Source organism: Rattus norvegicus, chromosome 1 (genome assembly GCF_021556685.1).
Source record: "Rattus norvegicus strain SHRSP/BbbUtx chromosome 1, alternate assembly SHRSP_T2T, whole genome shotgun sequence".
In the NCBI taxonomy this organism is placed as follows: domain Eukaryota; kingdom Metazoa; phylum Chordata; class Mammalia; order Rodentia; family Muridae; genus Rattus; species Rattus norvegicus.
The window spans coordinates 234458306-234529898 of record NC_141534.1 but is presented as its reverse complement, the minus strand read 5'-3'; the positions used below and the strand labels follow the sequence as shown (position 1 = coordinate 234529898).

General features: G+C 44.4%; 2 protein-coding genes, 1 long non-coding RNA gene and 1 other non-coding gene across 20 annotated transcripts in view; all 4 read left to right on the top strand.

The window, feature by feature from the left end:
- Tjp2 (tight junction protein 2) overlaps positions 1-4490 on the top strand; it is a 127918-nt gene extending 123428 nt beyond the window's left edge. For 12 of the 13 annotated variants that reach the window (XM_087574135.1, NM_001414504.1, XM_087574056.1 and 9 more), the window contains 3 exon segments: positions 811-1125; positions 2403-2488; positions 3430-4490. In XM_087574135.1, the coding sequence (XP_087430261.1) occupies positions 811-1125; positions 2403-2488; positions 3430-3598 (570 nt within the window). In that variant the 3' untranslated portion in view covers positions 3599-4490. 13 annotated transcript variants of the gene reach the window in all.
- Positions 4491-20088: 15598 nt separating this feature from the next.
- Positions 20089-37073, top strand: LOC148007881 (uncharacterized). Of its 3 annotated transcripts, none has more exons than XR_015648143.1 (4): positions 20089-20305; positions 21074-21336; positions 35381-35580; positions 36184-37073. It is a non-coding gene; the product is annotated as an uncharacterized LOC148007881 (long non-coding RNA). The 3 variants fall into 3 exon arrangements; XR_015648142.1 differs by having other exon boundaries at positions 36019-37073; XR_015648144.1 differs by lacking the exon at positions 20089-20305 and adding an exon at positions 20646-20674.
- A 30728-nt stretch (positions 37074-67801) lies between these two features.
- The window catches only part of Entrep1 (endosomal transmembrane epsin interactor 1), a 55729-nt gene continuing 51937 nt past the window's right edge, over positions 67802-71593 (top strand). For 2 of the 3 annotated variants that reach the window (XR_015627758.1, XM_087564142.1), the window contains exon 1: positions 67802-68272. Coding sequence is in view for 2 of the 3 variants with exons in the window: in XM_087564142.1 (XP_087420268.1) it covers positions 67886-68272 (387 nt within the window). In the remaining variant the exon portion in view is untranslated. 3 annotated transcript variants of the gene reach the window in all.
- LOC120100127 (U6 spliceosomal RNA) lies at positions 70422-70528 on the top strand. The gene has a single exon (XR_015656121.1). It is a non-coding gene; the product is annotated as a U6 spliceosomal RNA (small nuclear RNA).

The following is a 71593-nucleotide window of genomic DNA, read 5'->3' as shown; positions in this document are numbered from 1 at the left end:
TGCCCTCAATCTAATTTGGACATAGCAGAAACTCCTCACTGGTGATCTGCTGAGGAAAACGGGCATCGCTGTTGTGTAGAATGCCTCTCCCTATAAAAGCATCTTCATTTATTGGTTTAATAAATTATTGTCTAGAATCAACACAAGGGCTTCAGGGTGTGTGAGTCTTGTGGTTTCTTGCCCCAGATCACGATCAGCCGATAACAATAGGCTTTTCCTTATAAGCTCAGTGAATTTTTTCTTTAACTCAGTAACTTGAGTGAGAAGGATTAGTGACTGCGTAAGCCGTCAGCAGTAATTAGTGATTTGATATAAGAAGGCACCAAAGACTTGAAGGCAGCAGGACTAGAACCGGAAGTGAAGAAGCAGTGGCCGCTGGCATGGTGTCTTGCCTGTCTCACCCCGATTCCAGCTCAGACTTGTTGACACATAGCCAAGTACAGCTCTCAGTTTTTGGCCCAGGCTCATACCCTCCAGTCAGGTTGACCTCAGACAAACCTACTTTTTCATCTCCAAAATTGATTTCTTCTGAGGTCTTGTGTGAGATTCCATCTCCATTATGAAGTGAGTCTGTTCCACCTCTTAACTATTGCTGGTCACCCCACCACGGCCAACACTTCTGCCATCCTTAGGTTGGGCTTAAGATGCCCAACCGGTGGCTGTTTGCCCTGTCATAGTTGGTTCTTTGTCAGGATGGCTACATTGCCCACCTTTGGAAACTGATTAGGAAACACGATGTATTAAATCACTAATGTAGCTCTGGAAATCAGCCAAAAGCCCAAGGTCAAGGCTTGCTCTTGTTCTCTGCAGGTCAGAAACCAAAACAGAGAGGACTCTTTCAACTACTCCAAGTCAAACCTCTCTGCCATGGCTGGCAGTGAAATCCCGGGGGGATCCACCAAAGGGTGTCCTCCCCCTATTGCGGTGAAACCTGCCTTTGGGCGATCCATCCTGAAGCCTTCTACTCCAGTCCCCATGCCTGAGAGTGAGGAGGTTGGGGAGAGCACCGAGGAGCAGGAAGAGGCTCCCAAATCAGTCCTGGGCAGAGTGAAAATCTTCGAGAAGATGGACCACAAGGCGAAATTACAGAGGATGCAGGAGCTCCAAGAAGCACAGAATGCGAGGGTAATTGTTTTCAACTACCATTTTAGCTTGCCCCACGTGAGAGTTTCAAGATGTTTGCTCTCGGTATAGCAGTACACATCCCTTTTCCCACTGCCAGAATCATGCCAGGCACAGCCACCCACACAGCTCTCTTGGGCTGCTTCCAGATTGCCTGCTGGCAGCACATCCTTTTTGCTTCCAATCAAGAACCTGTCAGAGCCGGGTGTGGTGGGGCACATCCTTAATCCTAGCACTTGGGAGGCGGAAGCAGGTGGCTCTTTGTGAGTTTGAGGCCAACGTAAGCATAATCTGCAAAGTGAGTTCTGGGACAGTCAGTTATACACAGAAACCCTATCTTGGAAAACAGAAACAAACAAGCAAAAACGGAAGCCATAACAGTCCAGATGACCAAGATTCATTCTGCAGATCTGTGTCCTGGTCTGGGCTGGTGGTTAAAGTTAGAACCTCTCAGACGTTATTGTAGCTGGAATATGGGTGATGCTTATTTGGTCCTCGGACCTTTTATGTGTTCCCAGATTTGCCGTAGCAGCCATTGGGCTTGTGGGCTGTAGTTTTTTTAGCTGGTAGAATGTTCAAGATGCACGTGAAACATTTCCGTATCAGAGAACATGTGACATCAGAAGTGGGAGCATGGCTGTAGTCACGGCAGCTTGGAGGCCAGAGCAGGAGAGTCACTGGAGCCCAGGAATTAGAGATCAGCGTGAGTGGCCCAGTGAGACCTTCCCTTAAAAGTGGGCAGACAAAGGCTGGACAGGCTTTCTCCCAATCGCCCTTCCCCTTCTCTCTCCTTTCCTTGAAACCTTACTGATGTTGCCCTGGGTAACTCAGACACAAGACATGCTCCAGCTTCAGTCTCTTAGGTAGTTGGGACCACAAGTTCTACTTAACATAAAATGTATCGTTTCAGCCGTTTGTAAGTGGACAGCTCAGTGGAGTAAAGTATATCACGCTCACTCTGCAGTCCTCACTTCCATTGCTCTCAGGAACTCCCCAGTTCCCAAGTGTACTCCTCTGACAGTGATCCCCATCCTCTCCCTCCAGCCACTGCCACACCATTCTGTCGTCTGTCTCTTGGAATTTGATGATGCTCTAGTGTGCTGTCTCAGGGCTCCCCATTCCTCACCATTTGGTGTGGCCTAGTGGGAACCAGGCTCACATCTATTTTTCTTTTTCTAGAAATGAACTAGAAGGTGGTAAGACCTGGGGACAGGGTAGAGCCTGACCAGCAAGAGACACATGCAGTTACCCGTTCTCTCCCTGTTTCCTCGTTACCACAGATTGAAATAGCTCAGAAGCATCCTGACATCTATGCGGTTCCAATCAAAGCCCCCAAGCCAGATGCTGGCCTGCCCCAGCACATGAGGTAAGGGCTGTTGGGTGGATTGGCGAGAGGAGGAGGCTTCTCCAGCATCTGTATTTAAAGAAAAAAAGTTCTCTACCCAGATGTCAGAGCGCTAAGAATTTCTGCCCAGGCTGACTGTTTACCTTACCCTATCTTAATTCTATTAAGATTATAGAATCAAATGCCAGACTAGAGGTAGACGGATCTCTGTGAGTTCGAGGCCAGCCTGGTCTTTGTAGTGAGTTCCAGGCTAGCCAGGGCTATGTAGAGAGACCCTATCTCAAAAAGATTACAGAATCATAAGGTTCTGGCCCCTTGCCCTGTGTGCCCAGTGCCACATTAGAGCCTTACAGTGTGTTAGGAGGGCACGTGAGCAGACTCCTAGGGCTTAGGCTTCTTTCGTTACTAAAGTTTAGTAGCTCTTAGCCAAGCTCCCTAATTCCTTTGTATCACCATGCACAGTTGGGATGCCTGTGCCAACGACTCCAAAGGCAGTGGACTAGCATTTAAGTGCTGGACAGGTACTAGGCGTTACCAGTGTCTTCCCGTGGTGATCCCAAGTTTAGTTATTTCCTGCCTCAGGAAGCTGGAGTCTTGTTTAAAGCACTGAAAAAGTGGAGATACTCTGAATGCCAAGTTGACACTGACAGAGGAAATCGATTGACACTGGAGAGAACTCTCTGCTAGGGGGTGGAGGGGTGTAGTAGGGCGCCCAGGAGTGCAGCAGGTACAGTCTTCCTATGTTAGTTCAGACAACATGTGGCTGCCCCAATAGGCCGTGGCCGTGACCCATCATATCGTGTCTCTTCCCTTATCACCCTGTGAACCTGAGGAGGGGCCAGCAGTGCCCTGACTGGTGGTGGAATGTGCCCAGGAAATGGGGCCTGCTGGGGTCATAGCTTTGGTGATCCCAGTGGGCATCTAGACAATATGGGCTGTGTTTAATACCCTCATTCTGTTAGTTCTAGACCCCCAGAGCCACAGAAAGCTCCTTCTAGGCTTTACCAGGACACCAGAGGAAGCTACGGCAGTGATCCCGAGGAAGAGGAGGAGTACCGCCAACAGTTGGCAGCACACTCGAAGCGTGGTTACTACAGCCAGCCCTCCCGGTACCGAGACACCGAATTATAGAGGGCCACTTGTGGACTCCTGCGAGACTCCCTGGAGGTCTTCTCCAGTTAAAATGCACTGCAGAGATACGGTGGGGATCCAGGCAACAGACAGCTCGAATTATCAACCGAAGGCTCTGTTCGTGGGACTGGAGTAAAGTTGGTTATGACTTTTTGAATGAAGAGAAACACTATAGCCTGATAACGGTTACTTGCTTTGGTGTGGACCAAAAATCTGTATTAATCTCTCTGTATTTGTAATATGTATATTGAGCAATAACTCCTTCTCCTCGTTCAGAGCTGCCTTCCAGAGCTGCTTCGATGTGAAGCAAATGTGAACAGGGAGTAAAAAAAAAAAAAGTACTCCATCTCAAACTAAATCCAGAAGTAATTTATCACGACTCCCTAAGTGCCTTTGACAAGATGTGTCTTAGTTTGCTTCCCTGAAGCTTTATGCAAAGCTATAATGGACTAAAACTTTTATTTTGACTAAATTTTTATACCAGTTTAGCAGCTGTAACTGCCCTCAGCACCATGCCACCTTTTCAGGGCATTATCTTGGGAGTGTGGCTATTAGTTCTACATAGCTCGGAGGCCAAGATTTTATTAGAGTGTTTGTCCTTGTTTGTCTGAAACCACGTGCTCCACAAAGTCAGAGGCTTGAGAAAAGGGTATTTTATTTCCTTCCTATCAGCATATGTACTGACATCAGGTGGTTTTATAATTTAATAAAAAGGAGTACCTTGTGGTCAAGAATGAGCTTTGTGCTGAATCTCTACACACCTTCCTTTTGGGCTGTGTGGGGTGGAATCCAAGATCCTCATGCATTCAGAGTGCTGCTCCACCGCTGAACTATACCCCAGACTTCCTGATTTATTTTATTTTAATTAAAAAAATTAAAAAGACTTAAAAAATGTGTATGAATATTTTTCCTGCATGCATCTATGTGTGTCACATGTGGGCCCAGTGTCTGCAGAGGTCAAAGAGGGCATCAGATTCCCCCAGAACTGGAGTTTCGTGGTTGTGCTCTACCTTGTGCCTGCTGGGAATCAAACCTGGGTCCTCTGGAAGAACCAAAATTATTCTAAAGCACTGAGCCAGTTATCTAGTTCCTCCTTCCTGCTGTGATCACACAAGTGAGGACTTAAACATTGGGAAATGGAGACACGGGAAGAAGGAAATAACCTCATTACAAGTCTGATCATTCTTGGGCAATTCTTCCAGTCCCTTATTCATGTGTGTCTGTTGTGTGTCTGTGGGAGATCCCTGTGCTCTGCTGTGTTGTGTATAGTTTTATGCCCTGCCTGCCTTTGCTCCAGGAAGTGACCACGCTCTCAACTCCTTCCCATCTTCCCTTGAATTCTCAGATAAAAGATACAATTATTCCTTTTCAATTTGCCTTAAGACACAATTATTTGGCAATGCTATCTCCCACCTGGAAAAGTGTGCCCTTAAAAGTTTCTTAGTCTCTTCCACCTACCTTAAACTTCAGTTGCTAAACTCCCCTGATCACCCACCTGTAGGAGCGGCTTTTGTGGCCACTCCATTTTGAGATCTCACATGGTTGCCCGGTTCTCCAAAACATGGCAAACTCCCGTCTCCTTTTTCCTTGTGTCTCTCTGCTTGCCTCCTGGTTCCTGGAAGTCCCGCCTATCTCTTCTGCCCAACAATTGGCCCATGGATTTCTTTACTGACAGATCAAGAACCAATTGGGAACAGGACCTGCCCCTACAGTGCTGGGTTTGTGTTTCTGTTCCCTATTCACATTCTATCAAGAATGTTCTCTCACACAGTGAAGAATTCCACATGCCCATCATAACTTATCACTGCAGACTAATCTTGCCCCTGCTTCACAAGTGAGCACTTGCCCATTGGCTGTTTTGATTATGTCCATTTTTTTCTCTATTACATTAGATGCACCCCTTTTATCTAAGCTGTGCCTTGTGTGCCAGCACTCCTGCAGGTAGATTCTCAGCACTGGAAGTAGCAAGGGGAGGTGGTGAGCTTTTAAGGCTTGTGTTTACTATTAGATTGCTTCCTAGAAAAACTCACCTGTTTCCACACTCTTGAAAGAATAAAATAGGTGCAAAATATAAATGTGACAGTTTAGGAATTTAAGCTCGTATGAATCAAAAGCGCCCTGAATTTGGGAGAGGAAGCCAGAAAAGGATGGACTCTGTTATGGGTCCTTTATGTTATGTCCAGTAATAAGCTTAGGTTTTGGTGGAGTTAGAACTGGGGCTTAATGAATCATGCTCTAAACTTGTTCCTTTTTCCTGCCTGTCAATTTGGGTGCAGTGACTCCAAGCCATCTATTGCTGTAGCTTAAATTTCTGAGCTGTCTTCAAGGCAGTGACTAAAGATGCTCATTCCATGAATAAAAGCTATTGGCTGCTACAGCTGAAAATGTACACTGCTTAAACTCCAGATGATTTACTGATCCTTCCTCCTTAAAACAGGACCAAGCCATGTGGGAAACCATTTAGGGACAGCCAGGAGGTGTCCCTGTAGGCACTGGCACAGGCTACTATCAGATACACTAAGTGGTGTAGACAGGCAGTGTATCTGGTCTTTGGAATGGCTGTCGGTGCCTAGTGACCACCAGTGTTCCTCCATCACTTATGCTGCTTTGTCTGAGGAGGACTTAAAGCTCTCCACGGTATAATGGAAAACATGGGATGGAGAAAGGGGAGAAGAGACTGGGGGAATGAGCTTCAAGTGAGGGTGATGTTCATTCTGCTGTGGCTCCACTGGTTTTCAGAGGCAGAGGGCGAGTTCTATGGCTACTATGTACAAGGATGTTTGGGGGGAGGGAGAGGGTGTCAATTTGTGTTTGTGTGTGTGTGTGTGTGTATGAATTTTTTTCTTTTGAGATAGATCTTACTACATAATCCAAGATGTTCTAAAATGTCAACCCTCCTGGTTCAGCCTCCTGAGTGCTGGGGTTCTAGGCACATTCCACTGGCTGGCTTGGGAGGTCTGCTTCTTACTATGTTCCTTAATGGAGTGCAGTAGCACAATTCCCAGAGCATACAGAAGTTCTTGGAGAAGGGAGCAGAAATATGCGAGATAGCACTTTGTAGTGTGACTTTATCCTGAGTTTGCATTTGTCTGGGATGCACGGCTGTCAAAGAAGATCTCTGTTGAGATAAACAATCCCAGGAGAGGTGGGCTGAGCTCTGAGAGCAGATGTCTGTGAGAAGCGGTAGAGAATAGAGTGTGTTTGGAAAGAAAATTGGTGAGGGCTGGGCCTGGGAACTTCCTACAATCCTCCTGTAATTCATGGCAAGCTGTTTTGTGCTGTTCACGGTGTCCCTACCTTTCTAAGACAGTTCCATTAGGGACCACAGGAAGGAAGGAAGGGCATTGCTAAAGGGACCCTGGGAAACACTTAGCAGTTGCTCACCTCCATTAACAGCCGGGAAACGAGAATTACTGCAAGTTGATTTGGAGCATTTTTTTAACCCAAGATGCTGGGATCAGAAGTTGGCTGGCAGCCAATGTCTTTGAGTTCAAAGTGAAGCCTGTAAGTCTCTGAGCAAATCTAGTCTGTAGATGATTCAACCTAAGGGTATTTACAAATAACAGTATGCTGGGTATAGTGGCCGTGGCTAGTGTTAATTGTCAATCTAGAATCACTGGGCAGATGAGCTTCTGCATGTTTCTATGGGGGCCATATCTTGATGGTGTTAATTGAGATAGAAAGACCTGCCCACTGTGGGTGGCACCATTCCCTGCCTGGGATCCTGGACTGTATAAAGAAGGCCAGCTGAATGTTCATGTGCTTTTCTGTTCCCTGGTTGTCAATGTGATATGACAGGCTGCTTCGCTCCTGTTACCTTGACTTCCCTTTCACATGAGCTCAGGTGGACCTGTGGGCCCGAGTCAACCCGACTTCCCTTACATGGTGGACCTGTGAGCCCAAGTGAACCTTTCTCCCTTAAGGCACTTTTGTCAGGACATTTTATCACAACAGAAAAGGAAATATGGTGGTGGCATATGCTTGTAACCCCGAGCACTTGGATTAGGCGGGGGGGGGGGTGTCACCCAAATAGTATGAGACCCAGGATTCCTAGGGTTACATAATGAGACCCTGTCTCAAGAAGAAACAGAAGGAAAGAAATGTATCTTACACCAATACTTACATGGGTGTTTTATTCTGTGCAAGGTGACAGACTCAAAGTTTCCTCACTGAAACATGGTGAAAGAAAACAGTCAGGGTAATACAAATACATTCCTCTTCCTGTAAGAGATAGGTCTGTAAATGAACTGATGAAGCCAAGGACATCTCTTCAGGGATCTGGTGCTGCGAACCCTCTCCAGCCACTGAATGAAGCAGGTTGAGCAGTAGGAATGGCAGAGGTAGTGCTGCTCATATCCAGACCTGCAGGATTGGAAGAGGTCAAGCTGGATGCAGGAGTCAGAGGGAGTGACCAGGAAAGGACTTTTAACCTTCCCTCCTCCGTAGGCCAGAACCATGGAGAATGCTACAGGGACTAACAGCATTCCCTACCCTCATCCCACCCCACAGCACCAGGTTGGGCCTGCTGAAGCCAAAGAGCACTGAGACCTGCATCTTTCAATTCTGCACAGCTGAGGGAGGGATTCATTCCCTAAGTTGGTGCTGCTTTCAGAGAAGCTTATTTTTACAATGGGCAGACATGCGTGAAGAGACTCATAGCTGGTAAGACTCAAGACTTAGAGACTTAGAAGACTTATAGACTCAAACTGTAAGACTGACTGTTTAATGCTCATCCCTAACTGGGCTGCAGGGGGTTCTGGAAATGCTGTGGTCTGGACATGACATCATGACATGACCTTTGCACTCAGGAACTCAACAACTGCCAGTTACTTGCTCACGGAGAAGGGGTCCCGAAGCCTTACTCCTCCATGTGGAACTATTGCTCCCCGTGTGTGTGTGTGTGTGTGTGTGTGTGTGTGTGTGTGTGTGTGTGTGTGTGTGTGACTTCACTGGTAGAGGGGACACTTGGCAGTTAGTGGCTACTGTGTGAACATGCCACTTTCTTACATGGGTATAGGTAAACTGCCCTTGCTCCAGTAAATAACCCCACACCTCTCCTCAAGCAAGCAACCCTGATTAAACGCAGCAAGCCATTAATTGCACACAAACGTAGAAGGAACAGTTCTTAAGGGGTCCAGAGGGCATGGGAGCAGAAAGGAGGGCCAGTGTAATCAAGATACATTGCATACACATATGAAACCGGCAAGAATAAGAACATTTAAAAATAAAGCAAAGCAAAGTAAATAAAAACAGAATATTGCTGAGTCGGAATGTGAACATCATAAATCCAGTTGGACCCCAAGTCAGTGCAGACCCTGTGGTGGCTTGAATAAGAATGGTCCGTCCACGGGGTTGGGGATTTGGCTCAGTGATAGAGCGCTTACCTAGGAAGCGCAAGGTCCCGGGTTCGGTCCTTAGCCCCGGAAAAAAAAAAAACAGTAAAAAAAAAAAATTATAAAAAAAAAAAAAGAATGGTCCGTCCACATAGGCATATATATATTTGAATGCTCAGTCACCAGGGAGGAGCACTATTAGGAGTTGTGGCCTTTCGAAGTGAGTGTGGCCTTGTTGGAGGAAGTGTGTCATTGGGGGTGGACCTTCAGGTTTGAAAAGCCCAAGCAAGGCCCAGTGGCTCTGTCTTCCAGCTACCTGGGGATTTAGAGCTCTCAACTACTTTTCTAGTACCACATCTGCCTGTGTGCTGCCATGCTCCCCACCATAATAAAAGTACAGTAAACCTTTGGAACTGTAAGCAAGCCCCAGTTAAGTGCTTTCCCCTTGTAAGAGTTGGCTCTGGTCATGGTGTGTCTTCAAGGCAATAGAACACTAAGACTCCAAGTTTCTTATGATTCCTGGCCTACAGAGCTGCACAAGAAGCTATGAATCTGATTCTAAGATCAAAGGGACTCATAGCCGGACCTCCAGTGTGTCAGTTACCAGTATAAGTGAGTTACTCAAATGTTTGAAGCCTCTGTTTTCTCACAATATTCGGGTAGAAAACTGTCACACTGTCATATGAGGTTTTATGGAACTTTATAATGGTGCTTTTATGAAACTTTGCATGGAAATAATTGTATGCAGCTCGATAAAAATCCACAATTCACATCAATTTAGAAACCTGAGAGTTATTTTTTTAATATTTCAATTTTCTTTAAGTAGTGACCTACTTTGTTGAATTTAGTAGCTAGATTAAATTTGTCCCCATGTCCCTTTTCCCACAGCCACTACTCTATTCCAGTGGATGTGAGCTCTGATTCTCCACGCAGGTAGCAGGCAGAGTTAGCTGAAGTGGACAGAGATCATCTTTTGCTGGGAACACACTGATGCCTGTATCTCTGTCTTTTGCCACACCACTTTATGGTTTCAGGAAAGGGTCAGGGTAAGTTTCCCACTCCCTAGTTTTGGATTTGCTGATATGTTAACTTTCTATTGCTATCACAGATATCTGAGGACAAAGAGAAAGAATTGAAAAAAAGATCTGCTTGGGCTCATAGTTTTGAAGGTTTCATTCTATGATCAGTGGGCCCTGTTGCTTCTGGGCCAGTGGTAAGGCCTCACGCCGTGCAGGGAACACTGTAGCAAACGGTGCTGTTCTCCTCTTGTTCAAGGAGTAAGGGCGAGGTGGAGCACGAGTTGCATCATCTTCTTAGAGGTCGTGAGTCCTGTGATGTAAAGATCTCCCAGGAGAACCCACCTCAAAGGATCCACCAGTTCCCGACAGTACCATCCTGGAAGTCAAACCCTTTCGTACCTGGGCCTTTAAGGGATCTCTAAAGTCTCAACTATGGCACCCTGTGACTTTCTCTCCTGTTCCTCTGTCATCACGGGCGTGGAATTGTCTCAGGTGAGCCTGCGGTGATAAGAGAGAAAGGTGGGGCAGAAATACTTAGCTGACTCAGTCCAGATCAGCCTATCCGCGCATAAGGAAAATACCAAAGTGTTTATAACCTACCCAGTTCTGGGGTGTTATGAAACAATTCCCCCCTTCATGATTCTCCAAATCCTTTCTCCTACAAAACCTGTATATGTTCCAGATGCATGAGAAGGCTTGAGCCCCCCCACACTCCTGATTTCTGTTTTCCTATCATCTGGGGGGAAATCTTTCTCTCTTCTTTGCCACTTTTAAAAGCCCCCGTGATGGCTAATCTCAGTTTGTCAACTTGACCCACTTGGGAAGAGGGGACCTCAATTAAAGAACTGCCTCTACCAGATTGGCAAGTGTACTTATTTTAGACATAACCTGCCAGTTGTTGGTTTGTTTTTTTTTTTTTTTTTACTTATGTTTTTCTGGTTATTTTAGTTTAATTATTTTGGTTAATACATCTGGACGGATCGTGGTCGAGGCCATGAAAATATCAACTGTGTTGCCACGGCAGATGTGACCACTTCAGGGAGGTTAGAGGGCTGAGAATTGCCTAAGCAAACATAAAATCGAGTCATAACAGGACCGAGTTACCTTACTCATTTCAACGAACTGAAAGTGATTAGGGGAAGACGTGGAGAAAAACTGTCATGCTTTGGGAGCTGGGATGCATACCATTAATCCCAGCCCTGGGGAGGCTGAGTCAGAAGAATTGCATGGTTAAGACCAGCTTGGGCTATAAAGTGACCTAATAAACCAATAAAAAAAAAGAAAGAAAGAAAGAAAGAAAGAAAACAACTGTCACGAGCTTAGCGTGACCAGGCAAAGACTGGCTAGTGTGCAGAGTTCGGATCTTCTTACATCGATAAACTGGGCGTGTCGAACATTTGACTCGGCTCATTATGAGACTTAGTGAGAAGTTAAAATATGAGAAAGAACATTGAGCGATAGCGTTTGGGTGTGGGGGAGATGGCTCCGCAGTTAGGAACATTCGTGTTCTTGTGGAGGGCCTAGCTCCCATCACCAGCACCCACAGGACAGTTCACAAACACCCATAACTCCAAATCCAGCGGCTCTGTGTGAACCCTTCTTCTGACCTCTGCTAGCACCAGGCACTCATGCGTGTACATAGATGTAGGCAAAACACTCACATACAAGGTACATCTGAAAGAAAGAAAGAAAGAAAGAAAGAAAGAAAGAAAGAAAGAAAGAAAGAAAGAAAGAAAGAAAGGCAGGCAGGAAGGAAGGAGGGAGGGGAGGAAGGAAGAAAGAAAGGAAAGAAGGCAGGAGGAAAGGAAAGAAGGCAGGAGGAAAGGAAAGAAAGAGATTGGCATATGAATGAGGTACACACAAAATTACTTGATATCCTACAGAGCAGTGACTGAAAACCTCTGTGAGTATCTATTCCACCAGACAGGAATTATCTGTGTTTTCCAAACATCTGCACATCAGTGCTCAGGCTTAGGAATTTAGATCAGTGGTGATAGCATCCGCCCATCATTGTGTGAGTCATTATACAGAGTAATTTCACACACTGTTCTGTGGTTCATTAAAAAAAAAAAAAATCAATTCTTTACATTTGGATCCTAGCAGGAAGGAGTGTTAATTGAAAACGCTCACTGCATGCTTCTGTCGATAAACCCAGACGTTGTGGACGGACTATGATGTATTCTCTGCTTTTGAGTAGTTCACCTTGTAGATGCTTTTGTTCACATTGTTCAGTAGAGTCTGAGAGTTTTTGAGCTGAAAACTTGCCTTGGTCTACAGTCATGCACAGGAGGATTCAAAGCAGTTTCTGGCTTCTGAGTTCAGTTTCCTCTCTCCTCATCTAGAGGTCTTTTCTAAAGGGTTTCTTGAGATGGTGTGTTGAGCTTACTGTACAGTTTTCTCCTTCAAAAGATTATAAAGCAATAGTGTGCTTTCGTTCACGAAATGGCAAGAAGTAAACTTTAACAGCCACGGGGCGAATCTGGTTCAGGATCAGGAATTTCTTGGCCTACGTGGAGCAGTGGAGAGCGGGGAGATGCCTCAGCAGGTAGAGGTACCTGCAGCCAAATCTGATGGCACGAGTTCCACGCTGGGTCCCACGAGGAGAAGAAAAGAGCCAACTCTCACAAACTGTCCTCTGGCCTCACATATGCACCATGGCTCACGTGTGTGCTGGCATGTATGCCCAAAATAAATGCAAAGACATTTTTAGGATTTATTTTAGCTTTAAGCATATGGGTTCTTTGCCTACATGCATGCTGGTGTATCACACGCATGCAGTGTCTGAAGAGGATGCCAAACCCTTGGAACTGGAGTTTTATTTAGTAATGTGAGTTCTGGGAATTGAATCTGATCATTCGAGAGGGCAACAAGTGCTCTTAACCATGGAGCCATTTTTTTTTTCTTTTTTCTTTTTTTGGAGCTGGGGACCGAACTCAGGGCCTTGCGCTTGCTAGGCAAGCACTCTACCACTGAGCTAAATCCCCAACCCCCATGGAGCCATTTTTTAAGTGCCCGCACACACACACACACACACACACACACACACACACACACACACACACACATCTCTATCTGTCTATCTATCTATCTATCTGTATACATATACATTACACAAATATACACATTATATACACGTATATAATGTATATACACATATGTATGTATATATATATATATTACCAAAAAATCAAATTTTAGATAATACTGAGATTTATTTTTCTTTTAAAAATGGTATATTAGGCAGTGCTGAATGTGTGTCTTTTCATGATAGCAGCAGCCTAGAGCTGATTGGGTACTGCTCTAAGCCAAGAATCCTTTACAGAGCGGTGTAGATAGATATATAAAGACAGACTTGCCCATACTTGTTCACCTCTTCCTGTTTCCTTCTATTTCCTTCCAGTGCCAAGCAGTGGACAGCATCCACACAGCCACGGGGAAGCCAGCATTCTGAACACACACGGAAGCAACAGTGCACCTCTCTGGAAAGTTCCCAGCGTTCTCACAAGACAAGCCAATATCTTTCAAGTCCCTGATGTCTCTGAGTGCTGTAGTTTAGATGGGTTGGTATGAGAAACAGAGCTGATCTGTAGATTCCACACTTTAGGACCCAACAAACCACAGATTGAAAAAACAATTTTTTTTTTTAAACTTAGGGATGAGAGAGATGGCTCAGAGTTCTTGCAGCCCTTGTAGAGGACTCGGACTCAGTTCCCAACACCCATCTAGGGACTCACAACGCTCTGTAACTCTAGTCCCAAGGATCCAATGCCCTTTCTGGCCCCCTCTAGTATCAGGCACACTCATGATGCACGTATGTAAATGCAGGCAGAAAACACACTTAACATACAAGGTAAATAACTAAAAAATAATGACACAAAAATTTAAACCACTGTGAGTATGCTGGTGTTTGCCTAGAATACCAGCACTTGAGAGGTAGCTGCAGATGGATTGCAAAGTCTCAGGCTAACCTGGGCTACACAGTAAGCCCTACTTCCAAAAACTAAAACTAAAACACAGCCAAGCAAAATGAAACCAAACCAAAGCCCAATACAGCAAATATTTACGTAGTATTATGTTGTGTAGGAATTTTAAGTCCTCCAGTCTAGAGTCTAGAGAAAGAAGCACAGGTTAGTGCAAATGCTGTGGCCATTTCCTATAAGGGACATTAACACCTGCAGCTTTGCATACGTGTGGGGAGTCATGAGGCCGCTCTTCCAGAGAAATCAGAATAGCAAGGAACAGTTGTGCATTGTCCTGGCTGTACTGATTTCTGTCCTGTTGCTGTGACAAAACACCATGACCAAAGGCAACTTAAGGAAGAGAGAATTTATCTTGTCTTATAGGCAGGCATGGCAGAGGGGTGGCAGCAGGAGCCGAAAGCTGAGAGTTTACATTCTTAAGGGCAAGCACAAAGCAGAGGGAGCAAACTGGAGGTAGGTCAAGGCTATTTTATTTTCTATCGCTGTGATAAAACACCATGACCAAGGTGACTTATAGAAGGAAACCCTCATTTGGAACCTACATTCCAGGAGGAGGGAATTCCATTGTGAGTGAGAGCAAGGCAGCAGCAGGCAGGCAGACACGGCTCTGGTGCAGCAAATCAGAGGGCACATCCACACCCACAAGCAGGAAGGAGAGCATGCCAGGAATGTTGGGAAGCTTGGGAAGCCTCAAAGCCCCACTCCGTGCTGCGTCCCAAAAGGCCACACCTCCTAATCCTTCCCAAAGAGTTCTACCAACTGGGGACCAAGTATTTAAACATAAGAGCCTATGGGGACCATTCTTATTCAAACCACAACAGTTATAAAATCTCAAAGCATGTCCCTGACCCTGTGATATACTTCCTTCAGCAAGACTTCCTAATGGTTCCACTAACAGTGTCACCCACTGTTCAGATGTCAGAGTCTATGGGAGGCATTTGTCATTCAAAACATCCCAGTAGTTTTGAAAATTATTTTTTTCAAAGCTGTGCTGAATTAAGACCAAGGGAAAAAATTTAAAGTGGGTGGATCATTGGGATGTGAACCCAGGACATCACTCAGAGGCTTCTTGGAGTTTTGTGGTCCATTCTCAGTAGAGCAGCCCTTGCCCTACCCTTGAAACGCATTGGCTTCCTTTCCTCTTCTTCAATGCCTAGGGAGTAGAACCTCTCAGACAGGAGCCAATGAACACAGTACTGTGATGGAGAGTGTGGGCCCCAGGATGCTGTGTGTGTTTGAATCCCTGTGAAAACTGCTGGTCATCATTATATAACTTCATACCTTGGTATCCTTACTTGGGAGCTCAGTGGGACATTTGCACCTGACTAACACAGTTTCTCTTGAGGGACACAAGCTGTATTGCAGGGCCTAGTACAGTTTTGGGTATTCAGTAGATGTTAAAAAAAAAAAAGACTTGTTTTTTTTAAACCAGATGGACAGTTAACATCTTTTAATCTAGTAGCCATTAACATTTAAAACAATATAATTCTATATTTTCAGTATAATTTAGAATATTTACAATTTAACTCTACCTATCTCCATGACACTTTCTTTATCCCAAAAGGAAACTTGAAGCATCACTTCCCCCAGTCTCTGGCAACCATGGATTGATTCATCTTCTGTCTATGGATTGTCTGTTCTGGATATTTCTTCAAAATGGAAGAATGAAACATGCATCTTTTAATGTCTGTCTTCTATCACTTAGTTTAACAACATTAAACTTCAAAGCCTGGCTGGAGAGATGGCTCAATGGTTAAGAGCACTAGCTGCTCTTCCAGAGAACTGGAGTTCAATTCCCAGCAACCACATGGTGGCTCACAACCATGCAGGGATCTGATACCCTCTTGTGGTGTGTTTGAAGACAGTGACAGTGTACTCACATACATGAAATAAATCTTTAAACAGAAAGGTTCAAGCCACTGTTTCCTTTGTTAATGTCCCTTGTCTACTACTCCAGAGTTAATAGATTACTTTGGACAAGATGAAGATTCCTTAATGAGTTCATTGCCATTTTTATGTGTGTGTGCATATGTGTGCAGGTGCCCTCAGAGGCCGGAGGACGGCATCAGATCCCCTTGAGTTGGAGTTACAGGTGGTTGTGAGCCACCCATGGAGGATACTAAGAACTGAACTCTGGTCCTCTCAAAGAGCAGCAAACACGTTTGATCCCTGAGTCATCTCTCTAGCCACAAGATTAAAAAAAGAAATAGAAAGCAAGCAAAGGAAACCAATCGAAATATTCCTTTAGGGCAGATGGAGCCTCTTTCTCTGTAAGTCTGGGTGTTTGTGGTTCCAGACTGAGTGGGAAGGAAAGACGTCCCCAGTTTGTTGGAACCCCGTGGAGGTGCAAAGACGGGGTTGGCTGTACTGCTCTGTGAGCAAAAAGGAAGAGTCAGAGGATGGTGTCTTGCCAGAGTTGCTGTATCTGAGGCTGGCAGGGAAACCCCAGCCCTTAAGAACTGGAGTGTGGGCCAGCCTGAGACTCGGCACATACACAGATCTCTCTGGTAAATGTCATGCAGGACGGATTGGGGTGGGAGGTGAGCTTCTTGGAGATGGTCCATCGTTTTGCGTAGGTGTGGTCGATGTACCTCGGGGAGGCAGTCCCGAGGGGTGGGGTGGGGGTCATCTCTGGATTGCTTCTTGCTGCTGCTGTGCCTTCTCATGTTTGTCATTGCTGTATTTCTCTTGTATGGAGCATGATGTGAGTAGCTATGGGGAGACCCTCATGGTGACTGCTTCATGGGAGACAGCCCACCTACTCTATTGGACAATTTTCCTGCAGATCAATATGAAGATGAACTTAATGAATAATGCTGTTTAAATAAATTAATAATTTTACAGAATCCCTGATTTGATTTAAATAGTCTTAGGAAGTTAGGGTAGCTGGCAAGGAAGGTTCAGGAAATGGTTTAGGTGGTTTGCTAAGAAGATAAAACAAAGAATGGAGAGTAGAACGCGCCCCCTCTTTGTAGAGTAGTGAGGGCCGTACAGGCTAGAAACGGAGCACGGAGAGCTCTCATGCGTTACAAGCACATGGTTGTACTTGTGAATGGGTTTCGGACAGGTTAATGATCAAAGAAAACATTCATTCTAGGTTGGCTCTGAGTCCCTTGATCTTGTGATCTAGGGATGTGGTCACAGGTTTTTGTGTCCACCATGAAAAGGCAGGGCTAAGAACAAAACGTAAATGATCCTATTATGAGGATAAGAATGGAGAACAGATGATTCTAAGATAAGTGATTTGTTTCATGGTAAATACAAACTGTCGTTAGCTAACAGAAAACTATCTACAATACACTTGGCTTGCTTAAACTTCGTTAATCAATGACAAAAGAGTTATTGCCTTGAGGTTAGGATGGGTTTGTGGAGAGAAACATAGATGAGAAATGTTCAGTTAGGTGTGGGTTTCAAAAGAAGAATACGTAATCAGTAATCATGTGGTAATTTGCCTTTGTGTAATGATTTTTAAATCTGTTTTTTCAAGTTTTTCTGGTGATTGTTTTCAGAAAATATGTAAGTTGTGGCTATGGGGTGTTTTCTTCTTCTTTTTCTTTTTTTTTAAAAATTAATTTATTTATTTTATGTGCATTATTGTTTTGCCTACATGTACGTCAGTGTGAGGGTGTTGGATTCCCTGAAATCAGAGTTACAGACAGTTGTGAGCGCCATGAAGATGCTGGCCATTGAACCCCGGTCCTCTGGAAGGGCAGCCAGTGCTCTTAACTGCTGAACTTTTTCTCCAGCTCACAATCTTTCTTCTTTTTTTTTTCTTTTCTTTTTTTCGGAGCTGGGGACCGAACCCAGGGCCTTGCGCTTGCTAGGCAAGCGCTCTACCACTGAGCTAAATCCCCAACCCCAATCTTTCTTCTTCTTACATAGAGATTTTGTCTTAGGTGGTATGAAAAGGATAAGAGAATAAATAGAATTAGAATAGAGATTTTTGAGCATGCATCAACAGTAAGACATGTGTGTGTGTACGTGTGTGTATGTATGTGTAGATGTATATGCGTATATGCATGTATGTGTGTATGTATGTGTATGTATGTGTGGATGTGTATGTGTGTGTGTGTGTGTGTGTGTGCGTGCGCGCGCGGGTGTTTCCCCCTTTTCACTAGCCTCAGAGAATTAAGTTTTGCTCCCTCAGAGAAAAGGACAGGTACTGTGTGTTAGCCACTGACTCCATATATCCTGTTCTGTACAGGTCCTGTCAAAGCTGGCCTTTGATATCTCTCCACTCTGAGGACCCAGGCAGGGGCTAAGCACTGGGCTAGGAACCTGAGAAGGCCATCAGGAACACAGAACGTAGAGGAACCCTGCAAAGTCAGCCCAAAGCTCACTCACGAGGCAAGCCTTTTAAATGAACGTCATCTGTGTGACAAAGCAGTCACAGGTCTGCCTTGTAACATGCACTTACTGGGCATGTGGCTTCTGGGATCACAGAAAAGATGGGAAAGGGGGTTGCTAAGAGACCTCTGTCTTGAGGTATGAGCGAGTAAGTCTTCCTGCTGGGCTGGCCCAAAGGACACAGTAGGTGGGTGCTAGCTGTTGTCATTGCTGCTCTAGAGACTTGTATGATGGGCAGTTGTCAGGTTATTGCAGTAGTGGTTGTTACAATAGATGGATAGCTGCATAGACAAGCCCTGGGGTGTGTAATGGGCTGTGAGGATTATGCCAGATGCTGGTGTCCCTCCTCCCATTATACACCCCCTAAGTAGGTGGTTCTCTGTTACAGTTCCTTAATATAGTTCCTCATATTGTAGTGACCTCCAGCCATTAAAAATTATTTGTTGTTACTTCATAACTGTAATGTTGCTACTATTAGGAATCATAATATAAATATCTGATACGTAGGATATCTGATATCTGATCCCTGTAAAAAGCTCATTTAACTCCCAAAAGAGTCATGACACACAGGTTGGGAACCACTTCTCAAGAGAAGTTACCTTCGATAGATCAGACCTCCAAGACATGAACTTCACTGATCACCAGCGGTTCAAAGGTCCTCAATAACTGGGAGCAACAGGGGCATTTTGGGTTCCCAGAAAGTATTGACAAGGAAAAGCCAGCCGCCAGCCTGATTCGCTTCGAAAATGGCCTCAGTCCCCTTGGGAGACAGGCTTGTAGGGTACAGATGTCAGGAAGGCAAAGGATTCCTTCCTCCAGGGGCCCAGCCTGGAAAAGGGACAGCACCTCTCCACTCTACAGCTACAATTCTACATACTGTGGACGAAATAAGGACTAGATAGCTAGTCACCTTTATGAGTTTTGAGGACAGTATAATCAACTAGCCCACACCAAAATCTGTGCTGGTTCGGATCCAGTCTTGCCATCTGCATCCACCATGTTTCTGGCCATTAACTGTAGTCGCTTGGCCTCAGCTACCTCAGAACCTCACTCTTCTCCTGTTGGAGAAGCCACCCAGCAAGAAAAGGACCCCAAATCACAGCTGGACTTTTAGGAGTCACATCTGGTTTCCTGGCCACTGATGTAAAAGTGTGGCTAAGACCATTAATCTATTCTTGTGTATGTGTGTTTGCACGTTTGTAAGGAGAGGCATGCATATCTGTGGGTAGGTGATCATCCGTGCGTGTGCACATGTGGAAGTCAGAGGGCAATGTTGGCTGCCATTCCTTGAGTGCCATTCATTTCTTTTTCCTTCTTCCTTCCTTTCTTCCTTTCTTCCTTCCTTCCTTCCTTTCTTTCTTTCTTTCTTTCTTTCTTTCTTTCTTTCTTTCTTTCTTCTCTCTCTCTCTCTCTCTCTCTCTCTCTCTCTCTCTCTCTCTCTTTAGGTAGTGTATCTTATTGGTCTGGGACTCAGCATTTGACTAACCTGGGTCACTCGATGCCCTAGGGACCATTGTTTCCTCCTATCTCTCTGATCTGCACCCCTTGGAAATCCCTTCATCTCTCAGGATCTCAGTTTTCATCACGTAGAAAACTGTTTCCAGAATGACGTTTCCATGTCACTGTCCCAGAAAAAAAAAAGAGAGATACATTTCACTCTGATGCAATTGGCTTGTATCTCACGACTCCCTCAAGCAATTTCTTTAGCTAAGCAGTGGGCAGTGATGGTTAGCGAGCGACAGCGAGGACCCGATAGCACCGCCCCCGCCCCCGCTGAGAACTGGAGGTGGAGCAAACACGCTCTGCGATTCAGGAAGTCTGGGGAGTCCTCAGGGAAGGGGGAGTGAATAACAGATACCAGTGCTGAGCTGGGAAAACACCATGGAGTTAATGGAGAACGTGGAGATTTCTACCGTCTTACTTTTCTGAATGTTGCCAGATCTTGACCGTTTAGCACTGAGAAATATATTCGCTTTACAGCTGTCAGACTGCGTAGCTGCCTCCACTTGTTAAATTCAGTAAATAGCGGTAAATAGGACATTGTGTAGATCACGGATGGTTTTGTTTAGCTTGTTTTGTTTTTTGTTTTTGTCTTGTTTTGTTTTTTTTTCAGCTTTGAGCTTCTTGTTCCCCTAAAGCATAATTCAACAGAGTTATTCCCACATCCTTCTAGGAGTGAAAAAGAGGCCGGCATGCTGAGGGGGTGGGGAGAGTGGGATCCTCAGGGCCTCAGACTCCCTGCTGCCCACCCTGGCTTAGCAATGCTTGTCTGGCTGGCCCTTTCCTGCTTCGGATGTGCTATTCTGAGTCACAGTAATTATTCAGCCAGTGAGCACGCTCTTCTGTGACAACCGAGATACCTCAAACTAAGAATAGGATCCTGACTGATGGAGGAAGGTGACAAGCCCGGGCTGGGAGGGACTCTGCTCTCTGTCAGGGCTTCTGTAAAAGGCCTAAGATTCAGATTTCTTCTGACAACTGGCTACTGCTCTGTGCTCTTTCTATTCCAAAGTTTCTGTGAACTTTGTCAGCCATGTAACCATTAAGATATTATCCAGGACTAGAAGCTTCTGGGGTTGGGGTGGGGGTGCATCTTAGGGAGTGTCCCTTCCTGACAGCTCTCAGCTGGGTTCCCCGGGTTTAAGTATTGCCAGATAATGCTCAGTGACACACTTGGGGCTCCTGCCTCTGCAGAGCCATTCTGCTTTGAAGTCAAATGGATACAGTTTTGTTTGTTTGTTTTTGTTTTTTAAGAGCTTGTAAAAGAAACCTGTAAAACTCTGTGTTCCCTTTCAGGCATAAATTGGTAAAAGATTTTGAAGGAAGAGAGTGGGCACACCTTGATGGCCTTACCCTGTGGCCTGGGCAGTTTAGGGTGTTTTGGCCTCTGATTTCTCTTCTACGTAGCACAGAAGAAGCTGAAAACAGTGCTTAGCACCAGAGCCTGGCATGTATAAGAACATGAGAGCAACATCCAGCACAGAAAAATAAAGTGGGGGACGTCCTGGAGCTCACCTCCCGATGTGATAATAAACTGAATTTGGAAAGCACGCAGCACAGTGAGTACTTCACAGACCTCAGTCCATATTTTTCTCAGAAAGTCCCACAGAGTCGATTTCCAAGACCCTGATAGTGACAGAAAATGTAGGTTGACATTGGACTTTCTTTCTGCTGGACCTCCTCCCTGAGTCACCTTGCCCACAGATCACTTGCACGTAGGTCATTGGGTTCGTTTCTGCCTTGGGGAACCCAGGATAAAATGGCTGCCACATGTGCATATAGGTGCCCAGGGGTATATGGTTACTACATCCGTTATCTTTTGAAATGGAGAATGGACGATGGTATTGGTAAGGAAAAATGGATGGCTTTGCTACAATAAATACAGACAAATGTTTGGAGTGGGAGCAGAGAGAGAGAGAGAGAGAGAGAGAGAGAGAGAGAGAGAGAGAGAGAGGATAAAAAGTCAATGGAAGAATCTTAGATTAAAAAATAAACAAGCAAACACGGCTGGAGCAAGCAAACAAAGTCACTCAATGGCATAGGCTGCTCATGACAGAGTCCTTTACTGTGTCTGCTTGATAGTGGCTCTCACTATGACACCTAGGCTGGCCTTGAACTCCTATACCCAATTAATCTTCCTGCTTCAGCTATCAACTTAGCTGGAACCACCGGAATACATGGCCATATCTACCTCTGAGTCCTTACTTTCAATATCTGAATCTTCTGACAAACTTAGAGAATACAGTCCCGTGAGGGATCCGATCAAGTCTGCCTCTATCAAAGACAGTTGATGAGCCTCACGTATCCAGCCCCAGCAACGTGTGGGGACAGGAGCATTGCAGGTAGGGTTGGGTGCTGACAAAGATCTGAGAGTGAAGATTGTATCCCTTGCCTGACTAGTAGAGGTGCATTCCTATTGGTCCACACGAGAGCTTTGCCTTCAGCATATTGACATTCCAAGAATAGCACAAGCACAGCACACCTCTGTGGACCCTGGGAACTTGCATACCCTCTCTGGCACAATGGTTGACTCACATGGATTTGCCCTATTTATTGAGTGACAGTGGGCACCTGGTGTTAGACAGGCGTAAGCTTGTGTTGTGCTGACGCCATAGCTTGGGCGGTCCACTAGAATCAAAAGAGAAAATGCAAAGAAAAGGAAACTGCCCAGAAACATCTAGGGTTGGGGACAGTAGCCAAGCAGGGGTGGAGGCTTTGGCTCCTGTATTTTCCTGAAATGCTTGCCTCCCTCTTCCCCCAACCCCCGCACACACCCACAGAGAATTTAGACAGACCGACAGACACACACACACACACACACACACACACACCCCACAGCCCCAAAGCAGAGCAAACGTTACAGACACTCCCTTCTCTAGCACACACACCTTCCTCAGGCTGCCACAAGCCCAAGAGGCTGGAGGCCCAGTATTGCACAGCTAGGGAGGAGTCCCCAGTTGCTCAAGACTCTTGGCACTGACTGGGGCATTTCTCCACTTCTTCCAAGTATCCCCTGAGGCAGATGTTACCCTTGGCTCAGGTCTTCTTGTTCATATCCACTCTTTCCTGCCCAAACCTCAACGGAATGGTCTTCCAGCACTGCAGGTGTGGCTTTCCAAGCATAGTAGACTCTCAGGCTGGGGAAGCAGTCTGCCAGTGCGGTGCTCATGGAGTTCCATTTAGAAAATGTTTGTCGAGGAAGCAGGCCTGCCACTGCCTCTGAAGCTAGCAGAGAGCAACACAGTATCCCAGATGCCTCTCTGCTTCCCCATGCTTCCTGAAGAAGTCTCCAGTTGCCCACTCTCTCTTTTAATGTAACAGTCCTTCAGGGCTCAGCCAGTCCCCCCACCCCACCCCCCTGCACTGTCCTCTCTTCTTCAATGTCATCTGTCACTGGGTTAGTTAGCCGCCATGACAAATACTTGAACAATAACACAGATGGCAGAAGGATTTATTCTGGCTTATGGTTTCAGAACGGGCTCAGTTGGCTGTATTGTTTCTGGGCCTGTATCGAAGAAATCATCATGGCTGGGAGGGCAGAGTAGACCAAAGCCTATTACCCCATGGTGACCAGGAAATAAGGAGGCAAGATAGAACAAGATAGATAGAACCTTCAGAGGCAAACTCCCAGTGACCTCCTTTCTCCAGCTAGGAATCAGCTCCTACATTTTCTACCACCCCCCAAATACGAGACCAGCTGGACCAAGCCTTTCTCTGTGAGCTTGTGGAGAGGGCACCAGTCACCACCTCCAGGAAGTCTTCTGAGGTCTGTAACCATTCTCATCCTAGCAGACACCACAGCATTGTCTAAAATGCTCCCCCTCTGCCTCTCCAGATTCCAGGGTTTGTAATATAGAGACGCTTCCTTCTGCTTCTGCCTTGACATCAGCATTGGGCATATGTGTTGGAGTCATAAGAAAGAGAGAGGGAATACTTCTTTCTCCCCCTTTGGTTTTCCGCAGAACAAGAGATTGAGGAGATTTAGAGGAAAGGACATTCCAAGTATTCTGTTTCACACATTTCCACCACTATTGGGGCGATTACGTCATCGGACATGGAGTTAAAAACAGAGGCAGCCATCCATTTTTGTGCTGGTTCTGGTAAATGGCAGTCAGCTACTCTGTGCTCCCTCTGTCAGGTACACAGGGTGGACACATCAGTCAGATGGACACTTTTTTTTTTCCTTACCTCCACGGTCAACACTGAGGTTCCATGACTAAGGCAACTCCTATAAGGACAACATTTAATTGGGGCTGGCTTACAGGTTCACAGGTTCAGTCCATTATCATCAAGGTGGGAACATGGCAGCATCCAGGCAGGCATGGTGCAGAAGGAGCTGAGAGTTCTACATCTTCATCTGAAGGCTGCCAGAAGATTGACTTTCAAGGAGCTAGGATGAGAGTCTTAAAGCCTACACCCACAGTGACACAGCTACTCCAACAGGGCCACACCTACTCCAACAGGGCCACACCTACTCCAACAGGGCCACACCCACTCCAACAGGGCCACACCCACTCCAACAGGGTCACAGCTACTCCAACAGGGCCACACCTACTCCAACAGGGCCACACCTACTCCAACAGGGCCACACCTACTCCAACAGGGCCACACCTACTCCAACAGGGCCACACCTACTCCAACAGGGCCACATCTACTCCAACAGGGCCAGAGCTTTTAATGGTGCCACTCCCTGGACCGAGCATACACAAATCATCACATCCAGCCTCCACAGGTGACAGGAGGCATGCAGTATTTTCCTGAGTCTGACTTATTTCTTTTAACATGACGCTTGTCCAGTTCCATCCACTTCACTCTAAGTGACTCAATTTTCCACTTTGTGGCTGAATGCAATTCCCCTCATTACAACTACGCACAGACAACCCCTGCCTCATATAAATGCCACATTGCTTTTAAATCCATTTATCTGTTGATGGCCACCAAGGCCGGATTCCATCTTTCTGCTATTGACAGGATAGATTTCAGTGTTAAATTCTCAGTGCCACTGAAAAGAATCTTAAGCCTTCCATCTCATTGGCAATATTTATGATGGTATTTAGTTTAGTTTTAAAAATTATATTGTGTTTGTTACTGTCTGTCTTTTCTCTGAGCTCCTTGTTGCTTTCTGTTTCCAAGTCCTTGGTTTTGCTTGTCGGAGGCCTTTCTGAAATATATGATAGTCAACGGTGATGTACTTGTTTTTGAGAATGAGTCCCACTGGAGGAGGGAGTAGAAGCCATAGCTAATAGCAAAGATATGCCGAGTCCAGCAACATGGATCCGAAATGCAAAACAACAGGAAGATTGACATCCTTGGTCTGCTGGACTTTGTTCTGGAAGCAGGCATAGTCAGCATGAGCCCAACCCCGAGACGATGGGGACAAGAAAGCATGCTTTACATGAAGTCATAATTTTTATATTCGGCTCAACAATCAAAGAATGAGAACAATATGGATATCATTCAGGCATACCCAAACCTAGTTTATCCAGGTGAGCTGACGCATGCTCCTCACTGCAGCACTTGGGAGGCTGAGGCAGGAGGATTTCAAGTTTCAGCTAGTGTTGAATTATATAGTGAGATCCTGTTTCACTCAAGCCAACAGGGTTTGGGCAATAGCTCAGCACATAAATCACATCCTACAGTCAGTTAGGATTTTGGGGCCAGACTTCAAATCATTAGACCACACAAATGTCAGGTAGGCGTGAAGGTCCACCAATAATTCAGCAGTCAGAGGCTGGCCTCTTAGACTAGCTTCATCGGAGAGCCCTGCATTCAAGGGATAGATGTGTCTCAATGGATAAGGTGTCGAGTGATTGAGGAAGACTTTTAATGTCCACTTCTGCTCTTCCCCAAAATGAGACAAAAAGCGTCCTGAGTTTAATAATCCCAGATTTTTCCAAGAGGATTGTTATGTGTCTTGTTGAAGGTAAAATTAATAAATAGAAAAGCAGCCAATGCTAGGAAGCACAAGGCCCTGGGTTCGGTCCCCAGCTCCGAAAAAAAAAAAGAACCAAAAAAAAAAAAAAAAAAAAAGAAAAGCAGCCAATGGGATGAAAGAACAGCACAGACATGAGACATGTCATCAAATATATACTACCAATCTGCTATAAGCACTGGGAGGGGTTTTACTTCTTTAAAGTAGCTTTATTGGGGTATAACTTACATGTCACAAGGCTCAGCCCCGCTCAGGGAGTTTCAGGAAATGGCCCAGATCCCCCACCTGCCTAGGTTTAGAATGCTCCAGTTACCTGCTGCATGGCTGTGAGCAGTGATTCTGGCCCCATGCTGAGCCACGGGCAAGCATCAGCCTGCTTCCTGTTTCTGTCTTATTCCTCTTTTAGAAACTTCCTGCCAATGGAGTTGGATGTCAGGCAGTTTTTTTCTGTTAGGCTTCTCTCACAGGCCGTAATATTTCTAGGGTTCCTCTGTGGTTTTACATTAAACAGGTAATTTAGTATAGCATTGAAATTCCAGTGATGAATTTTAACATTTTGGGAGGGTAGGGGGGATAGCTACCATGGAACTTAGAGTGTATTTTACTCTTTTTGTAACTGAGTTATATGCCATTATATGCTGATATTATATTCATTTGTTGGTTGGACACTTGGCCTGTTCTTAGATTTTAGCTACTGTGAATCATGAGTCTGAGCATTGGATGCGAAGGCTCGCCAGCCAACTCTGTACACTCATGTGCTGAGTGTAGGCCTTGCAGGGTGGGGTGTGACCTCGCCCGATTTGTGTGCTGCTAATTCTTTAAAATCACATCCATCCTAGTGGGTATGAAGTGGTACCCAGTGTGGTTTTGACTTGCGACTTCCTAGTGACGATGGTGGTGAAAGTGAATCATTGCCCAGGCTTGGCAGCCATTTGTGTGCTTTTGGGAAAATGTCAATTCAGGTCTTTCTCATTTTTAAAATAGAATTTCTAGTTATGGTTGACGTGTAACAAATCTTATTTTTATTCTCCACTGCCTTCTCTTGTCCTTTTCCCTTATCCCATTGGTCCCCTTTCTTCTTTCCACATAGTGCCTGTTATATCCTTTCTTTAAAACTTTTTTTCTGTTATATCCTTTTTAAACTCTAAATTTCAGTCATGAGATGAAATGTGTGTTATTTGTTTTTCTGAGTCTAGTTCATTTTGTTTAACCCGATGATATCTATTATTCCCATTTTTTTCTGAAAATAACATACATTCATTTTTTTATGACGGAGTAATTCTTCATTACATATGTGTTGTGTATATCACATTTTTTTAATCCATCTACTTACATTTTTTAAAGATTTGTTTTATTTTGTGTGTATGAGTGTTTTGCCTGAATGTACATCTATGCACAATATGCATGTGTTGTACCTAAGGACGTAGTAAGCCTCCATGTGTTTGCTGGGACTCGAATCTGGGTCCTTCGTAAGGACAAGTGCTCTTAACCACTGAGCCCACTCTCCAGTCTCTCTAAGGTGATTCCGTCACTTGACTATTGTGGAAGGTACCACAATAGCCAAGGGTGTGCTGGTTCTCTGTGGCATGCTGACTTCGGTTCCTTCACATGCACACCCAGGGATGCTATAGCTGAATCATACATGATATGGTAGTTCCAAACTCACTTTTCGAAAAATTTCATACTGATTTTTATAATCATTGAGCTAACTTACACCTCACCAACGATGTATCTGAGTTTCTTCCTTTGCCTTCTCACTGGTGTTTTTTTTTGTTTTCTTAAGGGTGGCCATTCTCCCTGGGGAGAGGTAGAACCACAGTGTAGTATTGATATCAATGTTTCTGGGAGCTAAATATATACACACATCTCTTATATTTATCTATACACATACATACACGCACACATACACATACATACAAACACACGTTTTTCCAGGTAATCAAGTCTGTTAATAACATACAGTCACTCACAGCAGGAAACTGGGATCCAACAGCAACAATCGGAAAGACCCTGAGTGTTTTTCATGTTCATTTTAAGTTTGCACTTGTTATTTTGTAAACTACCTATTCAGTTTATTTGCCCATTAATTGGTTGGGGGGTTTATCATCAGTCAATTTTTAATTTTTTGAAACCAATTATTTTACTTTGCTTTCTGTTGCTCTGATAAATCACTGAGCACAACTAACACGGAAGGGAAAAAGGTTTATTTCATCCCCCAACTCCTAAGTCACAGTCCGTGAGTGAAGGAAGTCAAGGTAAGAAACTCAAGGCAGAAAGCTGGAAGTAGGAACTAAACTGAAGACCATGGAGGGACACTGCCTACCCACTCGTTCTCCTGGCTGGCTCAGCTTGCTTTCTTATACAGGGCCACTTGCTCAGGGATGGCAATGCCCATAGTGGGCAGACCCCCTATATCAATCCTTAATTAAGAAAATGCTCCCATAGAGATGCTTACAGGCTAGCGTGGGGGAGACAATTCCTCAACAGAAGTTGCCTCTCCACAGATGCCTCTCTAGTTTTGTCAAGTGGGCAAATTAGACAAGAACACCAGTATATATTCTTTGAATAACTTTCAAAGATTTCCCTTTATTCCACAAGCTGCCTGTTTACTCTGGCAATTGTTCCTTTCGCTGTGTAGAGATGTTTTAAATCCATGCCATCCCATTTGTTGATTTGCTGCTGTTTCCTGGTTTCAGGGCATCATTGCCTTTGACATTATCTTGAAGCACTTTTTCCCTGTTTCAAAGTTTTAGGACTTACACAGAGATCTTTGATTCTTTGTGATGTAATGTGTGTGTGTGTGTGTGTGTGTGTGTGTGTGTGATATTGATTTGATTTCGATCTTCTCTATATAGTTATCCAATTTCCCCACATCATTTGTTGAAGAGGTCGTCTTTTCTTCAACTCGTGTTTTTGGAACATTTGTTGAATAGTAGATACCTGTAGTTGTGTGTGTTTATTTCTGGATCTCCATTCGTTTTGCTGATCTATGTGTCAGTGCTGTACTGGTCAGCGCCATGCTGGTTTTGATGTTGTAGCTCAGTGGTGGGATTTGAATCAGGCATTGTTATATCCCCAGAGATTCTCTTGAGTATCAAAATTGCTTTGACCATTCAGGATCTTTTGACTGTGCACGAGCTTTAGTTTTACGCCACCCCTGCAACTTTTGTGAGGAATATCATTGGGGTTTTGATTGAGATTGTATTGAATCTGTAGGTTGCATTTGATAATAGGGCAAATTCTGCAGTATTATTAATTTTGTTAATCCAGGAACATGAGAGGTCTTTCCATCTTTTTTGATTTAATCAGTGTTTTACAATTTTTATTTATAATTCCTTGGTCAAGTTTATTACTAGGTATTTCATTTAATTATTTTGGGGGCTATTATTTTCCTGTTTTTGTTCTCAGAATGTCCATCATTGATATATTGAAAAGTTACTTTTCTTTTTTCTTTTTCTTTCTTTCTTTCTTTTTTTTTTTTTCCGGAGCTGGGGACCGAACCCAGGGCCTTGCGCTTGCTATGCAAGCGCTCTACCACTGAGCTAAATCCCCAACCCCGAAAAGTTACTTTCTTATGTAACTTTATTTCACATCCTGTTACTTTGCTGAAGTTTATCAGATCTAGGAATTTTATGATGGAGTCTTTAGGATCTTTTATACATAGGAATGTGTTTATCTGAAAAGAGAGAAAATTTGCCTTTTTAAAACTTTTGTATCCATTTCTTTTTTTCTTTTGTTTTGCCTTGCTGCTATAGGCAACCCAAGCCCCACATTGCACAAGAATGCAGAAAATAGGCACTCTTGTGTTGTTCCTGACTAAAAAAAAATTTTAATAGCTTTTTTCCTTTTAGTATAATTTTGTCTATTCCTTTGTTATATATGGAACTTATTAAGCTAAAGTGTGGCTCTCTTGTACTTAGTTTCTTTGAAGGTTTTAAAATCATACATGGATGTTGACTGTACCTGCTAACATCATTACATAACTTTCAATCATTGATTCTGTTCGTCATTTTTAATTGACTTATACATGTTAAGCTATCTTTGTATCCTTGTAAAAAAACCAAATTGTTCATGATCTATGGTCTGTTTAATGGATTGTTAAATTTGGTTTGCGAGGATTTTACTGAGAATTTTTTCATCAAGTCAGTTGGTGTTTATTTTTTTGTTTGGTTTGGTTTCAGTTTTTCGAGACAGGGTTTCGGTGTGGCCCTGGCTGTCCTGAAACTCTATAGGCCAGGCTGGCCTTGAACTCAGAGATTTGCCTGCTCTGCCTTCTAAGTGTGGGGATTAAAGGTGTGCATTGCCACCTCCCAGCCCTGATCTGATTCTTAGTATTTCCTTTTGTCTGTTAATTTTGGGTTTAATCTGTTATTGTTTTTCCTAAATTTTGAGGTACATCATCAGGTTATTTACTTGGTTTGATTTTCTTTTTCAATGAAGGTGCTGATAATTATAAACTCTGCCTTACAACTTCCTTTGTTGTATTGCAAATGATTTAGTAAATTTTATCTTCCTTTGATTCTAGCATTTTAAAAGTTTCCCCTTTAATTCAATGACCTATACATCATTGAAAGGTGTGCTGTTCGATCTCTATCTACGTATGTAGTTTCTTTTCCTGTTGATTTCTCATTTGGTTTTATAACAATATGATAAGATTCAACGAATTATCTCAGTTTTTGTATTTGTTAAACATGGCTTAAAATGTGGTCCATTCTAGACAAAGTTCCATGGGCTGCTAAGAAAAATGTACTCCATAGCTGTTGGATGAAATGTTCTGTAGATGTCTGTTAGGTCCCTTTAGGTTGGTTTAACTCTGAAGTTGTATTGATTTCTTTGGCGGAAACAGGGATCCTCTGTCTCTTTTGAGGGTAAGTATCAAAATAGCTGTTTATGGTTACAGTTAGGGTTTTACTGCTGTAAAGAGACACCATGACCAAGGCAATTCCTATAAGGACAACATTTAATTGGGGCTGGCTTACAGGTTCAGAGGTTCAGTCCATTATCATCAAGGTGAGAACATGGCAGCATCCAGGCAGGCATGGTGCAGGAGGAGCTTAGAATTCTACATCTTCATCTGAAGGCTGCTAGCAGAATACTGGCTTCCAGGTAGCTAGGGTGAGTCTTTAGTCCACACCCACAATGACACACCTACTCCAACAGGACCACATCACCTGATAGTACCACTCCCTGGGCCAAGCATTTACAAACCATGACACTGACCTTGCATGCATATTTACAATAATTATTCTTCTTGATAGATTGTTCTCTTTATTCGTAGTTAGTATTACTTCTTTGTTCCTTCCTACTAAATCTGGCTTGAAGTCTAGTTTATCGGATATCAGCATCACTACTGTTTGCCTTCACATTCTGTCTTGATGTCATAGTCTGGCCTTTCCTTTTCAGTCCATGTTTCCCTGCCAGTGAGATACATTCCTTAGAGGCATCAAACAGTTGAACCTTTTAAACCAAGCCATTTAGCCAGTCTATGTTTTTTTTAATCAAAGTTAAGACTTTTTTTTTTCAATTTGTAGCAATTACTCTTTTATTATTAGGGTGTACTAATTTTTTCCTTCAGTTTAGGGTTGCTAAGATATAAGTTAACAGACTGGATAGGCAAACAAGATTCAGCATTTTGCTGCATACAAGAAACACACCTCAATAACAAAGAGACTCTACCTCAGAGTAAAAGGATGGAAAAAGATCTTCTAAGCAAATATTCCCCCCAAGAAATAAGCTGGAGTTGCCATCCTAATATCCTATGATATAGACTTTCAACCAAAAGTTATCAACCATGATGAGGAAGGACACTTCCTATTCATCAAAGGGAAAATTCACTAAGAGAAAGTCTCAGTTCTGAACATCTATGCCCCAAGTGCAAGGACACCCACATTCATTTCTTTTTTTTTTTTCCTCTTTTTTTCTTTTTTTTTTTTCGGAGCTGGGGACCGAACCCAGGGCCTTGCGCTTGTTAGGCAAGCGCTCTACCACTGAGCTAAATCCCCAACCCCGGATTAGTAAAAAGAAACTTTACTAAGCTCAAAACACACATTGATTCCCACACAATAATAGTGGGAGGCTTCAACATCCCACTCTCACTAATGGACAGGTCATTGAAACAGAGACACAGTGAAACTAACAGAGGTTATGAACCAAATGGATTTAACAGATATCTACAGAAAATTTCATCCTAAAACAAAAGAATGCATCTTCTTTTCAGCACCTCACGGTACCTTCTCCAATATCAACCATATAATTGGTCACAAAACAAGCCTCAACCGATACAAGAAGATTCAAATAATACCATGCACCCTATCAGACCACCATGGCCTGAAGGTGGGCTTCAATAACAGCAAAAGCAACAGAAAACCCACGTACATGTGGAAACTAAACAACTCTCTATTCAATGATAATTTGGTCAGGGATGAAATAAAGAAATAAATAAGACAAATCAGCATCCTACAGATTGGGAAAAAACATTCACTAACCCCACATCTGATAGAGGGTTAATATACAAAATATATAAAGAACTCAAGAAGCTTACCACCAAAAAATCAAACAACCCAATCAAAAACTGGGCTATAGAACTAAACTGAGAATTCACAACAGAGATAGTTTTTACTTCTTTCTGAATTATCACTTTTTAAATTTGTTCTTCCAGTGAGATTTATTCTTTTCTGTTCTGAGTTCTCACGATTGCATATGTTTTTCTTCCTCTTTAGTTCTTAGTATTCCTTTAAGCATCTCTTGCAATGGCGTCTTGGTGTTGTAAGTTGCTTTGGTTTATGCTTATTATGAAAGTCCTTTATTCCTCTCTAAAATACTAGTGGATAATTTTACTGGAGACAGTGTTGGATGGCAGTTATTTTGTCCCAGAGCCTCATCTACTTCACATTCTGGTTTCTTGGCTTTAGGATTTCTGTGAAGAGGTTGGCTGTTAGTTTAATAGGTCTGCCTTCATGAGTTACTTGGTAATTTTCTCTCTTTTAGATGTGTGTGTGTGTGTGTGTGTGTGTGTGTGTGTTCTTCTTTTGCTATAGAATCTTAGCATTCTAACTACATGTTTCATATAACTATATAGAAAGGTTTCTTTTGGTCATGTCTGTGAGATCATGGACCTGACACCTTTAAACATAGCTTGTAAGAAACCAGGTATGAGATGGTGCCTCCACGATTGAGACCATGGGCTGCCCTTGCAGAAGAACTGGGTTTGGTTCCAAGCTCCTACATGGTATGTCACAACTTGTCTATAATAACACTAATCCCTGGGGAACTTTTTTCTGGCCTCCATCACACCCAGGATACACATGGTGCACATGCATACATTTAGGCAAAACATGCTGGTGGAGGCATTTCCTTCATTGAGATTCCCTCTTCATAGGTGATCCTAGTTTGTGTCAAAGTGACAGAAATCAACCAGGATATATATATATATATATATATATATATATATATATATATATATATATATATACACACACACACACACATATAGTCAGGTGATATGTGTTTGTCAGGTGAATAGCTGTCAAAGGTTTTCTTTCACTTCATGGGCTACCTGTTTTATGGCTTTCACATTAAGATATCTGTAATCTCTAAGATTTCTGTGTGAAACTGAAAGCAGGTTTTCAAAATGAGTCTTTAAAAACACTTACGTCTTTTTCTTTTTTCCTTGCATAGGCCTGGCTAAAACAAGGATTTAAAAGAAGTTTGTCTGTTTTTTAAAAGGCGGTTGTAATATATATCCTTTGTGGCGTGTGTCTGTGTGTATAACATTTTAAAAAGATCATAGACATAAGCTATCTTCTTTATTTCAAGGGAGGGCAAATCTCTATCAGAAAAAAATTACATCCTATAGTAAGAGTAACCACTTCACAGGTAATTTATACCCCCAAGCAATACAAACCATGCTATAGAACCAGAATTAGGATAAGGATCAAAGAAATGGCATTTTGACCAGAATTGATTATGTATCGTTTATCCTTAAAATCAAATTTAATTTTTTTTAACTTAAAAACTGGCACACACCTTTAATCCCAGCACTTGGGAAGCAGAGGCAGGTGGATCTCGGTGAGTTTGTAGCCGGCCTGGTCTACTCAGTGAGTTTCAGGACAGCCAAGGTTACACAGGGAAACCCTGTCTCAAATAAACAAAACAAACAAAATGAAGATACAGAGACCTGACACAAGCACATGAAATTAGGTACATCAATTTAGAAAGGAAAGTAGGAAGTTTATCTCTATTGTTTTTAAGATGTAAAAAGGCCTAGGAATGCAAAAGGTCAAAAAGGGAAGTTTGTCCTGTAGACTTAAGGTTTTCACACACACACACACACACACACACACACACACACACACACACACACACACACACACTAGGGGCTGAGGGGGAAGTGTCCACAGTTCCCAACCAGCTCCTTAAAAGAACCAAATTAAAAGTAGAAAGCAGAAGAAGGAAGTTGATTCAACGAGGGCCACATGGGGAAGCCGGGGATTGAGACGCATCAAAGCCCTCAAGTCTGTCTGTTGTCAGGGCCCTGAAGTGTGATCATAGTTTAAATGCCAAGTGTGTGCACACCTGAGCACCTGTGAGCAGACCTGAGTAAGGTGCAGTCACACCCACCCACCATTGTCTCAATAATTTCCAGGTTTTAGTCTCATCTCTCAACTGAAAATTCCCTCACTGGAATAAGTTTGTCCTCTGGCTGGTACCCTTTCCTTTCCCAGCACAGGATTTCTGGGGAGCTTCCATCGTCCTTCCATCGTCCTTCAGTCCTATTGTTCCAGTATCCTGGTAGTCACATTGAGAGTTACAGGAGGGTGGGGGTCAGGCTTTATGAAGCTGTTTTCCCCAAAGGTGTCTTTATATGACCCAGAAGCAGGCTGTGGATGAGTCTATTTTTTTAAAATTGATGTTGGTAGCACTAAATCATCTAGTGGGCTTCCTGTTAGAAAAAGAGAAAGAAAGGAACACTGAACCAGTTAAACAATGGGGAGATGCACCTGCTTGAAAATGGATGTCAGCAAAAGTCCCGGGAATGGTGTGTGTGTGTGTGTGTTTGTGTGTGTGTCGCATGCATGGGGGTGGTGGTAGTACAGATTTAGTTCAAATTGTTTAAAAGCCTGCAGGAGTTCCCATAAACTGTGGGGATCTTATTGCAGATCAGGCTGAGATTATTTTTTTTAAGGCTGAAAGGAATTTTACAACTAGTGTATGTGATAAAAACACTTTCCCTTAATACGGTTAAAAGAAAAAGAAGTTGCTCAAGGAAAATTATAAATCAAGAAAAAGAAAGAAAAAGAAAAAGTCAGAGGGTGAGAAGGGGATAACTTTAGACTTTACCTTTAGTTGATAAACCCTAGAATTAATGTTTTGCTTTATTATACAATTTTTTGAAAAGCTCCTTTTTTGTTATTCATTGCCAATTAAAAAAAATCAGTTTTTGTTTTTGTTAGGAACCAGGTCTCCACCAGCCTGCCTTCAGCGACTGGGCACCAGCAGCCAAGTCACCACCAGCCAGCAAATGTGACACGTGTCCCCTTTAAAAAGTTCCCACCACTACAGCCCACTCTCTGTCTCTCTCACTCCTGCTCAGAGACAGCCTTTCACCTCTTCCCCTCTCACCCCCAGTAAATCTCTTGTCTGAGATCTGTTTCATTGTTCGATTTCTGCAGCATTCCTTGATTCCTGGGCCTTGCCTGATGCACAGAGTTACTCTTCGATTGCCAGTAACATTGGTGTCATAACTCTGATAGGCTATCCTGGTGCTGGCGCTTCCCTCCAGGGATCCGAGTCACATGAGACCTGTTCCATCCGCAACAGGTCTACCTTCTGGCTGCTGATAAACGGGCTCTCCATCCATCACCGACAATTGGTGTGTAGTCCCTCTCACTTGGTGCAAATGCTTCCCTGAGTCTCTGGTAGTTAGGCAGGCATTATCAGGCTTGGGCACCGTTGGGGATGAGTCTCATTCTTCGGGGTCAGTTTTGGAAGGGAAGTATTATGATTGGCTGTTTAAGACTTACCATATGGAAAGGTATACGGTATACGGTGTTATTGAGGCCCATATAAGAGAAAGCTATATTCTTAGTCAATCTAGCAATCACTTAGCCAGGAGCTCCCCTTCGTAGCCCCACCCCCAACCTAATTTACCCAAAACACGTTAAGATGACGGATTCCTCCGATCAGCTGAATCATTCTCTTGTGGCTGTGCAGCCCCTGCCGGATTTTCTGAGTTTGCTTTCTTTTGATCTTTTTCCGTTTGGCCAATCATGAGTTTGGATGATCATGTGTTCTCACTCATTCTCTGAAGCTCCCTTCTCTTTCTACCCTGTGGCTACCAGACAGCTCCACTCAAAAAGCATGACTTTCTCTCCCCTGCAATCCGCCTCCTTCAGCTGCCCGTTGCTCTCTGTTGTTTTCCTCAAAGTCTCATAAGATTATTCACAAGCGTTCTCTTTGCTCCCTCCACCACGAGAATGAAGACCATTCTCAGCGAACATTCCAGAAAATGTCGAACATCACTCTGAAGGGGCGCACAGTGATTGTGAAGGGCCCCAGGGGAACTCTGTGGAGGGATTTCAATCGCATCAACGTAGAGCTGCGTCTTCTTGGAAAAGAAAAGGCTCCGTGTTGACAAATGGTAACAGAAAGGAACTGGTCACTGTCAGAAGCGTGTGCACTCGTGTTCAGAACGTGATCAAGGGTGTGACGCTGGGCTTCCGTTACAAGACGAGGTCTGCGTGTGTTCACTTCCCTATCAACGTCGTTATTCAGGAGAACGGCTCTGTGGTTGAAATCTGAAGTTTCTTGGATGAAAAATTCATCTGCAGGGTTCAGGTGAGGACAGATGTTGCTTGCTCTGCCTCTCAAGCCCAGAAGGATGGATTAATCCTTGAAGGAAATGATATTGAACTTGTTTCGAATTCAGCGGCTCTGACTCAGCAAGCCACAGCTGTTAAAACAAGCATATCGGAAAGTTTTTGGATGGCATCTCCGCGTCTGAGAAGGGAATCGTGCCGCTAGCTGACGAGTGAGACCTCAGTTTCCTAGCTCCAGAAACAAGATCCTGGCCACAAGTACAATCTGGGCTCTTTGGGAACAAGAAAAAGATTTATATATTGAAAAAAAGAGATTATTCACAAGCTTTCTTCTGAATATTTTTTTTTAATTCTTATATTGATGTGACTAAGAGCCCCGAAGGGAACCCTAAGTTTCCCTGTAACAAAGCTGTCCACGATGGCTCACCTTCCTAACAAAGCTCTTCTTCAACTTGAAGGCTCGGTATCATCCCTCAGAGGCCCGTTACTGCTGTCTGTGCCAATGACGCCGTCTGTAACTCCCCTAATAAAGCTTCTCTGAAGGGTAGGCCTTCTCAGCTTCCTTTTTACCAAACCAATGTAACATCTTTTATAATTTTATAATGCCTGCTTGGGGTTTGAAATGACCCCCCTGCACTTGGATGTTTACTTTCCCTCGCGGCTTTGGAATGGCCCTTCTATAATTCTCATTACTAAGTTTTATATGCCTGTACCTCAGATTTTATATGTCTCTACCTCAGATCCTTCTTCTTCTTCTACACCTGTCCTAATTGGCTTTCTCTTGCTCTGATAAAAACACCATGACCAAAAGCAACTTGGGGAGGACAGGGTTTATTTGGCTTATAGGTTAAAGTCCATCACTTGAGAGAAGCCAGGCAAGAACTCAAGGAAGGAACCTGGAGGCCTAATCTGAAGCAGAGCTCGTGACGGTGCTTATTAGCTTGCTTTTTATTGGTATGCTGGGCTACTGGGCTACCTTTATTATATAACCTGGGCTACATGCCCAGGATAGCACTTCAGCTCTCACAGTGGTTTGGGCCTTCCTACATTAACCATTAATCGAGAAGATGATCCGCAGACATGTTCACAGGCATCTGATGCTCCGAATTCCTATTTCCGAGGTGAGTAACTTGTGTCACACAGCACACTCTATGGATGCATATATTTGGTCTCCTATGTCTCTGGGAACCTGGATGTGATGGTGGTTGTGATTAGTTTGCTCTTAGTTTGCTTTGTGGTTGAACCTCAGAATTCTTCAACCTTATCTCTAATCTTTTTCTTTCCACCATCCGGCCTGTTTTATCGTTACTTTAGTTGGGCTTTTGTTTGTTTGTTGTTTTTCAAAACAGGGTTTCTCTGTGTAGCCCTGGCTGTCCCAGAACTCACTCTGTAGACCAGGCTGGTCTCAAACGTAGAGATCCACCTGCCTCTGCTTCCCTGAGTGCTGGGACTAAAGGTGTGCACCACCATGGCCCAGCTTAGTTGAGCTTTTAATTTTTTTCCCCTTTTCAAAGTCTATGCTGAATTTCTCAGTCAAGTTTGATTTTTTTAACTTGTAAGTTGACTTGAATCTTGATTTTTACACAAAATAAAACAAAACTAAGAACAAAACCAAAACCAAAACAACTTTCGGCCAGCCACGGTGGCGCACATCTTTAGTCCCAGCACTCAGGAAGCAGAGACAAGGTGGACTTCTGTGATTTCCAGGCTAGCCTAGTCTACCTATCAAGTTCCAGGCCAGCCTGGTCTACCTATCAAGTTCCAGGCCAGCCTGGTCTACACAGTGAAATCCTATCTCAATGGAAACAAGGCAAAACTCCCTCAACTTTTAAAATGGCCTGTTTTTTTTTCTTTCATTTTTTTGAGGGGGGTGGTTTAATAGGGACTTTTGGTGACATCTTGCTTTATGCTTTCATGTTTCTTGTGTTTCTATGTTGTTTGTTTATCTGTTGAGATGGGGACATCTCGGCCCTAGTTCCAGATGGAGGCTTCTTAGTGAACAACCTTCTTTGAGAGTGGTGGAGTGCTTACCTAGCACACGCAAGACCCTGGGGTCAGCCACAGCACCATAAATGGAAAAAAAAAACACTAGAAGTAAAAAACAAATTAGAAAAGAGAGGAGCTGTGGAAAGGCCATTCAGTAAAGTGCTTTCTGCACAATTGTGAAGACCTGAGTTTGAAACCTACTAACTGCTTACAAGGTCCCCAAAGCTGGTTACATGTCCTCAGGGATGTTGGGGTGAGTCAGAAACTAGAGGATCTCTGGAGCTTGGTGGCCAAGTCAGCCTAGCCCATTTGGCAAGATCTAGGCCACTTAAAGAACTCATTTTTAAAACTCCCTAGGGATGACTTCTGACCTTCATATGCCTGAGCATGTTTGCATGAAGAACTCAAATTCACACAAATGGAGGTGTGCCCAGGTGCACACACATGTGTGTACAGACTGCCAATGCTTGAGAGATGTAAAGACTAAAAGTGCTTCTGAGGTAAAAGAGGAACACTGTACCTAACAACTCAACCACAGAATACGAAGGTGACAGAATTATAGACCATATGACATTGTGAAAGATACAGCCTTTCCTTTTCCTTTTCCTTTTTCTTTTCCTTGAGACAAGGCTTTAGTATTTAGCAGTAGCCAACCTGAAACTTGCACGTAAACCAGGCTAGTCTCAAAATCTCAGAGGTACAATTGCTTCTGCCTCCCAAGTTCTGGGATTAAAGGCTTGTTACCACACACCCAGCTTCGTAGCTGTATTCTCCATAAGCAGTAAAAGATAAACATGACTTAGGCACTCTTTTAAGGTAGTAAGAGATTTATGAAGAAAATGGCTTAGCTGCCATTTTCAAGAGAGGCCTCAATGCATTTTTAAGATCTAGTCTTTCAGCTCAAACAAGATTTTACCAGTCATGCTGAAACTCGGAAGACATTTTAAGTACCACATATGGATTATAAGATTTAGAAACAATCTCTTGGGGCTGGAGATACAGCTGAGATGGTGGAACATTTGCCTTAGATGTCTGATTCCCTATACAGAACCACACAAACCAGGCATGGCGGTACATGCCTGTGATCCCAGCATGTATAAGGTAGAGGCAAGAGGATTAAGAATTTAGTCTCAAAACAAACAAATGAATAGACAAACAAGTCTATCTCTTGGAAACCTAAATTTAAGAGGAACTCATTGGGAATCATACAGCATTGGGAACTTTTAAACAAGCATTAGAATGGTATACATAAGCTTACTTTCCCAAAAAGCAGTGTATATTGTTGTTTGATTGTGCTTTTTGTCTGTCCGCTTTTCTGTTTAGTTTCTGTTGAGGCAGAGTGTCACTATGTAGACCAGGTTGGCCTTGAACTCATAGACTATCTGCCTATTGAGTCCTGGGATTACAGGTCACCATGCTTGGTTCTCTTGTTGTTTGGGATATGAAAAAATAGCCTCTATCTGTTTTCCCTCTCCAGACTTCTATACCTTTGGTCTTCCTAGTACACACCAAGTGGGCCGCACAAGGTCCTTCGGGGCTCAGTCCCACAAGACTGCCAGCACTCAGATGTCATCAAGAGTTAAAGGAACTGTGCTCTAACCAACTGGTGGGGTGAAGCCCAGTTCGTGACCCCTCCCTGGCTTAGAGAAACACATGGCTTATACTTACTTACTGAAAAGCCATAAGAAAACTGAAGATGGACAGGGAAGTTGAAGATTTACGTGAGAAGTGTGTAGAGAGAGGTGAGGAGCAGCCCTGCAGGAACGACCACTGATGCATGGATTCTTATGTTATCTTCAGGATGCTTGAACGATTGTGAGTCAGCTCTGTCCTTCACCTTCCCTTCTTCCTGGAGGATGAAGAGTCGGGCTGAGAGGTCCAAGGTCCTCCTCACACTTTCTGGTGAACAGCCTGTATCTGGGAGCTCACCAAGACCCACTTCATTAGAACCAAAGATGCTCTTGTCCCCCAAGACATCACTGATAGATTAGGAGCTCAGTACTAGGGGATGAAGCAGAGAGAGGTATAATATTTCATCACTTAGTCTCAACAGTAAAATTCATTATTCCTCTTGAAACCAAACCAAGTTACAAACAAGTGAGTTGTGTTTAGAATCTATGAAGCTAGGGAAGGAGCAAGAAGTAAGCAAGCAAATAACATGGAATAAGAAAGAAAATACATTTATGAACGCTTTGTTTAATTTTATCTTATATGCCTTGATTGGTGTCTTGCCTGTGTGTGTGTCTGTGTGAGGTTGTCTAATGCCCAGGAACTAGAATTAGAAACACTTGTAAGCTGCCATATGGGCGGTGGGAATTGAACCCGGCTTCTTTATGAGAGCAGCCAATGCTCTTACCTTCTGAGCCACCTCTCCAGGCCCCAGAAAATACTTTTTTTGTTTTTTGTTTTTTAAAAGAAGATCAACAAAGAATAATAACAAAGAGTAGTATTTTTTTTTTAAGGAGACAGAATTCATGACTTATTGAGAAAAAAAAAAAACCCAGAAATACGAAATGTTAGGACCAATGTGGTAAAAAATTATTTACACAATTGAGGGAGTTTTATTCTTCTTCTTGGGAATCGAACCCAGTACCTTACATGCACAAGGCAAGCTCTACCCCTGCGGTCTCAGTGCTACAGCTGAGGTTTAAAAATAAGGGAAGCTGGGGTAGCAGAGAGGATTCATCAGTTAAGAGTTTATATTGCGGGGTTGGGGATTTAGCTCAGTGGTAGAGCGCTTGCCTAGCAAGCGCAAGCCCTGGTTTGGTCCCCAGCTCCGAAAAAAAAGAAAAAAAAAAAGAAATAAAAAAAAGAGTTTATATTGCTCTTCTCGAGGACCCACATTCAATTGTAACTCCAGTTCGAGGAGATCCAACACCCTCTCTTCCCCCTGTGGACGTGCACACATGCAGCATGCATTCACACGCTCAAATAATAAAATAGGGGGCTGGAGAGATGGCTCAGCGGTTAAGAGCACTGTCTGCTCTTCCAGAGGTCCTGAGTTCAATTCCCAGCAACCACATGGTGACTCACAACCATTCGTATTGAGATCTAATGCCCTTTTCTGGCCTGCAGGCATACATGCAGGCAGAAAGCTGTATGATGTATACATATAAATAAAAAAAATTAAAAAAGAAAAGATTGATTAAAAAAATAAAATAAATCTTTTTAAAGCATAAAAATAAGGGAATCCTGAAGCTCGCTTCACATCAATAAATCTGACAACTTGGATGTGGTCAAAACAACCATTTTCCCCAAAGTCATTCTTTTTATTTTTCTCAGTGATGGGACCTCTGATTTGTAGTTGGGAGTGACTGCTTGAATAAAGAGGGAGTTTTCTAGCACTGTTGGGTGCTGGAAAGAAGACTCAGTAGTTCAGAGCATTTGAGTGCTCTTTGAGAAGACCTGGGTTTTCGTCTTAGCACCCTCATGGCAATCTATAGCAACAGTCTATTACTCCAGTCTTGGAGTATCTGGTGCTGTCTTCTGTTTTCTGCAGAAGGACACACACACACACACACACACACACACACACACACACACACACAGTGCACAGACACAACGCAGGCAAACCACCCATCAGCATTTCTTGCACGTGGCAATGCCTACATGACTATGCTGTAACCAGTTGGTATCTTCTCTTTGCTTCCTCCTCCTTCCTTTCTTCAATCAGGTAGCTGGGATATGGCTATGATGTCTGCATTGAAGCAGCCTTATACATTAGATCGTGAGGTGGGAGTCACGGACAGAGGGTAGTAGAACAACAAGAGAAAAGAAACCACATCCCCGACGACGTTCGAAGCTCTCTAGCAGTGCCACACAGGCTGCCTTTAGCAATGCCACACAGGCTGCTTCCAGTCGGGTTTTACATGTCATCGAGGCAAACTGAGAGCTTTTCAGGGCAATGCTATTTCGGGTTCCCTCAGGGGAGTGCTCGATGATTGCTTACATGTAGCTTAGTCATGCTTCTGACATTCACTGTGAGTAATTTCTTGGCATATGATGGGCAATTCTTTTTGCATGCATCTAAGTTACAGATTAGGGGCACTTAATCCTTTTATGTCCAGTTCCACAAGGAAATTTGTATATAAATAAAGGTATTTTTTTCTAACAGCTAAAATTGGTTTTACTAACATTAACTTTCTATTTAAATAATCTGTTTTTAGCCCCTTTTGAGATACCCCAATAATTTCTTTCCGTGGCTAAGCATGGGGCAGTCTTTCGGAGGATCACTCATCACACACATCTGTCCACACAATCCAACCAGACAGTAAGATACACGGCCAAGTTCAGTTTGTGAAGGCAGCAACAGCTATTTCATGGCCGCCACTGAAGATCAAAGTGCTCGGTCTTATAGACTGTTAGACACAGCCCAATTTCACAGGCAATAAAATGCTAACAATCAATGACAGCTAGTACTTCAAGCTACTATATTTTGGACATGATTTGTGATATGAATAGGGCCAAGTGATGAAGTTATAAAAATCACTGAGAAATGCCCCTGTTTCTAAAATTCTACCAAATCCTTATTAAGCAGCTGTTGGACCCCGTAGACGATCACTGAGTGACAGGAATCTGTGTGTAGTGACCACAGAAGGAGAAACAGTGTCTGAGCCACTGCCTTCGATATCACGTCAGCCTGTCCCCTCTGTAAATAGCCACCTAGGCTGGGAAGGCTCAAAGTCACCCAGACTGTGGCCAGACAGGGAAGACAAGGGAGCTCAGGAAAACCACAGTCGCATTTGTGCCTGGGGTGTCAGGCTGGGAATTACGAGCATTTACAGCAAGGATACAACCATCCGAAAGAAAAAAAATGTGCCTTCAGTAACGCGTCAGAGCCTTTCCAGAAAGGACAGGCTTCTCTTGCTCTACCCCACCTTCTGTCTTCTCTAACGCACGGGGACTATCAGAATGTCGCTGGAGTCATCTGCTGTCCATACTGTATTTTATTTTATTTGAGCGTATTTGTGTGTGTATGTAGAGGATGATCTTGGGTCCCTTTCTCAAATGCTTTCCACTGTATTTTTTGAGACAGGGCTTCTCAATGAGCCTGGAGCCACCAATTTGTCGGGGCCAGTAAGCCCTAGGATCGGGATCCTCCTGTCTTGGCCTCCCTAGTGCTGGGGTTACAGGCGTGTGCCGCCATGTTGGGCTTTTTAGATCAGGCCCGGACCTTGATGTCGTAGAGTAAGTACTTCACTCACTGAGCCATCCTCCCTACTTTCACTGTCCACATTTCTAATGTTTACACCATTTGGGTTACCCACAGGGAAGTTAGAATGTGGGCACGCCACGATTCTTTGCTTAATTTTTCTCTAGCCCGTTTTTGTAATGTAGCTTTTTTTTTTTTTTTTTTGAGAGGCTTCCACATTGGCTACTCAGTGAGTAAGAACCCACACTAGTATTTGGCAGGTAGGCATTCACCGTCTGGGTTACTCCCTAAGAAGTGCTTCAGTCGTTTCTGTTGTAGACCCTGAAATACAAAGAAACGGGATGACTCAGACTGCGGTCCACTTTAAAGTACTCCAGTGTATACTTGTAAACGGGCTTGTGGTGGTCAACGATATGCCGGTGTAGGTCCTTAAGTAACTATTTCCTCGTCCTTTGGGGATGTAAATGCATTCTCTCCGTTTTGTGTGTTAAATTTTTTGAGACAGAATTTTCCTTAAGAAAAATAATTCAAACATTTCATTGAAGCTTTAGAGTATTTTTTTTTTTTTAATGTGTACACGAATGTTTTTGCCGGCTTGTCTGTGCAGCTTGTGCATGCAGTGCCTATGGAAGCCAGAAGGGGGAGCTGGATCCCCTGGAACTGTAGTTACATGCAAATGTGAGCCTCCACGTGATTGCTAGGAACCCAACCTGGGTCTTCTGCAAGAGCCTTTTCTGCAGCTTCAGAAAAGTTATTTTGATTTTTTTCTTTTAAAGTTTGTCTAAGTGGTGATGCATACCTTTAATCCCAGTACTGGGGAGGCAGAGGCAGTTGGATCTCTATGGGTTTGAGGCCAGCCTGTTCTACATAGTGAGTTCCAGGACAGTAGAACTACAGAGTAAGACCTTGTCTAAGGTCTAGAAAGAATGCTTTTTGATAAATATCTCTGAAATTTAAACCACACCTTCAGATAGCAATGCAGTTTAACTTTTTAAAAAAAATATTTACTTATCTAATTATCTGTACGTATATGAATGCTTTCCTGCCTGTATGTATATATACCAGCATGTGCCTGGTACCTGCAAAGGTCAGAAAAGGGTTGGATGCCCTGGGACTGGAGAGAACGGAGCTCTAGCTTTTCATAAGAGTAACAAGTACTGTGAACTGCTGAGCCATCGTTCCAGGCCTTGTACTTACCTTCTTAACCCATGATTCGCAATCCCTTAAAGATCAAAACAACCTGAATGTTCACCAAATGGATCAAAGACATGAACTCCAGGACATTATTACTTTACTACAACAAAAATGTTTTCTAGATCTTAAAAACAGATAAGGGGAGAACAAGAGGAGGAGAAGACTGAGCATGTGTATAAAACCAATAGTCATGAAAAAAGATACAATCTACATAGAGATCTTCACATGTGACCGTCATGTCCCTAAGCTGGGTCTCCAGTTCACTCTCCTGACCACTTCCCTCACCTGAAGGCTTTTAGGGCAGTAGCTGAGCCACCCACCCAGCCTTGTAGTCAGAACCAAGAAACAGGGCTTGGAATTGGAATTGGAAAAGAGGAAACCATGGGGCTCCTGGGTTCATAAGTTCCAGCCCATGGTCCAGTGGCTGCATTTGCGCCTGGTAAAGCAGAGCGTCCTAGTGGTGAGCACGAAAGTCAAAAACAGAGCTGCTCCAGGCAGCCATGAAGCTGAGAGCCAGGAAACCTGTATTTGTTTGTTTGTTTGTTTGTGTCCTTGTTAGTTCTTTTGTCACAGCTTGACACAAACTAGAGTCACTCGGGAAGATGGAACCTTGGTTGAGAAATTGCCCACATCAGATTGATCTGTGGGGATGGGTGTCTGTGGAGCATTTTCTTGATTGCTAATAGATAGGGGAGGGACCAGTCCACTGTGGGCAGCACCATTCCCTAGGCAGAAGGTTCTGGGATGTATAAGAAAGGTAGCTAAAAATAAGCCGGGTAGCAAGTCAGTGAGCAGCATTGCTCTGCTGCTTCTGCTTCAATTCTTGGGCTTAGGTTCCTGCTGAAGCTCCTTGGCTTCTCTCCGTGAGTTTGTAACCTGAAAACTGGGATAAACCTTTTCCTCCCCAAGATGCTTTTGGTCATGCTTATCACAGCAACAGGAAGCAAACTTGGACAGAGGGTGACACTTCATATTCAAACCACAAGACAGACTGGTTTTTCCCTATCCCTTTATAGTGGTCCCGTGGCAGCTCAGACACTTCCCCTAGGCTTCCAATCTTCCTCCACCATCACCATTCTCCACTCAAGGCCCTTATGTTTCTCTGAGGAGAAATGGACCCAGAAGAAGTGGTCCATTCCATATGACCAGGTGAAAAAGAAAGGAAGAAGGGACCAATGACTCTTCTTCACCACTTCCTTCAGACCTCTGACATCTTCTACTGGGCCAGGTGACCTTCACCAATGCACAGTTTTCCCAGAGCCCCCAGAACCACCCAGAAGTCTGTTTCCCCCTGGGAAATTCTCTGAGCATGCTCTCACAGCGCTCAGGAGAAGCTCTTTATGACACATCGTTTGGAAGAAGTCCACGAGTGGGAATAAATCCATCAGAGGTTAAAAATATCATCGGTCATTTAGAAACACATTCTTCACCCAACATAGCAGATGTTAGTTGGTAAACACAGCCATTTAAAGACAAGGGAAGGCCAGAGTAGAACAAAACAAGTGGGATAATAGTATTCTAAAACAAGCAGTTTGTGCTGCTTTCCTATCTGAGCTGTTTGTCAAGCTTACTTAGCCTTTGAATATATTCAAAGGGGCAGATGTGGGAGAGTTAAAAAAAATATGATGCTGTCAGAGTAAAGAAAGTCCAATGTAAGAGAAGGTGATATGATTGGTGTGTGTGTGTGTGTGTGTGTGTGTGTGTGTGTTTGTATGTGTGTGTGTGTGTGTGCGCGTGAGCGTGACCTGGGTGTATACAATAAACACCATAGGACCCTGTGTTCTTTGCTGGTGAGGTAGCTAATTCTGAGCTTCTTCTAGGCAGTCAAAAATGGGTGACAGCATCGATGGCAATCATTAAGGTCAAAATAAGTCCAAGGGAAGCAGGATTTCTGGAATTTTATAAGGAACTAAGTCCTCAACAGCATCCCTTCAGTAAAACAGTGGGCAGTTTACTTATAACACTGTGGGAAGGAGTGACCCAGAGGCAAAGGTTACCTGGGATCTCTGGGAGGTCAGCCCCAATTCCAAGACAGTGTTTTAGACCACCCAGTGAGCTACAAGGAGTGGTTTTTTCCCCTCCCTTTTATTAAAAGTAGATTTCTTTTTCTCTCACAGTATGTACGGACTACAGTTCCCCCTCCCTCTACTCCTCCTAGTTCCTCCCATCCGGATCCGTTCTGTTTCTGTTTCTCATTAGAAAACAAGCAGGCTTTTAAGGGATGATATAAGATATAATAAGATAAAATAAAAACTAACACACTGGAGGTGGGCAGGTCAAACAGAGGGAAAAGAGCCAAGAGGAGACACAAGAGCCAGAGACCTATTTGTTCGCACACTCAGGAAGCCACTGAACTGAAAGTCATAATGTATATGCAGAGGACAGGGCAGGCTCTGCGCTTGCTGCCCTAGTCCTGTGAGTGCACATGTGTGTGGACCATGTTGATTTAGGTGGCCTTATTTTTTTGGTGCCCTCCCTTAAACTTTTTCAACCTCCTCTTTTGTGGGGTTCCCTGAGCTTTGAGGGAAGGGATTTGACAGAGATATCCTACAAGGTCTCTGTCTCTCTCTGTGTGTCTCTCTTTGCATAATGCCTCACTGTAACACTTGTATTTGCTCAAGCGGCTTCAGGAGGAAGCATCTCTGACAATGGCTGAGCAAGGCACTGTTCTGTTTCCTCGGTCAGAGGGCAGGAGTCTGGGCTCATCTGTTGTTTGAAAGAGAAACACAGACAAAAATCGGACAGCAGGGATCTACCTGAGATTATCTCAGAGGCTCTGTGAAGCCATATCTCATTTTGTTTGTCCCCTTTCTCTGCTTCAAATGATTGTTCGTGCCCCAGATCATTTTCCTGCAGCCTCGGGGACAAGTTCCCTTGAATCTCTGTTCTCCAGCCAGTGGTTGTCCTAGAGCTGGTCCTGCAGTGCTGCCACTGTACTGTGGATGAGTTATCCAAAGGCAGCATCCAGAGGATGCTCCACCTCTGTAGTGCTTGGCAAGAAGATGCACGTCAGGCTCAAATCTACTTCCTCACTAAGCGCCAGATTCCCGTGTGGTCTTCCCTGCAAGTGCTTATGGTGAAGAGCAACATTCTGATCAGGAGCCAAGGCCGATAGGTTCAGGTTTACAGTAGTGAGCCTCCAGGATGGTTCCTCCTGATGACTTCAGTGGTTTAAAACATGTTTGTGTGGAAAGTTCAAATCCTGTGTGTGTGTGTGTGTGTGTGTGTGTGTGTGTGTGTGTGTGTAGAGCCTGTGTGTTGAGTGTTGATTTGACTTAATTCATTAAAGCCCAATGGAGGGCATTATGTGTTACCCTGCAAATTTTTTTATGACAGTGGGCCAGATCCTGTGTCCCCATGTGGGCTCTGAGTGGAGGATACAATGGCTATATTCTGGAGCAATCCTGAAGCATAAAGTTCTCTGGGTACTAGGTACAGCCATGGTGGGACAGCTTGAGAAGATCCTGGTATTATATCCCAACCCAGTGGAGCTTTAACGTGTACCGAGTTGCATGTGGACAAAGCTGCCTGAAAGGTTTTCTGTACATACTGGGGTGTAAACTACACGGATGTATCGCAGACTGGAACACAGTGTCTTAGTTAGGGTTTCCATTTCTGTGAAGAGACACCATGGCCAAGGCAACTCTTATAAAGAACAACATTTAATTGGGGCTGGCTTACAGGTTCTGAGGTTCAGTCCATTGTCATGGCAGGAGGCACACAGTGTCCTGGCAGACATGGCATTAGGGGAGCTGTGAGTTCTACAGGAGAAGACTCCTGGCTTCCAGGCAGCTAGGAGAAGGGTCTCATAGGCTCCCCCACAGTGACACACTCCCTCCAACAAGGCCACACCTACTGCAACAACACCATGCTTCCTAATAGCAACACTCCCTGGGCCAAGCATATTAAAACCACCACACACATTTTCCCTTATGTAGCTCTGGTTGTCCTGGAACTCACAGAGATGTGCCTGCCTCTACCTCCCTTTTTGGGATAAAAGGTATGTGCCACCACACCCAGACTATAAAACAGTCTTAATAGCTACTAAGTATTCCGGTTTTTGAAAGGGGGTGTTAGATACTCTGGAATGGGAGTTACAAACACTTGTTAGCTGCCATGTAGGTTCTGGGATTCGAACTTGGGTCCTCTGGAACACCATGTACTCTTAGCAACTGGACTACTTCTCCATCTGCTCTTCCTTTCATTTTTTTTTTTTTTTGATAGAATCTTGCTGTCCAACCTACTCTTGCCTGGGACTCACATCCTCCTGTCTCAGACTCCTGAGTGTTGAGATTACAGGTGTGCGGGACCATCCTTGGCTACAAGTGTCTTTTTTTTCTTAGCAACTTCAAAGGGAGGTTTTGCCTCTCCTGCAGTCGACGTTGGACTTCCAGCCAGCCCCTTAAGAGACCAGTGGCAACCCATCTGTCTCTCCCCACTGTGTCTGGCTATAGTTGTATATGGAAACCCACCAGTCAGGAGAGCTTTGTGCAAAAGGTTCTATGGGAAATTTTATTCAATTCTATTCATGGACTCATCATATAGACATTTTACTGTGGTGTCTTCTCTCACAAATCACTGATTAAAAGCAAGCAGACAAACACATAAACAAACATTTACTTAAGTAATGAAAGGTTTGGGACATTAAAAAATGTATTCATTGTCATAATCTTCAGCATATTTAAACTTTTATGAAGCCAATCAACTTGAATAAAAATTGATTTTTTTCCAGGTGTGGTGGTGCATGCCTTTAATCCAATGCTCAAGAGAGAGAGAGAAGCAGGCAGATCTCTAGGAATTTGAGGTTACCCTTGTCTACAAACTGAGTTCAGGCTAGACACAGCTACATAATAATACCCTGTCTCAAAAAAGGAATTTCACTCCAGATATTTCCTCAGTATTTTGGTATTCACTGTCTAATTAATACTCCATAGCTATAATACTTCCCAACACCATGGGGGGTGGTGCTTCTGTTTTGCGATTCATATTGTGGTTATTTTCCTGTGTTCTCTATGCCACGCTCCCTCCCCCTTCTCTTCTTTCCTTCTGGTTTTGGTTTGTTTGCTTGTTTGATTGATTGATTGCTAAGACAGGGTCTTACTGGCTCTCACTGGCTGGGACTCTCTATGTAGAACAAGTTGACCTCAAACTCATACAGAGCTGCCTGCCTTTGCCTCTGTTTCCTGAGTGCTAGGGTTAAAGATGTGGGCTACCCTGAATGGCTCCCTCAGCCTTCTTGAGCTTGGTACTACTCAAGGTTGAGGGGAGACAGAGAGAGAGAGAGAGAGAGAGAGAGAGAGAGAGAGAGAGAGAGAGAGAGAGATGCATGCATCATTCATTTTCAATGGGGAGAAAGCCTATCGTGGGAAAGAGAATGAATGATAAACATCCACATACTGTCCACTGGGTGAAGTAGCAGTCTTAAGCTACACTTTACCCTACTGGCCATGGAGGCAAGAAGAAAAACAAGATGCTGTCCAAGGGGTTATACTTAGCTGATAATTAGAACTTGGAGTGAGCTCAGATTTCCCCTGGACTTCAGAGGCGGCCACCCCTCCTACAGGGCACGCTAACTTCCCAGGGTCTGAGGATCTTAGATTGCCTGTTATTCTCCTCATTTGGCTAGCTTGTACCTCGTCAGCTCCCCAGGGCATTGGAATGTAACTACTTAGGTGCTCAAGAGCCTTCCACAAGAAACACAAGGGCTTTGTGTTCCACTTCTGGTTCTTTGCCCTACAACTGTCTCCCAAAACCACTGTGGTATTTTTGGAATGGAAAAAAAACAAACACACTGGCTTCTTAAAAAGACAAGGAGATTGCTCTCCCAGTGTGCTTTCAGAAAATGGGCACTTGAATGTGTCCCTTTGATAGATGTTCCACATTCGAGAAGAGCCAGGCCACAGGAAAGAGTCTATATTTGCATCTTGTTACTAGGACATCAGAACTGACAGCAAAATATAACTAAGAGCATTAGTACATACACACAAGGAGCCATCATCAGACCTGTTGTTTAAAAAGAAAAGAGCCCCTGCTTAACTCCTTAGCTCTGGGATTCTTTCCAGGTGATTGATTAACGTACCAGCTAGCAATGATTTATTTTCTGTCTTCCTTATGTACCATAGCAGTGACACATGTGACATATACCCAAACTATGTGCTGTTTTCTTTCAGGTTTTCTTAATTACTCTTATACTATACTATATAGTGTGTTGAATGATAGTCTCCCAAATATGTGCCCATACTATGATGCCTAAAACTGGGGATATGACCTAACTGGGGAAGGGTCTTTGCAGAGTTAATTAGTCAAAGATGAGAAGAATCAACCTAGGATTCTGGGTAGACCAGAAGTCTAACTGCAGATTTCCTTTGAAGAGATGGAAGAGGTAACAACACAGTCACATGGAGAAGCCATGGGGACACAAAGGTAGAGACTAGAATGATACAGCCACAGCACAAGAACATCAGAACTGGTGAGGCAGGGGTAGTTTCTCCCCTAGAGCCATGGAATGCCCTGATGATGCCTTAGTTTGGACACCTAGCCTGCAGAATGATGAACGGATATACTTCTGTTATTTGAGGACATCCAGTGAAATGTTATAGAAACCAATGAGATGAATACATCTATTGAGAGACTGCAGGAGCGAAGAGGGAAGTGTTTACAATGAAGTCAGCATCAGACGCAGTCCCCTGTGATTCCTAGAGAAGGGATATTTGTGTTGGGACAGGAGGAGTACAGACAGCCTCAGCTTTTCACAGTTGGTGGGAGCCTGTGAAATTGACCCAGGCACCTCATTTTGCTCCTGAGGAATTTGAAACATTGCTGTACTTAAGGTCACATGGGCAGTTAGTGATGGAGACAGTAGGTTCTTCAGATTTCCACTCCGCCAGACTCCTCCATGCAGTGGGCCACTCAACAGAAGCTTGTTCAGTAGTCGGTGTGCGTCACCCTGGTAGGAGTGTGGCACCTGCATTCTTTCAGTCTTAAGTGACAGAGGCGATCTAGAAGTCAGAAGTAAAGCCGATGGCTTGCATGCCTCAAATGGAAGGGGTGGGTTTGGTATAGGGCACTGAAGCTGGGTCTACCCGGACTGTGTGCTCTGTGCTTGATTTGTTCTCTCTCTCATTCAGTCATGAATCCTGTGTCTGTCTCACTCCCTCGGATGGTGAATATGCTTTTATCAAGTTTCAAGGCTGAAGGCTGAAGACTGGTCCAGTCTTCAAAGCTGGGAAATAAATTCCTGTCTGATCCATAGAGAAGATCCAAGGATGCACTCTGATTGGCTTAGTGCAAGTTGTGTGTCCACCTTGGGGGAGGGGGTGAAGTGCCAAGAAGTAGATGGTAGAGGCTGCCTTTTGCTTCTCCTCGGGTGCTTGGGTGGAGAACCTCCCCAGCTTCCCTCACAGAGATGCATGGTCAAGTGACAATACTCTAGCCAGTGGCTGAGGGCCATGGATGTGCAGTTGCCTGGAAGAGAGACCATTGGCATCCAACACCTGAATGATTTCAAGGATAAAGCCCAGCTGCGGGGTTGGGGATTTAGCTCAGTGGTAGAGCGCTTGCCTAGGAAGCGCAAGGTCCTGGGTTCGGTCCCCAGCTCCGGAAAAAAAAGAACCAAAAAAAAAAAAAAAAAAAGCCCAGCTGCTGGGCTTATTCATCAGCACACTACTTTGTGTGAAACAGGAGGTGAACCTCTATTAAGTTTGTGTGACTTTGTGGGGGGGGTTATGCTTCCACGGATAGTCTACCTTAACTAATGTGATACATCATTTAAAGAAGGCATGAGCCAAAGTATCCAGACTTCAAGTAAAACTTGCAGCTCCACGAAAGCAGGCACCAGATAGGCGTGGTTAAGCTACAGTCACAATAGCTTAGTCTCTGCAGCAAAAGTCTGTCACATTAGTGTTAATCATGGGTTATGTGGAGAAGACTTGGAAGAGTGCAAGGACCCAGATAGCGGAGCTCTCCAGCATCAGGGTCCATAACTGCCAGGCAGAACGAAGGGAAGGGGATTCGCTCACTGGGCTTTATAGCAGCAGCCGTGAAGAGATGTATTGTTCTAGTCACATTCCTGCCCATCTGTAGGAAGGTAGCTGAGCAGATCCATGGCGTTTCCACGGTCCAGTCTGGTGCAGGAAAAAAAAATGACTTTTCTAAGATGCTTACAATATGGCTTAGGGGAGAGAATTGAGAGATAGGGATGTGCTTTTCTTCTCCTTTTCAACCCTCTGAGATTATAATTAGAAATATTTCATTAGCTTGGCACGATGACACACACCTCTAATTCCAACCCTGGGGAGGCAAAGGCAGGTGTATTTCTGTGAATTCCAGGCCAGCTTGATCTCTGTCGATCAGCTGAGGGTACAAAGTGAGACTCTGTCGCTAAATAAATAAATGAAATCTATTGTAGTGAAATAGAACGTGGAAGACCATCCTAGGCACTTCACGTGTGCAGTTCAGCCATCTTTGAGGCACTTTATGATTGAGCTGAGTCTCCAGAACTCTCACCTTGCAAAACTCAAAGGTTCACACCCATTCATTGCCAGCGTCCATGTTCTCTCTTGGCCAGCCCCACTAGCAACTTTTACGTTTGAACATGCCTACCGGAGGCACCTGGTGTAAGTGGAGTCAGATAAGATTGGTCTGTCTTGTAACTGGCTTATTTCATTTAGCATTGAGGTTGTTTTATGTCTGTTGTAGCACAGGCCAATAGTCCCTCTTTTAATTTTTTAAACTTGGTATTGACTGTATGAACTAACGTGGTTCAAGAGGTTTCCCCACATTCATACAGTGTTCATGGATGAAAGCATTTTCTGTTTTCAGAGATAACTGATACTCCATTGTGGGTAGAAACAGACTGAGTTATCCTTATCAAAAATGCTTACAACCAGAGTTTCAGATCTCAGGTGTTTGTGCATTTTGCAATATCTGCAGATGTATACTGAGATATCCTGTAGACGAGACCCGAATCTAAACAGAAACTCAGTCATGGTTCACGTATACGTCACACAGCCTTATTGTACCTCTTACATAATGCTTTGATAAATAACCTTGTGAATGAAATGAATTTCATTGTGCAGATATATTTTTTTGCAGCATGTCAGAGACTCAGCTTTGGATTTGGAACATTTTGGATTTCATATCTTTGGCTCCAAGACACTCCATTTATCCCCTGTTTTCCCTCCACTCGCAGGCACCCAGCACCTCCCATCTCTGGGCTACTGTGCAAGGCTTCAGTTAACATGGTGGGTGAGGACCTACTGAAGACTCCTGTTTTTAGTTCCTTGAGAGATATGCCCAGTGGAATTGCTGGACCTCAGGAGAACTCTATTTTTAATCTCTTGAGGGACTGTGACTTTGGAGCTTCGCACTGAGAGGGTGGTATCTGCTCAAAATAAACACAAGAAGAATGTTAATGACCAGCTGAAATGGCGTGTCAGCAGGCGATGCTGTCCCAAGAGCTGGGGGGTCTGGGATATGACTTGCCTGCAAGTCGTGTCATGACTTATATCTTTGTCAGGTTCCCTTCCTGCTATATTGACCTTGCTGACCCGCTCTCCTACCTTGGCGGTATCTGGGGCTTGGACCCATGTCTCCTCAGCTGAGTAAAGACATGGAGGTTGAGCTCTGACCATCGGAAGAATGGAAGGTAGGTCCCTGTCAACAGCACACTTGAGCTGTCAGGCTTCTGAGCTGTCAGGGAGAAATGAATTGAGCCACAAGCCCTAGCTTGGTGGTGAGAAAGGCAGGCTGGTGGTTGATACTCTGCAATAACATGTGGGACGTTGTCTGGCTTGGCGAGTTTTGCCAGCTTTTTCTCAGTCATCTCCTTATTCTGTTCCCCTGCCACTTTGAAGGGAGGAGTGACATTTGTTTCCCCCAGATCCCAGAGCTTAACTGGAGAGGGTTTGCTTTGGGACCTGCGGCATTCAGAGGGCAGAATGTAGAATTCAAGGGGGGGGGGGACATGACTCTCTATGTTTCAGAATGGCCTTACTGAAATTCCCATATTATATAACTCACTTACAGTGTGCATTCAGTGGTGTGCTGTATTCACAGAGTTGGGAAGCCATTATGATAGTGCAGTTTCAGGACTTCATCACCATCCCCACAAAGAAGCACACACACAGTTCTTTTCTTTCTCTCTTTCTTTCTTTCTTTCTTTCTTTCTTTCTTTCTTTCTTTCTTTCTTTCTTTCAAGACTTATTTATTATATATAAGTACACTGTCACTTTCTTCAGACACACCAGAAGAAGGCATCAGATCCCATTACAGATGGTTGTGAGCCACCATGTGGTTGTTGGGAATTGAACTCAGGACCTCTGGATGGGCAGTCAGTGCTCTCAACCACTGAGCCATCTCTCAACTCCCCCATTTCTATAATGCCCCACATCCACCCCTCACTCCATTCCTACCCATTAATGGCCTCAGTCCACCATTAATCATTTTTGTCTCTGTAGGTTTGTCTATTCTGGAAATTTCATTTAAATAGAGAGATATAGTATGTGCTCTTTGTGCCTGGTTTCTCTCACTTAGCACAATCCTCTGGAGGTGCACCCGTGTAGAAGTACACACCAACACCTCGTTCCTTTAATGTCCAAAAGATATTCTTTTCTATGGATGTATTCCATTTGAGTTTTCCCTTTCATCTGTGGATGGGAGGAAACCGTGTAAGTGGTGTTTTACTTCTCGGCTATTATGAACGGTGCTTCTGTGAACATTTGCACATAAACTTCTGCGCAGACATAAAAATTTCATTTATATTGAGTATTGAACTAGCAGTGGGGATTCTGGGCCATAGAGTTACTCTGAGTCAAGTGTTAAGTATTTGAAGTAACTGCCAGTCTGTCTTCTAAAATGGCTACTCCACTTCCTAGCCCCATCACAACACTAGAGTTTCGGCGCCGTCTCATCCTCTCTAACACGTGTAATTTCTACGGTATCTGTTTCACCATCCTGTGGAGAGTGAAGGGACAATATGTTTTTCTCCTATTGTCTGATGACATTGGTCATCTTTTCATCTGCTTGTCGGCCACGCGAATCTACTTTGGAGAACTAGTTAGATTGCTTGTCCATTTTAAAATCGGGTCACTTGCCTTTTAATAGTTAATTTATAAAGTTCTTTAGTGTAAAGTCTCCAATTAGATACGTGCCTTATGAAAATGTCTCCCATCTTGAGGATTGTCTTCATAATCTTGATAGTGCTCTCTTATTCCTTTCATTGGAGATCTATTTTATTCTCCACATAATTCATCCTGATGACAGTTACCTCCCCTTCTACTCCTCCCAGTTCCTCCCCACCTGCCCTCCCATCTGGATCCAACCCCTCTCCCTACCACCGCACCCCTGCTTCTGTCTCTCATTAGAAAACAAACAGGTTTCTAAGGGATAATAATAAAACAAAGCAAAACAAAAGCCAACACACTGGACCAGGACAAACAAGCCAACGAAAGCCCCCACTCGTTGGCATAAACCACTAAAGTGGAAGCCACGCACAAAGGACCTATGTGGCATTCAGTTCGTTTTTTATTGGCTACCTACTGAGGGCAGGCAGCCCACCATTAAGGGTAGTGAGACTCCCTTGGAGAAAACTAAATTGTCAGTTGCGAGCGGTTATCAGTTGGAGACAGCTTCTGGGTTAGGGATGGGGCCATGTGTCCACTTCTTTCAGTTCTAGGAACCCAACCTTACAGACTTGTGCAGGCCCTGTGCGCGCTGCCTCCCGCTCTGTGAGTTCATGTGTGTCAGCCCTGTTGACTTAGAGGGCTCTGTTTCCTTACTGCCTTCATTCAAGCTGCCTCTTACAACCTTTCGGCCTCCTCTTCTGCAGAGTCCTGAACCTAAGGGGAAAGATTTAATGGAGACATTCCTTTAAGGGTTGAGTGTTCAAGGGCTCTCTCTGCATAATGTCTGGTTGTGGATTTCTGTATTTTCTCCCACCTGCTGCAGAGGGAAGGTTCTCTGATGATGGCTGAGCAAGGCATTGATCTAGGAGTATAGCAGGATGCCAGTAAGAGGGGCATTTGCTTTAACCTTAGGTCCCTGAGCTGTCTAGTCTCCAGTACTCGGTTACCCAAGCAGTATTGAGTATGGGTTCCGTCTTGTGGAGTGGGTCTTAAGCCAAAAATGGTTGTGGTGCTTTGAATGAAAATGGTCCCCATAGGCTTATAGTGAGTGGCACTTTTGGGAGATGTGGCCTTGTTGGAGTAGGTGTGGCCTTGTTGTTGGAGGAAGTGCGTCACTGGGAGCGAGCTTTAGGATTTAAGGGAGAGTATCACACTCTCTTCCTGCTGTCTGCCAATCCAGATGCAGAACTATTAGCTACCTCTCTAGCATCATGCCTGCCTGTGTGCTGCTCTGATGACAGTGGACTAAACCTCTAAACCATAAGTCGGGTCCAATTAAATGCTCTCCTTTTTAAGCTTTGCGGTGGTCATGGTGTCTCTTCATAGCAATAGACACCCTAACTAAGATGGAAATATTGGTTGGTTATTCCCACAGCCTTTTTGCCATCAATGTACTAGCACAGGGTGCAGGCAGGAAGGCATTTAAATCGAAGAGTGTGTGGCCGGGTCACTGTTTATATTTCCCCTTTGGTAGAGTGTAGCGTAGCTACCCGTAACAAAGACACTGGCATGCAGGAGTGATTTTCATGGCCTCCACTTATCTCTAGCTTTGGTCGTGTGGTTCACTCCCTATACTTTGGTATCGTAGCTAAGAGACTGCTGTCCAACCAAAATTTTGAAGATTATTTCTACAGCTTCTTGTAGGGATTTTTATAGTTTAGTTGTGGCCTTTAGGACTTTTTTTTAAAAAAAAATGATTTATTTAATTTTCATTTTATGCGTATGTGTTAGTGCTCTGGCATGTATACTGCCTGTGTGCCTGTTGCTTGTGGAGGCTAAAATAAGGCATCCGATTCCCCATAACTGGAGTCACAGGTTAAAAGCCACTTGGTACAGGTGTTGGGAACTCAGTGCCGATCCGCTGCAAAACCAGCAAGCTCTCTTAACCGCTGAGCTGTCTCTAGACCTACGTGTAGGTTTATGAATTGGTTTTTGAGTCTCACTGTGTAGCCCAGGTCTTGGCCATCCTCTCGCAGACTCTTGAGTGCTGAGACTACAGGTGCGTGCTACCACACACAATTTACAGTCATTTTAACCCTGAGTGTAACTCAGGCCTTTGAGAGGATTCCAGCACAGGATGGAGAAAAGCTCCACCTCCCTTCCTTTGCATGGTTTGTGCAAACGGGTCACTGTGCTGTTTGATGAAGAAGGCCTTCCCTCTTTGCCATTGTTCTTGAAAGGTAATTGGCTTTAAATGTGTTCATTTCTGGTTTCCAAATTCTATTCCACGAATCTATATGCTATCTGCCCTTAATCTAGTGTTATCATGTGAAGGCTACTGTGGCTTTCTGGAAAGTTTTGGGTCACAGCTTCTTGTCATATATAATTGAGGCCCTTGCTTTAGCCGCTCTTCTTCTTAGTGGTGGAATATCCGGCCCGTCAGTCGTTTATTTCTTACAGTGTGAGGCGGTTAGGAATTCTTACTATTTCAGTTTGTTTTGTTTTTGAGATAAGGTTTCTCTGTGTAGCCCTGACTGTCCTGGAACTTACTCTGTAGACCAGGCTGGCCTCAAACTCAGAGATCCACCTGCCTTTGCCTCCCAAGTGCTAGGACCAAGGGCGTGTCACCACCACCTGGCTAGTTCAGTTTTAACAATAAGGAATTTGGGGCTTACATAGTCTTAATAACTTTCAGATTTCCATTTAACTTTCTCAGCAAGCTGGCATTAAGAGTGGACTTCACGGCTGAAGTGAGGTTTATTTTTTCTCTAAATGCATTAATTATCCCTTCTAGCTCTTTTTGTTTCTAAATAGATCTTTCTAGATTCTGAATAGTTGTTAGATTCGCCATTCTTTCCTGAAATGAAAACGTTACAGTTTTCCTTTAAACGCAGAATTTATGCCAGAGGGCAAGTATAACTTAACATCGAGGGAGCTGCCACCAGGATTGGAGGCCTCGAATTCTCTTCCCCCTTTCCCAAGTTTTACTCATGTTTCTCTCAGCCTGTCAGATTCACTCTCCAGGTAAGCTGTACTCTTCCAAGCCCAGGCTGCAGTAGAGCCTTTGACTCCAAGCCCCGCCCACAATGAGAAAAATGCCAGGCAGTTGCTCTGATTGGATGTTTGGGGTCACGTGATACTCTGGCCTGTTACTCTGCACTTCCTAAGTACTTTGAGAGTTTTATTTACAGAAAAGACTCTTCAGAAATCTCATTTTGGGTTAAGCATTTTGTTTTCAGTTTACAATAGCCGTAGTCATTGAAGAACTCTTATTTATAAACCTGGCAACCGTGAATCACTTTTTAATGAACCTTTAAATGAGCTTAAAAACTCAGCCAATTAAACTGCTTCAGCATTTGAAGCATAGTCATTTTAATATATTTGGTTTCCTTCTTCAATATTTTAATTGCCTGGCCAACCAATCTTCTCGGCATGCGAACAATTCCCAGGGATGCAGTAAGTATTCTCAGACACTAAGGAGAACTCTGTGTTCTCGTAGGCGGTCCAATACGTGCATGAAATTGGCAGGCTTCCAACAGGGCATTATTTATCTAACTTGGCTATTCAGTTGCCAGAGTTAAAGCCAGATCACCAGTGTTACTCTTCAAGGTTAAAGTTTCTTTCATCTTGCAGGCACAGGAAACACCAAACAAGGACAGATCTCCGGAACATAAAACTGTCAATTCTATGGTTTTGATACCTTTAAACTTCCTCATAGTCACTTAAACCTTCCCCAATTTAAAGCCTGTATTCACTAGGGGATAGTGGGAGAATGCCATAGAATTCATTAATTAGTGTTAATTTGAGACTTTTAGTGAGTTGTTCATTCACTATTTAAATCTTTAAAAAATGATTTATTGATTTTATGTACACGGTCTTTGTCTGCATGTGTGTCTGTGTAAGGGTGTTGGAGCACTTGGAACTGGATTTACAGAAGTTGTGAGGCGCCATTTGTGTGCTGGGAGTTGAATCCGGGTCCTCTGGAAGAGCAGCCAGTATTAACCACTGAGCCCTCACTAGTGAAATCGTACCTGTTTTAGGCTATGCTTTTCCTCCACCTATGACTTATCTAAAAGTGTCTTGCTCAGTGACAACAGTTAATTGACAACAGTTATCCTTTCTTAGTGAGACATAAAATAATAGTGCTTTAACTTAGCTAAGGAATGGTTCTATCTAATTTAACTAGAATCTCTCTCTCTCTCTCTCTCTCTCTCTCTCTCTCTCTCTCTCTCTCTCTCATCTAACCCAAATTTTAAGACACGGTTTCACTGTGTAGCTCTGGCTGTCCTGGAACTTATTCTGTAGATTAGGCTGGCCTTGAACTCACAGAGATCTGACTGCTTCTGTCTCCCAAGCCCTGAGATTAAAGACGTGTGCGACCACCGTCTGATTTGATTTTTCTTTTTTTTCTTCTTTTCTTTTTTTCGGAGCTGGGGACCGAACCCAGGGCCTTGCGCTTGCCAGGCAAGCGCTCTACTGCTGAGCTAAATCCCCAACCCCTCTGATTTGATTTTTAAATATATTTTTAACTGTAGAGAAGTTCGCTTTGATGGAGTCCTCTGTACCTTCATGCTCTTGTTGATATTAGCCTACTTTTTAATCCAGTTTGTAGGTTATACATTTAAATAATGATAATCCTTCTAATTATTTCTCTTTGCTTCACTAAAGAGCTCGGGAAAGCATCTAAAAAGAAGAAAATGACATTAAACTTGGTCTAAATTTAATGAATATTTTTGAATGTTCTTGACAATTTGGGGTCACCATAATTAAGAAATTAATGATTCCAGCATTCAGCAAGTGAAGGAAAAAGACCATGTATTCAAGGCCAGCCTGGGCTACACAGCAAGATGGTATAGCAAAGAAAAATAAAAAAAGGCCAGCCTGGTCTACAGCTAGTTCCATGATAGTCAGGACCACACAAGGAATCTCTGATTTGGTAAAGAAAAAGAAAAGAAAAGAAACAAGAGAGAGATTTAAAAATAAGGACTCTTTGAACAGGTTTATTGAAACATAATCCATGTATCTCTAATCAAACCACTTAAACCTACAATTCAACCGTCTTAGTCTAATCATACGGATGCGCGACCATTACCAAAGGCAGTTTTTGTTACTCCCACCCCTTTTATTGTTAGTGCCATGCCCAGCCTTGCACAGTCACCGGTTTACTTCCTGACTCTAAGTTTGCCTTTATTAGACTCATACAACAGAGCCATATAGTATGTGTGTTTTTTGTAATTAGCCTTTTCCACTTAGAAGTCTGGATATTGAAGTTGATGAAAACGTTTTCAGGAAATATTAAGAGGGATATTCTGGTTTTGTTGTTGTTGTTGTTGTTGTGTTTTCTTAGCATCTCGCATGGACTTGGCAGACTTGTTACAGGAAGTCACTACGTTAACATGAACCAACGTTAACATGGCCTGCCAGACAAGTGCCAACCCTAGGCTCCATCTCTAGACAGGCGGGCCATTCCAAAACACGGCAGCTTGTGAATACGCTTGAGTCAGTAGTTGTTATCTTCCTTGTGTCTGTGACAAAATGCCCAGCAAAAGTAGTGGGTGATGAGGGTCTTGGACTCACCATGGTGGCGAGGCAGGAGGCAGGAGTGGGAGGCAGCTGGTCACGTTGCACGTGCAGTCAGGACACAGAGATAGATGAACACCTGTTCTCAGCCTCCTTCCTCTTTTTTATTCAATCTGGGACCCCCAAGCCATTCAGAGTGAGTCATCCTTCCTCTCTTGAACCTTTCTAAAGAGGCGTCTCCCAGGGGACTCTAAATTCAGGCTGACGATGATCATTTATCCAGGGCAGAGTTACCAAAAACAGTTACCGAAAACGGGACAGACATAATTAAACATACCTTCCTTAAGTAAAGAATTAGATGTTCTCCTTTACCCCCTCCCACCTATGAATTCCTGAATCATCAATGAAGCCGGACACAAAATATAACTGTGCTGTTTTGGGCAACTGAAATAGACATTAGGAGTCATTGGCTTATTTTATTTTATTTGTATGTATTTATAGTTTGAATTTAAGGAATTTTTTCTAAATCTCTGAACTTTGTTTACTTATTTATTTATGTATGTATTTATTTGATGTGAACTCTTGTGCCCAAACAGCCCTCCTGCCGCAGCCTCCTGACTGGCTGGAACAAGAAGACACCGCCATACTTAGTTACCTTTGAACCTCAAGTTCCATCCTCCCTCCCTCGTTTCCTCTCCACTGCTGTTTTTCTTGACAGAGTCTTACTGTGTGACCCAGCCAAGTCTCAAACTCACAATCCGTGGGCCCCATACTCCTGATTGCTGGAGTTCTTCATTTGTAAATGGGTTAAAAAAAAAATCAACTGCTGGATGTGGCCGCTGGTGGTCTTCAATGAGATAATATGCCTGAGATCCTAGCTGGGAGATAGGTGGCTTGGTGGTGAAGAGCATCAATTGTTCTTGCAGAGGGCCTGGGTTCAGTTCCCAGCACGGCAGCTAACTGGTATTTCCAGTTCCATGGAATTCACCGCCCTCTTCTGGCCTCTGCTGGTACTACACATTGCACAGACGTACATGCAGGCTGAACAACCAAATCCGTAAAATAAAAATAAACGCATCTTTATTAAAACTATGCCTGAGGTCTCCTACATACCTTAGAAGCTCTAAGAGTCCAGATGCTACTTCCTTATCTTCTCTGGTCCCCGGGCTGCTGATGGTTGCTGATGGTTCCTGGGGTGATTTCAGAATTTGCTTTTGGGTACACCCGGCATGATGACCCTTCAGTTTTGTGCTGCCGTTAAAGTCTGTTTTTACAAAAGTCCAATGTTAGTGGCTTTCATTTCTAAATCCCAACCTTAAGGGACTTTGGTGGTGTGGCCAAGGCTGTACCCACCTGCTTCTTCCCCAACCCTGGAAGCTCACATCACTGTCTCTAGTTGAGGTCTTCTCTCACTGCCCAAACCCAGACAGCACAGGGTGGCTATGGTTCCATCAGTGTTGCTAGAGGTACGGGCAGACTCATCTTAGTTACCTCCTAAGCTCTCTCAGTTGAGGAAGGCACATAGCTGCTGTCCTTTGAGACTAGAGCCTGAGCCTGACAGATCACCCACTCCTGTGATTGGGACACCGGATATTCCAGCCACAGGTAGCCTGACACCAGGGCCTCACTCTGGGTTCTCTTTCCGTGTGTGTGTGTGTGTGTGTGTGTGTGTGTGTCCTCACCAGATTGTTCCAGGGCCTATGAACTGTACACTCTCTAAGGCCACACCCAAAGAGATGCTACTGTAGGACATCTGTGCTGGAGTAAGGATATGAGGATATATTTAATAGACGCTTCCTTGAAGAGCGAGACGTTGAGCTATCAAGAATGCCTTGGGGACTAAGACATCATCTCGTGTGTGTACTTTTCAAAGTTCCCCCTGGTAAATCTGACCAGCCCCTCAGACAAAAGTGAACTACAGCCTTGACTACAGAAACTTGGAACTGCAGGTTACACACACACACGCACACACACACACACACACTCACACACACTCACACACACATGCACACTCCACTCAGACACACACTCACACTTACACACAGTCATACTCACACACTCACACACTTACACACACTCACACACTTATACAAGTCATACTCTCACACACTCACACACTCACACACACTCACACTCACACACACACTCACACACACTCACACACACATGCACACTCCACTCAGACACACACACATACACACTCACACACACTCACACTTACACACAGTCATACTCACACTCACACACACTCACACACTCACACACACATGCACACTCACATTCGCACAGATTATTTGTCATAGAAACCCTCGAAGCTCAATTTTAAAGGCAGTTGGCTTGAATCTTCTGTGGGATTTTTCAGTTAGAAGTATTTAACTTCAACCATGAGAAAAATATGGCTGACACCTCCCGGTCTAACACACAGTTTTGTGTTGGAGCCAAGGTATTAGCAATTATTCACAATCACTTTCTACCATTATTTCAGAAAGACACAGTGTCTAATTTGCCCAGCCATGCTCAGAGTTTGATTTCTTCATTAACCCACATCTGGTCCATTCTCTTAGTGCTAGTAAGGACATCTACAGTCTTTTTTTTTTTTTTTTCCATCTACAGTCTTTTTGTGTTGGGTAAAGATCTCTGGCGCTCTCCACTCATTCACTTCCCCATAATACCCTCTAGAAACCCTGCAACCATGGGGTGAAAGACTCAGAGTTTGGAGGAGGGGACTGAGGTTTTGCACTGGGTATTTGGATCTATACTAGGTCTAACACACCTCACTGTGCCAGCCTTGCCCAGCCCTTCTCTTGCTGGCACTCTAAGAAATAGTGGGGATAAATGGCTGAGTTCCAAGCTTAAGCACACTGGAGTGATCGAGCTGTCCAGTGACAAGGGCCAGAGGAACTCTTGGCTGTTGGGAGATCGCTGAGGGTAGCAGGTGCCATTTTCAAGTCACCTGGGTAGCAGTACTTGGGTGGGAACCAGGAAAGCCCCGCTTCAAAACATCAGCGTGTAATCCTGCTTTTAAACCCAATACTCTGTTTTGACTTCTAACAAAATGTCTGTCCCTGGACCTCTACTATATGATACTGGGCACATAAAAATCCTGACATCTGAATACTATCAGAAACCGGTATTTCTCTTGATTTAAAATCCGAGACCCTAGCCATCCAGTAGAGACTCTGGATCCATTGGGCTGGAGAAAACCTGTGACTCTGAATTCCCACACACCCCACCCCACAATGGTTCTGGAGTCCATGGAACACACTTTGAAGACGCTGCTCCAGAATCTCTTATCTCAAAGAAGCTCTTGTCTTTTTGTAAAATGTAACACCTGTAGGCAGGTTGCCAGGGAACATACTTTGAGGAGTTTCTTCAGCAGCTCCACCCGTGACAGGAGCAAAGACCTTGGGGGTGGGACTGCTGGGCAGTGCTGAGGAGACCAGAGTGGCAGTTGAGCAGCGCGCAGAGTGGGCCTCCTCGGTGAGAAGGCTTTAGGGAAGGGAGGGCAACTTGTGTGATGGGCAGGGGGAATGTAGATGGGAGTTAACTGAAACTTCTTGGAATCGACTTTGATCTTGAGGACAATTGGCTGCTGGATTCCACGAAACAATACAGTGCAGCCATTGTTAGCTTGAACTTTTGCCTATATAAACAAGGCACCTGGGTCACGTTTTCTACGGCTTCTTGATTCCGTCTACTCTTTTTGTAACAGCTTTACTGAGACACAATCCACACGTCATGTGTACGGCTTGTCCATTTAAACAAAGAATATAGTTCAATGTTTTTCACGTATTCAGAGACGTGCGCAACCGTCACCACGGCCTATTGGAGAATACTTTATCACAAAACAAAAGCCCTGCCATACTCGTTAGTCACCACCTCCCCCCACCATCTCTCCATTTCCTGAGCACTCAACAACCGCAAAGCACGAAGCAAATCTCTATGGATTTGTTTGCTGTAGACATTCCGTCAAAATGGAACTGTGTAGTGTGAGCATTCTGTGACTGGCCTTTAACTTAGCCTGTTTCCAGGGTCCATCCACATAGCGTGCATGGGTACTTCATTGCACTGGGTGGGTACCCCATGTTTTAGCTGTATGTTCATCTAGTTGACTTACTGAGGGTCGCTCCCAACCATCCTCCTGCTATGGAAGAATATGGAACAATTTGTGTACACACTTGACGTAGATTGTGTTAACGCCAAGGGCTGCTTATGAAGGAACTCCCTACCCTGTAAGGAAGGTTCCGTTTCTCCCCCGCCCCCGCCCATCCCTCAAGTTCCATTCCCTGCCTGTTTTCCTATTCTCTTCTACACCAAGACGGACTCAATGACCCTGAATTGTTGTAAGAGATCTGTTTCCTACAGCTCAGTCAAGTATGACCGAATACTTAAGCAGGTGATGGTGTGAAGCTTGAGGAGTCAAGCTCTGGTTACAGGAATCTTAAGCACAAATACCAGAGGGCCTTAATTGGTGCAACTTTAAAGGTGGGGGCAATTTATCTAGATTTGTGCTTCTGGAAACAAGAAAAAGACATTCACAGCTGTACGTGTTGATAACAACTGAGAGTTGGGGGGGGGGCGGGAGAGAAACAGAACAATACGTTGTCTTACATAGGAGCTGTGGGGGAGGACCTTCTAATGCGTAGCACTGGTAGATAAATACCATCTGTGGAGCTCACTTACCTCTCTGTTACTGTGTGTTTCTACATAGAGAAAACACCTAGAAACGTGGGGGCATTTGAAGTCCTTTAGGTAGATTCTTAAGTACAAAACCACAGAGAAGCAGAAAGACCCCAAATGTAACCACATGAATTTTCATAGTAACCCTTGCTGTGAAATTAGCACTGGAATTAAAAGAACCTCCCCCAACCTCCTCCTAGTCATAAGTATCCCCAAGGGAAGGAGGGTATCCTGACTTCTAACACAAACATTCTTAGACACAGTGAATGCATTTTTAATAGCATGGTTCAGGTGTCAGGCTCTGGCCAATAGAATAGATTTATTTAGCCTGAGAGAATGTCTGAACACTCAAGCAGACATACTGTGTTGCAGGCTGTCATCCAGCCTTAAGAATTAAATACTTTTAAACTTGTGTTTAAAAGAAAAGTTGTAACTTAACTCATCTTTACGTGCCATGGAAGAGAACCTATTGTAGGTTTTTGTTTTTAAGTACACGAGGCATCAGATTTTCTGTGTTCATTTAAAAACAAAACAAAAGCCAAACTACTCCCCACCCCACCCCCACCCCCACCACCCCGGACTTTGAAGTTTATTCCTGGGAGCAGTCTGAATGGAAGTGCCAGGTACTATTAAACACGGGTGGCTTTATGACTTAAAAGGTGTGCATGTAAACACCTGTGCATTGGTGATATATATCACATTCCGTGACATGATGTTCAACATAAATACAGTCTTCATGTGCAGAGCACACAGACAAACCTCCATTTCTCTTGTTTCACTGAGCAGGAGGACATTAGATTCCCTCACCTTTCCAATAAGTCAAGCTTTCAAATGCTACAACTGGCTGCAAACTGACACTGCTTTGGTTCTTACCTGGAAAAGAAGTTCACTATCACCATCTTACCTATGACACCTTAGACATCTAGGCATTCTAGTAGGGGAAACTTTTTGTGCAAAGGTGAATAATTGCTTTTTTGCCCTCAAAGCTCGATAAATATATTATACATTACCAAGGCAGATTAAGATTTTATTAGACCATTTCCTGAGAAGTTTGGGAGTCAGTGTTCTATCAGGTGATGCCAATTAGCTCCGGGTCAAAGCTAAAAGGATGTGACCCCTGCCAACTGCACAGGGCCGCCCTGGGCTCTTCCATTGTGAATGCTGAGTAGTGACTTCCAAGGTAACCTGGCCTTGCCACTATTGTTTCCACTCTGGTGCTGGGAAAGCACCCTGTTACCTCCCGGCAGAGCTGCAACGACAGAACCGGGAATTCTCCGTAGAAGCCATAGATACGGTTGCATTCCCGGGCGGTAACGTCCAGCGAGTGTCCTCTTCCCCGCTAGGACCTTTTCCCGTCGGGTCGCCCACAGCACCTCCTCCGGGCGTGGAGGAGGAGGAGAAGCACGCGGGACTCCTTCCTATTTAAAGGTCGCCAGGTCCCTCTGAGGGACCTGGGTCAACGACGCGTCCCTTGGCGCCACGGTTGGGGACAGACTCTGAGAACGGTTGGGCCGCTAGTTGCGGGGCCCCCGCCGTTCTCGGACACTTTTCCCGGGTGGACCCCAAGGCGACGGCGCACTTGTCACCGTGGGTGACCGAGAGGGGACCGCAGGGGGCGGGCCCCGCGGGGCAGGTGGGCGCGGCCGGCGCTGCCCGCCGCAGCAAGTGGTTGGGCCGTGCGCAGTCCGTCCTGCGCGGCGCCGGCGCGGGTGCCCGGTGCGCGGCGCCCTCCGCTCCGCTGCGCCGCCCGCCCGCCGCGCGCCCATGTCTCTGCCGGTGGTGCTCCCGGGCTCCTGCTGCCCGGTGGCGGGGCTGTCGGGCGGACCCCAGGCTGGGGGTCCTGGCGCCGCCGCCGCCGCCGCTCAGGAGCCGCCGCTGCCCCCACTGCGGCCGCGCTGGCCCCGGGGCGCTCTCCAGCCTCCAGCCCGTCCCCGCTGCGCCCCCGCCGCCGTGCTGGCCCCGCCGCCCGCGCTCGCGTCCCGCCGCCCCGCCGCGCCGGGCTCCGCGCTGCTACCGGCGCGCCCGCTGCTGTCGCTCGGGCTCCTGCAGCTGATCCTGGGCTGCTGCATGGTGGCGCTCAGCTTCGGGGCGCTGTCGCTGAGTAGCTCGCCGCAGGTGAAGAACTCGTGCCCATTCTGGGCAGGCTCCTCGGTGAGTACTGAGAGTTGCGGGGCAGTGTGTTGTGGAGGGTCCCTTCCATTGTTCTTGTTTGACCTCTTTTGGGGAGCGCAGACCCTAAAGCCACCTGAAATGTAGGCGACAATGAGTGGGGGTGGGGTGTGGGAGCTAAGAGTCGTGAAGCAGTCAAGTTGAAGGGGGAATTGGATTGCACTTGGGCAGTGTCTGTCCCTTGCACGCTAAGGATATTGTTTCCGCCAAGTTAACATTAAGCACAGTATCAGGCTCTTGGAGAGCTTGGCATGAGAATGGGCGTAGAAGAATTTAAAACTTTACTTTTGGCCACTGAATACTTTACAGCATTGGCAAAGTAAACTCCGAGAGGACCAGGGTTTTCCTCACCGATACACCAACAATACCCGTACAGGGTGGGGCACTTTTTAGAATGGACAGAGTGACAGATTGAAGAGGGGGAGGTGGTCGACTTGTTTTTATTCTTCATTTAGACACGAATGAATGAAAGAGTTTCTGGAGTTGGATGACTGAACCCTGAGGAGCTCTGAGGTAATAGGAGGTTGTGTGTGACTGATGGCTTGTACCTGGTCATTAAAGAAGGGCTCAAACCCTGGGTGGGTTCCTGGAGCCACCAAAACTGCTCTGCAGAAGTGGATGCTCAAGAAACAGAACCTGTCATTATGGACGCACACCCCAGGACTCCAGAAGTTGGGGCAGCTAGCTGGGATGTCTGCCCTACTGTGGCACCTGGCCCTGCCTCCTTGGCCAATGGGGCATAGGGAGGCTCGGCTGTCAGTGAGCAAGCATTTGTAGGCTGGATGGCTGCTCTTCCCCGCTTCCGAACTGTATCACAACTTTTAAGGCATCCAACCCCTTGAGGTTTGCCAAGGGCGCTGGAGACTTGGAACAGGTCCTTGTGCCAGGCCTGTGGAGGATGAATACAGCAAATGACCTTTCTATAAAATCCCTACGACGCCTATAGCTCTTTCTGTGATCTGCAGGGAGTGCCCGTTTTGTGCTCTACTGGTTAGAACACAGTCAGAGTCAAGTTTAAAAAAAAAAAAAGTGGGAGAACATATTGAACCTCGAGTAATTGTTCAATTAATTGTTCGAATGAGGACATTGGGAACATGAGGTTTCTCTGACCTAACCCAGAATGTTGCATTACCTGTTATCAATCTATACTTCTAAAGTCCTTTGCTAAAATGCTTCTGATGGGGCCCCAGTTTTCTGTGCTCTAGTGAGTGAAGTCCAGAACTTAAGTATCAGGTGGACAGAGTTCCACCCTGTAGTTCTGACCCTGGACTCCGATACTATCTTTGTGAGCGCTGGAATACTTTGAAGTGTGGGAAGTCTATTGAATAGGAATCAGAGTACTGCCTCCCCCACCCTTTGCCAGGCTGGTCATAGAAATGCTTGCTACACTTCTTTCTTCTAAGTACCCTGGGCCAGAGTCTTGTGTGTGTTTTATGGATTTACTCTTTGTAAAATCATGATCCTTTGTTCGCTCAAGATAGCTAGTTTATTAAGAAATATTTGTGGGAGGTGCTAGGGAGATTGCCCAGTCAGTAAAATGTGTGCCGTGTAAACATGGGGACTTGGGTGTGGATTTTTGGAACCAACCCAAAAAGCTGGGTATTGGGAGAGGGGAGCCTGAACCCCAGTGCCTGGAGTGGGGTCAGAAGAAGATGGATACAGTGAATCTTTGAAGTTCATTGGGCATTAAGGCTAGCCAAATGGGTGAGACACCCAGTCTCTAAAAATAAGATAAGATGAGGAGTGTACCCAGTGTGTTCTCTGCCACCACACACATGCAGACATACTAACAAGTACTCACACTATACACATAACCTGTACACACACACACACACACACACACACACACACACACACACTCGAACACACATTGTATTTGCTTTCCTCTAAAATTAAAATCTGAAATCAGTTTGCAATTATGAATTCTTTCAAAGGTAAGTAAAGGCTCTTAGCTTCATTGAAGCCACAATGGGATTTGACAAGAAGGAAAACAAAGCTCACAGACCGGAATGTGCGGGATGGTAAACTGGAATGCACAGGATGGTACCTGGGCTTGCCACTGGCTGGGCTTGTCCTCAGGCACAAGCAAATCGGACTAAGAAGGAATCTAGGGTTTGGAGTTGAAAGGGTCGTGCTCGCTTCGGCAGCACATATACTAAAATTGGAACGATACAGAGAAGATTAGCATGGCCCCTGTGCAAGGATGACACGCAAATTCGTGAAGCGTTCCATATTTTTATTTGTATCAAAAATAAATAAGTGACCATGTGCCAAAAAAAAAAAAAAAGAAAGAAAGAAAGAAAGAAAGAAAGAAAGAAAGAAAGAATCGCTTCTCTAAGCCATAGTTCAACCTGTTCCTAAGTCCCTGGGTCAGTATTCAGACCTGTAACTGCCATTCATTCTTTGTGTCTGTGGGACCTGTTCCTAAGGTCGACTTCAGAATTTGCACATTGTCAACAGAACCAATGAATATCAACGGTTATCTCCAGAGCAGCTAAGTAGGGTTTAAGCAGCTGTCAGTAGATGCCATCCTTTTTCTTGGTGTTTTAGAAGGAAAATACCACACTTGTAACATGCTTTAAACTCACATAGGTGAGAGAGAGCTCTATTCAAAAGCAATTCTCTATTATGAGAAGCATTAGATTTATGCAGACAGTATATTAAAAAACCACACCCCCCACCCCCGGCCGGCCACTGGAACAGTGGTCTCATCTGCACCCCTCCTAGCCCTGATCAGCCACTGGTCCCATGTGTCCTGATAGACACCCGAGAAAGGAATGTCAGGCAGGAATTAAGTCCTTTGTGTTCCCAGTCCATTTGGCAGATTAAAACTGCCATGTTATTTTGAAAATCTCAGTATTACATCACTGTAATTTCATGCATAAAAATTTCAATGTGTGTATTTTTAGACAACAGAGAGATATTAAGAGATTTCATAAAAGTGGCCATTCCACTTTTAACATTTCATTATGAAAAAAATTGAAGTTTTAATGACTGTAGAGGGGAGAATGTGATGACCCTGGGTGTTGACCCATCGCTAGCCTCGGGAGTTAGAACATCTGAATGTCTGACACCAAGCCCCACCTCAGCACACTGGGCTATTCTAAGGCGAAGACAAATGTGCGACTCCAGCCATTAAACACTTGAGTGGACATTTTAAAGAAGGGGCTTAATGACACATTGCAACAAACTCTGAAGGTGAAGGAAGGGTTTTATGGAAAATGATGAAAAATTGTGCCTTGAGGACTGGAGAAATGGAAACAAAACACAATAACCCAGCTTTATTGAGCTGTAGCCTTCTTG